Raw genomic sequence first — 71,765 nt, forward strand, 5'->3', positions numbered from 1 at the left:
AGGGCTTTTTCCGAGGAGGGTGGGAGCACCTGCCCTTAGGCTGGCGGTGATGCTGGGTCAAAGTGTGTGGTTTATACATTTTTAAAGCTTTAGAGCAATGAAAAGCAGCTTGAATTAATGGCGAAAGGACCAGCTGGAGTTCCAGGGGATGTGAACTCTGGGATGAGTTTTCACTGAAATATGGATGGCCTCCGTATGTCCAGTCTGCATGTGGAGGAGGGTGCCGCGGGGGGCAGCAGAAACGTCCCTGAGCTGGAGGGTGGAAGACCTGGTCTTGGGCTCCCCAGTGACAATGACAAACATTTATTATGAACTGTGTGCTGCAGCTTATTCAAAGGGTCCTAAATATAGTAACTCAGCCCCTCCCCCATTCTGAGGACAGTACCATTATTATTCCCACTTAATGAATGAGAACTCACGCACAGAGACTTTAAGTCACTTATGGAAGGACACAGAGCTAATCAGTGGTGAAGTTGGGATTCACACCTGGTTGTCTCGTTCCCTCCTTCCTTCCTTCCTTCTCTTTTTCTGTCTCTTTATGGCCGTACCCACAGCCTGTGGAAGTTCTCAGGCTGGGTCACATTGGAGCGGTAGCCACAGCAACACGGGATCTGAACTGCATCTGTGACTTACATCACAGCTCACGGCAGCACTGGATCCTTAACCCACTGAGTGAGGCCAGGGATGGAACCCGCGTCCTCACGGATACTAGTCAGGTTTGTTACCGGTGAGCCACAACGGGAACTCTTAATCCCTGTGCTGTTGCCTCTTGAAACAAACGAGGCGAGGGATCACGAGCAGAAGACAGACTCTCCGTATTTGTTTCTTTTTCAGTAAAATGAGGACACTGATAACTTCCCATAATACCTTTAAAAGTGATTATAAGGATCTAAATAAAATATTGGATATGAAATACTTGGAGTTTAGAAGCTCCTATACATGGGGAAAGTATTACATTCCTCAGAGGAATGATGAAAAGATTAAGTGGGAGAGCTGATGGGAAAGACTGTAGGGAACGACAAACCCAAGTGTGGGCCCTGATTATCAACACTGAAGGCTCACTGGGTTTGAGGAGGTCCTGGGATGCCATGGAAACCTGGGGGCGTGGCTTATTCCTCAAAGCTGCATGGCATCCTTAACCAATGTGGTTTCAGCAGGCTTAACCAGGGAAGGGAGGAGAGGGGCTTTTTATTCTAGGAGCCCAGAGAAAGTCAAGAGATCCCTCTCAGAGGATCTCAAAGCTACTTCCTTTCCTCCCTCACTTTCATTATGCTTCAGTCATTCCTTCCTTCCTCAAATTGAGGCCCCAAGACACAGAAGAACATCTCTACTGAGAGAAAAGTCAAGATGAAATCTAATCATGCGTTCGTGTTGATGCTAGGCATTCAGAGAGCATCATCACTGGCCCAGAAACTGGCCAGGAATGGGGAGACACAGTCTTTGCTCTCTGATGTGACAGAACTGGAAAGGGTCTCATCCAATATCGGCCCATCCTCTCTGTATGAGAAGAAGGAAAGAAAAGTCCAGGGGCCTGAAGAGGTTTGTTGAAGATCACTGTGCCTCCGTGTATGTGTTCCTACCCACTTCATGAATCCCCTTTCTGGGTGGATTTGGGGTGACTGGGAGTTTAAGATCCATGTAAGCGCCCTGTGACGACAATGCAAAGAATGTCAGCTGAGTACTTAAAGGTTCTCTTGGAAATGTCCTTTCTCCGCCTGTGTACACCCAGAGAGGTAAATAGGCACCATCTGTATGCACCTGCCTTCCTATGTTAAGGAGTTCTTCCTGGCGAGCCTAAAATCAGCACCCACTTATGGAGCTGCTTCTCCTGGGAGCCAAAGCAGCCAAGTACAGCCTGGTGGAGCTGACTCTCTGCTCCCCTCTGTCCCATCTTCCCTTTCCATGCATGTGTGGCTGAATCTCCCCCACTGAGCATGAGATGGTTCAAATCCTCTGGTGTGATTGCTCCCTCCTGCTTTAGCTCAGCATCATTAACAACAAAAAAGGTAAACAAAAACACTTTCACCAGAGGCTGGGTTGGGGACCAGAGAGTATGTCTGCTGGGGGGTGGGGGTGGGGGTGGGGAAATAACACCCTTTTTTTAACCCAGAATTCATCAGATTCTTCCTATGGTAACAGAGAGGCCCTTTCGCCCCAGCAGTCAGGAGGCTCCAGCTGGGCATGTGTTTCTGAGGTGTTCTAGAAGTTAAGGGTTATCAGTTTGGGGTCTGCTTCTGGGGACGGGTGAATCTCTGTTGAGACAGTAGCCTGGAGAAGCAGGGCCTAGTGGTTACTATGGCAACAGACCAGCAGAGCCTCAGCGTTCCAGAGGACGGCTGCTGTGCCTATGAATGAAACTCGCTCAGACACCCTCCTCACCTATCAAACTGAGAAGATGGTATATTTTGACAGCAGGGGGCTTTGCCTGGGCTCAGTGGAACCTGAGGTTCCTATGGTCACTTGGTTTAGTCAAGAGGGCTTGGAGGAGTGTGGGCTTTATTGTTGGGTAGGAAGATGGAAAAAAACTGCCAGATGGTGAAGAGGATCCTAAACCTCCCAGAAGGAAAGAGAGATGTTCCTCATGGACACAAGAAGCCTGCCAACTCCACGTACAGGTCAAGCAACTGTGTGCAGGTGAAGCTAGCTGACATGGAGAGGATAGAGGTACCAGCCATGGCTTCCGAGAATTTGTGAGATGAGTCTGGACGGGGGTAATGGTGCCGTGCCACGTGTAGTAGTTAATGCTGGAGAAACCACAGTGCACAAGACAGACTGTGCTTGACCTGTTACAGCCACCAGAGGACAGACAGGCATGTCCTCAGGGGCAGGCCGGGACAGACCTCCTCCAGCTGCTGCTCAGTAGGCACAGCTGGGCACGGTTCCAGCAAGGTGTGCCAAGTTCAGCCGATTCAAGGTAAACTTCTGTTTCATTGTGTTTTATTTTTTCTTTAAAGGAATCTCTTCATTACACACTGCCTATCACACAGGTAAAAGGCACATAGAACCGTGAACAGATGCAAGCAGTGACAGCTGCTTTTTTTCACAGCACCCTTCTCATTGAACATTAGTTATTCTACATTTTCTCACCAGTTTCAGAAAGTGTCTCTCGGAGGCTGAACTTGCAGAGGTGATGTGAGGGGAGAGGGAAGCTTTAGCAGTGTCTCCAGAGGCTGCTGAGCATTTCCTAACATCTGAATTGTTTTTTACCACAAGTTTTCCATGGAAAGCTCAGCAAGTCCCTAGATTCGAGTCTCAGAACCTGGACTTAAAGTCGGCGGAAGAGCTAATCTTCCATGTGTGTGTCCCAGCCAGCATGAGCTGCCACAACGCCATCCCGCAGACTGGGTGGCTTAAGCAGAAAGTTATGTCTTCCAGCTCTGGAGGCTGAGAAGTTCAAGATCAGGGGGCTGGGCAAGGTGTTTCATCCTGAAGACTCTTCTCGTGGTACAGTGGGCCACCTTCCCACTACATGTCCACGTGGCCTCTCCACGTGTGTGAGGACAGGGGGAGCTCTGAGGTCTTTCCCTGTAAGGGCGCTAATCCCATCACGGGGCTCCATGCTCATGATCTTATCTAATCACCGCTTGATACTATCACACTGGGGGCTAGGGCTCCAACACACAATTTTGTCGGAGAGAGACAAACATTTGGTCCATAATATTGTGTGAACAGTTCAGAATATGTAAAGAATTTATCAAAATGTTTCATCTTGGAGTTCCTGTTGTGGCACAGTGGAAACAAATCCGACTAGGAACCATGAGGTTGCGGGTTCGATCCCTGTCCTCGCTCAGTGGGTTAAGGATCCGGTGTTGCTGTGGCTGTGGTGTAGGCTGGTAGCTGTAGCTCTGATTTGACCCCTAGTGTGGGAACTTCTATATGCCGCGGGTGCGGCCCTAAGAAGCAAAAAAAGAAAAGGAAAGAAAATGTTTCATTTTAGGTTGGTGGTTATTCTGATTTTGCTAGGCAACACTAGGACAATCTTACAGAATATCAAATGTGGAGTTAAGCATAAGAAATAGCATGTATTTAAGATTTACAGGTAATCTTCAATTGATGTCTGTATTCATGTATCAAAGGGACAATTAGACTAGTGGCGTAGCCAGGTCAACCCATAAAGACTGGTAAACTCATAGAGGAGAACAATTTAGGGACAAAGAGAAAGCAGTTTTCAAGTTGCCTAAGAAAAGAAAAAGGATAGAGATACGAAGTCTTTTTAAAAACTTTTTCTGTTGTTTACTTAGTTTTGTTTTTAAGAAAAAGGTTTCAGAAATAAACATAGGGAAGGAACTGGGTGAGGCCAACTATTGGTCCAAGGCTGCCTGCTAGGAATAAGACTAGATGAGGAAAATTTCTATCATTTGGGAAACATCTACAGAAACCCTAATCTGATAAAGACCTCGGGTCACTCCACCCCAGCAGCTGGCATTCCTCCACATCCCGAACCTCGGCAATGTGGAGCCTGCTGGAACAAAGCCCTTGCCTCAGTCCTCCCCAGGCCGTTGAGAGGAGGTGCAGAGCCCTGCTCTCCAAGCATGGAGCCCCCTCCCTTAACTGTCCAGACAGGCCCCCACCTTGTAAATAAATGCCATATGCCGCAGACAAGCCCGCATCTGGACATGGGACCCACGTGGACATGGGACAGCGTCTCTTTCAAACATTAGCACAACGGCTTCTATCTCATCCAAACATATCGTTGAAAAGGAAATTTTGGGGTCCTCCCCATAGGCAGGATGTACAAAGCCGTCTGGGACAGATCTGGTATGAATTACCCAGTGCCCTACACTGGAATAAGTGGTTAATCCCATGGAGGTTTACACTGGAGACTGACCAACCTGCCCCCGGGGTGGATACAGAACCAGTCTTGGCTCCGGAGCCTGTTCCACGTCATGTGTTGTGCAAATGCGCCCTGGCCCAGGAATGGCCTCCGTCTCACAGCAGATGGGATCCTTCTTATGTGGGTCTGCTCGAGATAACAAGTGACCCAAGCACTGCATTGTCCAGAGATTTCTGCTCCCCAGGAACATGTCCCTGGGTCAATTCTCAGACCGAACCTCCTCCTCCTTTGCTCCTTTACCTGCTCCTACTCTCTTTCCAGTCATGGCCTGGAGGCTCTTTCTGGGGCCCAGAAGCAGCAGGTGCCTATTCCCAGAGGCCAACACGACAATCTACAGCTCTTCTGGATGTCTCAGAGTCCTTAGTTTTCAGTCTGATGGCAGCCGCCCAGCTTTGATCTGCTGTGTTTGGACAGTGAGAGCCGCAAACTTGGTGGGGAAGATGGAAACAGCTGTCAGAGCGAGGGGTCATTCCTGCTAGCCTTCCTTTTTTCCCATGGTTATTCCTGTGCCCTTGAAGAGTTCTCCGTGTAGCATCTTAGCTGTGACTTAAGCTACTAGAGAAGGTGTGAAACAGAGAATTTTAGAGCTGGGATCAAAGGATTTCCAGAGAGCAAATGGAAGAGAGATTTGTTTTTCTCTTCATGGTAACCATATCCCTTACAAATTTTGTGCCAGGGGCAGGGAGAAGTTGAGAATATTTCCTGCAGGTAGATGTTTGTTTTGTTTTCTGATCCCACAGAGGTAAGGAGTAGGCAAAGGTGGGGGACTTGGAGAGTAGACAGGATATGCCGCGTGTTTTTGTGACTGGCTGATTTTAAAAACCGTTTTCAAACCGGGACTGATTTTCTTTACAGAGCTTATAATTTCAGAACCTTACAGCCTACATACTTAGACTGCAAATGGTACTGGTATACGATTGCGTGGGGCTTGGCACAGAAAATGTAAAAACAAACTTCTCTCATTTGATATTTGCTGTAGAAGAAAGGTATAAGGTCTTAAAAATGAAAATTTGCCTTCCCTCATCCTTTTTGTGATCTTGTCCCCAGCAAATTCTTCTTTCATTCATTGTACTCACATATTTTACCTCCTCAAAGTTGGTATGTATAATCTTCTTTAATCAAATGAGCTGCAGGATTTACTTTGCACCTATGATGCACTAGGTACAGGAGGGTTGACATAATGGGAGCACAACAGGTGCAACATCCCTGCCCTTGAAGAGTTAGAATCTCTTGCTGAAGACCCCACATCTATGCACGCTGATCTGAGAGGCAGGGTCAATTACTTTGAGGAAGGAGAGTTTTGGCTGGCACAATCGGGTGAAGCCTAATGGAAGTGGAACTTGAATTGGCTCTGACAGACAGAGGGTGCCCACCTGTGCACAGCAGGGAGGAAAGAATGTCCCAAAGGACAGAGGCAGGGAAGAGCGGAGCCTAAGCCCCTAGCTTTCTCTGAAGGCATCTCCATAATACATTCTGTCCCCAAGTAAGTCCTACTGCCAGCCATGCCCACGTGATTCTCCTAGAGACATATGAAGCCTTAATGGAAGGTGCCCTCACTACTCTTGAGACTCTGGCTTGCCATCATCTTGTTGGATCTGGACTCCATGTATTTGTAGAGGAGACAAGATCGAAAGAAAGAGGTGTTTTTCTCAATGAGGTCTGTCCTCTCTAGTGGCAAGTCATGAAATGAAATGCAAATATTTTGCTAAATAGTGGTTAATCTTTTTGATAGTGATGGGCAGAATGATTCTTTATGCAGAGAACAGGCCGAAGGGCTGATACCCCGAGCTTATGGATCATCACCTCCAGTGTTAACCAGCAGAGTGGTCAGAGCTCCTGTGGTCATTTTGTGCCTTTGTCTTCAATCCTAGGTTTTTGTGTTTATCTCTCTTGGTCTTTACCCTCATTAATTAATCCAAGGATGGGCAACTCTCCACTGCTCATGATGACAGAACACAACGATAATGGGGAACATATAGGGAAGGGAAAAAAGTCAGAGCGTGCACACTACCATATATAAAATACACAACAAGGGCTTACTGTATAGCACAGGGAACTGTGTTCGGTATTTTGTAATGAACTATAACAGAAAAGAATTGAAAAAAAAAGAATATAGATACATACATATAAATGTGTAATTGAATCACTTTGCTGTAACATCCAAAACATAATATTGTAAATCAACTGTACTTCAACTTTAAAAAAAGGTCAGTGGATTACTTACATATAAGCCACGGACAGATGTACCTTCTTAATCTTTTAACATTAAAATTAGCTTGCATTTCCCAAATATGGGTGATGAAGAGGTCTATTTGGGGTTAAATGAGCAGATAATGTCACTTAAGAAATGTTTTCTAAGTTGGGATCTGATCCCATCACTCTTCTTACTCTCCCTCCCAACACTCCACGTCTCAGAGACCAGGGGTTCACCAGTGACTTACACAGAAGCGCTTGGAGCTAAGTTTGAAGAATCAAGATGTGTAGAGAAAGCGGATTTTGTCATGTTGGTGGACACCCAAGTCAGAAGTTCTCTGTATTCTGTCACATGCTTGGTTTTGCTTCCAAAAAAGCCAAGTTCAAAGGTACTTTCAGACCAGAGACAGGTGAGAAGTGGGAGGGAGACAGCGGGAAGGCTCAGCAAATCTGAGAATAGCACAGAGCGTCTGCCAAGGTGACTGTGGGCGCCCAGGTTTCCCCACCCCTCTGCTCCATGCTGCCTCTGCTTCAAATCCTGCTACCGGGGCACAGCAGGAAAACGGTTCTGGTGATTTTCATTTGTTTCTTGCTTGATACATTCTTCTGGGCTTGTGCTTTTGTTTTTTAAACAGACACTGCTGTCTTTGTGTACTAAGAACTATCAGACACAGCTTAGGGTGTGCAAATTGTGTTCGGGGGTCTTCCCTCATGGCCCTCTCTGAGAGTCTTTGGGGTGTAGCAGCATCTTCATCCTTTACGCCACCAAGGAGCGATGGAGATTTGCTGGCTGAAATTCACCCTTCGGCGGTTTTGTTCTCTGTCCACAAAAGCGGTGTCAGCAAGCCCTGCCCTGTGATTTCTGGCACTCCCAGTGGAAAGGAAACAGAGGTGCCAAGTTCTGGCAGAGCTTGCCCGGCTGGGCTTCAACGACAACAGCCTCATGGTTTCCCTTCCTCCCCAGTCACCACTCCCTCCCTGCTTCCCACCCCCAACTGTATCCAGCAGGGTTGGCTAACCTTCCTTTCCTCATCCTAAGAAAACACATTCCACTCCAGTCCAAAGGAAGATTAGGATGAACGGCAGGTTCTGAGGGGGCTATGGAAGCGGAGGCACCCGGGCAGGGTCGGGAGGGTTCCTGAAGTCAGGCATCTCCACTGCTCCCGCCAGCAGCAGAGGAGCCCGGAAACGCCACCGACAGGCTCATAGCAGGTGCACCTGTGCTTCCGGAAGGCTGATCTTACACATTACTGCCCTGAGCTGTCTAAACGGTCTTCATGTATGCGTCCCTTTTCCTCAGAGACATCTGAGTCTCAGTGACACCCGAGCTACCTGGCCACACCCACATCCTCAGCCAAGTGCCAGAGCTAGGGTTCCAATCTGGCTTCATCACACCAAGTTCATTATACTCTTCAGACCCCCGTGGCCATCATGGGTAAGCAGCAGTGGGGATAGGCTGGGAGGAATGAAAGGGAAGTGACCGAGGCAGGAGCCACGTCCCTGGGGCAGGGCTGAACAGGACAGTCTGGGTGTGCGGCCAAGCCCCCTGTGCCCGGGACTGTAGATACAAAATGCTCTCAGGAGGACCCTTCCACGAGCCCCCACCTTGCAGAGCGAATGGACTCCAGGTTCCTCGAGAGCAGCACCCTGACAAGTCCCCTCCCACCCAACACCACGCGGCCCCAGCCTTGGCTCTTGCCACTCCCTCCCTGCATGCCATGCTCTGCTGTCAGCTCTCCATGTCTTTTAAAAAATTTAAAAGTTTCTCGATCGCAGTAAAATAGAATACATAGAATTTTACCATCACAAACATTTTAAAGTGCAGAGTCCAGTAGTGTTACGTACACTCACACTCTTGTGAATAGCTCTCCAGAACTCTCTCATCTTGGAAACTCTGCATCCACTGCCCCTGCCCCCGGACCGCCACTCCACTGTCTCTGGGAGCCTGCCAGTCCAGGCACCGCCCCCCGCCCCCCCCCCCCTCCACCATGGGACGTGGGGCCATGCAGTATGTCTTTCTGTGACTACTCTCCTTATCTGTGCCCACATGGCTCACCGTTTGCTCCACCTGTACACCTCCCCATGCGATTTCAGTTCTTTAGGAGTCAATACAGATATTACCACCTCAGGCTCTCCCTGGTCCCCAATCTCAAGTTCCCTCCCTGTAGCCTTGGTAGTGCGTGAGCCACAGCCAATAAGAGGTGTCTGTTCTAGCCCCTGATGCTAAAGGCCTACCCTCTCCCTGGGACCTCTGGGAGCTTCTTAACATGCAGCACACGAGGCCCTCTACACGGCCCCGGGTAGCTCATGGGCACACTCGAGTTCAGCAAGCACTGTTCTAACGCCCACTAGACAAGGCATCTGGGAACTGTTCACGGGCTAGCCCTGGCCTGCTCCGGTCTGCGTGGGTGAAGTTAAGGTGCAACACAGCCATTGTCTGAATCCACACGGTCCGTGGCTGCTTTCATGCCACAATGGAAGAGCTGAGCAGGTGCAACAAAGACCATGTGGCCACAAAGCCTAAAATGTGTACTCCTTGCCCCTTGCCCAAGTCTGCTGATTCCTCTACTAGATATAGCCTCCTTAAAAGCGAAAGCCTGTCTTGTTTTGTGAGAAAGACAGATTAGCACAATGCTCTGCGGGTGGGCTTGAGAGCGGACTGATTGGATTTGTACCTTGGCTGTGACTGTGGCAGGTCACCACTGCTCGGTGCCGCGTGTCCCCCCTGTAAGTTGGGGATGTACTACCTTACCAGGCTCACGTGGGTTAAGCAAGTCAATGCATGGGACGAGCTTCAAGGAGTACCTGCAGCAAACATTCCTCTTATTTTCAGTGTCCCATGGGGGCTGTGGTGACGTTGGCAGAACACCCCCTGCAACAGACACTCTATCAACACCCACTCTCTGCTTCTTCCTTGCGAGCATCTATTTATTCTTCCAGGAAAATAACTAGAGTGACCTCCTCTCCGGGTGGTAAACACTACGACAGGCCAATTATGGTTATGCAGCCTCAGTGTCAGTGGACAGGCCTGGGGTGGGCAGTTCTGGCCCGGGAGTCCTGAGGATTTTTGAAGGGCTTCTGGGAAATGGTTTCCTCCATATTTAAGAGAAAACATGGGAGCCTTGCCCCTGTTCCTTCCTGACGTTGTTCTCAAAGAACGTGATGCCCTGAACCACAGCAACCATGAAGGCAGGCATCTGAGGACAGAGCACCAAGATGAGAAGAATGTGGCCCCTGTAGGAGGGCAAAGTTGCTGAATCCATCAGCCCCCGGGCCTCACCCACCCAGGTACTGATTTTATGGAAGAAAATAAATGTACTTAGTAATTGTACTTCAGCCTAAAGCATCCTAACGCGTGTAGCCAGGGGCCATGTTGATGTTTTCACTCTGCCTAGGACCTAGTAACTGTTGCTGGGTGCTAGTCACAAAGGAAGAGTGGCAGCTGGCGATGAATGGGCTGGAGAGGGCAAGAGGAGGGTCATGGATATTCCAGGTTAGTGTCGGGTCCAGTTCTTCACTCATCACTCACTCTCCCAGCTGGGAGCATCGTTTCCTGCGACCTGTGGCTCTCCCTCAAATGCCCATCTCCCTGGTGTGCCCAGACCAGCTACCTAAACTTGGCAGGTCGTTTCAAAGCCAGATGGGTGTTGCTTATTTCCTTGGCGATATCCGTTATTTTCCTTCCAGGAAGGAGGGTCTGAGGAGAACTTATCTTCTGGGGGCAGAGAGTAGAGGTGGGGTCTCTTATAGAATTTGAAATACAAGGAGGTTTTCTTTGGGCTCAAAGTGTGAAAAGTTTCCTTAGAATTTAGTTGTAAGGGCTTTAACATGTGCTAGCCTGTGTACCGGGTTTGGGCCACATCTGAGCCACATCTAGGAGCAGAGATTCAAAGCGATATAGGTGGCGAGTGCATGTGAGAGGAAAGCGTGGGGAGAGAAGGGTGGCAGAGAACAGGGGTGCCCCCACCCTTCCTGGAGCAGTGGGGCCCTGGCGGTGGGGGCAGAGGGGCAGCGGCAGTCCAGGCTGGGCTCCCCGCGATCCCTCATCCTGCAGACACCTGCCAGAGGCAGAGATGCTGAGCTGCTTCTGCTGCGACTTCTAGTTGGGGAGGTGCTTGGAGAACTTTGGAGCCATAAAGTCACTGTAACAATCACCTTTTAAGGCTCGAAGGTCCCAAGTCACATGACCTCATTCATCTCCCTGCCTTTCGGCAAGAACAGGACCTCGAAAACCTCCCAGTCACACCAGAACATGTTTGATGGTTACAAGCTGCCCCCCAACCCTGGAAAGGGGTTAAAGCAAAAAGGTTTCCCAACTTTCTCCCGTGAACCATTTTAACTGTGTGTGCATCACCTACTTTAGAGTCTAAGAGGATCTTGACGCTTGTCCTAGACCCACCCCATTCTCGCCAGCCTAAACCCAAGGCCCCCCCTCCAAGCAGGGGGGGCCCACAGCTCAGTGGAAGCAGCGCGCCCCCCCAAGTGCAAGCGGAAGGGACAGGCGTGAACAAGCGCCTCAGCAAGACCTCCTGTGGCACCTGGCCCCGCTCTCTGTCCTCCTTCCTGCCACCGATTTCTCCCCATCGTCCGTGCTTCTACTGAATGCTGCCCCCTGCTTTCACCACTGGTGTCCTTCACGACTCCTCAGATCCTGAAGGAGCAGGAAGGAAACAGCTTCTTGTGGGAACGTCTGCTAATGGTACTGGTTCAGATGAAATGCTCCCTGTTGGAGACTTGTGAAGAAGAGAAGCCCTCGCTCCTGCGGGCATTCTCAGCCGAGCAAGTTCTTCCCTTCCCTTGCGAAGCACTGGGCTTGAATATGTAACCCGCCACACGACTTCGCTGAAGGAAGACAGAGAAGGCCACAGGGGCCGGAACTCAACTGCTCTTAGGGAGGGGGTTAGAAGGGAAGCGAATAAATAAAATCTGTGGTGCAACTATCTTGCAGGAAAGAGTGGACCTACCAGAAGCTTCGGCAGACTGCTTTGAAGTCTCTTGGATAGGAAAAGGGTAGCCACTGTGGGAAGCAGGCTTCGGTGACATCCTCTATAGGGCTGATGTGTTGGAAACTAGCCAACGAGCAAGGACTGTCTTGAGAAAGGTCTCCCTCCTCTTGTGGAGTTGTTGGGAGACCAGACAGGACTAGGACTCTGGCTCTCAAGAGTGGTTCTGAATGAATTTTTAGTTTCCTGGTGGGGACAGAGAACTCAGAAGACTTCTCCTCCAGGAGCACACGGCCATCGCTCTTTTCTCAGTCTAGCTAGAGCTTGCCCCAGGGGTCAAGCACACGTATGCGCAGGGCCAGGCTGTCGGCAAACAGCCTTAGAGAGGAGGGCAAAGGCGAGGCCAAAGGGGCTCCTTCCTCTGCCTCACAGCTTCCTTTTCCAAAGGCAGCAGGATCTAACCACCAACAGTCTAAACACCATCACAAAGGCATGGGAACGGATATGCATGCAACTGGTACGTAGACCCCATCACCTGCTGCAGACGCGGTGTAGGTGGGGGGAGACCTGTGCCACCGAGATCCCAGGCTTCTGAGCCAAGCCCTGCTCCAGAGGCACAGCCCTGCTTCTGACTGGTCCTGGGGGGCAGAGTCACTCTCCCTTCCTGACTTCAAAGAAATGGGTGAATGACTTCTGGCTAAGGGGAGACGCCCATCTTCTTGGGGTTGCTTGGGGTCTCTGAGGCAGAGGTGGTCATGGCAGACTCCTCAACAGAGGCACTGAGATCCAAGAATTCCAGGATGAGGTCCCAAAGGCAGTAAATCAAATGCCTGAAACAAACAGACAAAACAGCTTAGGGGAGGGTCTGGCTCAGTCTAAGACACCAGATCCTGTTTATGACATTTGTCTTCCCCCACTCACCAACTCCTGCTGCCCTTAGTGGACTCCCAACGCCAGCAGCTGGACAAAGCCTCTGCCATGTAATAAAAGGGTGTAGAACTAAAAAAGGGCTATGACCCCAACAAAGGTGGAACCAGTACTTGAGACTAGATTTTAGGCAATTCCATACTTTTGCATCTAGCTACCTTAGCACATTAGCACTGCTTTGGAGAAGGCTGAAGGAGGGGAAATCCTTGTGACCACAACCTACTAAGAATTTGCAGGTTACCTGTAAGGAGGCAAAGCTGGACCCTTCAGGAGTGTAGGCAAAGCACCTACAGGGTGCTTCCGGCAGGGTGTGAGAGAGGAGTGGACAAGTACTCAACGCTTGCAAAAGCATCCAGCCCAAGGACCAGCCAGGGAAACGCTTACCCCTTCTGGACTATTCTGGGGGCGTTAACTGCATTTCTGGTCCCCTTATCAGAGCCTGACTGTCTCTGCTTATTGCATTAAGCAAAGACAACTTCTGATCCTACATTAACCGCAGCTTTGTTGTGAGGTGGCGAACCCACACTGAGGGTGCTGTTCCTGCACGGCTCACAGGGGTGGGCAGATGGCAGAAGAACCCCTGAGGACAGTGAACAAGCCTGGGGGCCGACAGGGCATTTTCAGTAGCTCACATTGATTTTGAGTTCTTCCAAATGCAAACAGTGACTGGTCCTAGGACAGCTTCCTACCACCTGACCACCTGCTCAGAAGCCAGCAGAAAGGGATCTACCCAGTGTATATAAGCCTGGTCACCACACTCTGTGGCCCGGACGCAGGGCAAGGAGAGGCCGCAGCGCCACTCTGTTCAGAGTGGCTGTTCACTCAGAGACCCGGGCCACCTCTGAGACCGGGGACAGCGTCAGCCGCCTACCTGTTGATGAGGGGTTGCTGCAGCGACTCCAGAACCAGACTCCAGCTCAGCTGGCACTTGTTCACACCCAGGATTTCCACAACAATATCTGAGGAGGAAAGCCAGGTGCAGTCTGAGTGTCACCACTGAAGTCGCAGCTTCTGAGGGGTCACCTCCTCAGGATATCTGCTGTCTCTCTATTCAAATCAGGTTATGCTGGCACACCTTTGAACCATGTAACCAAACTCCAATCCTCAGAAAACAGGGGAAAGCTAAGAAAAATGTTTTCTTTTTTTTCTTTTAAAGGGTCGCTCCCGAAGCATATGGAGGTTCCTAGGTTAGGGGTTGAACCAAAGCTACAGCTTCCAGCCGACACCACAGCCACAGTGATGCTGGATCCCCGACACACTGAGCGAGGCCAGGGATTGAACCTGCATCCTCGTGGATACTAGTCAGATTCATTTCCACTGTGTCACAACGGGAACTCTCAAGAAAAACGTTTCTTAAGTTAGGTATCTAAATAAGAATGGTCCTCAAGAAGTACTTCTGTAACCTGTCACTAAAGGGCAGGCACTTCTGCTGTAACGGTTAGTTAGGAAAAGAGAGAGAGGTTACTAGGAGGATGTCAAACCGTCCAGAGCTAAGAACTGCACAGCCACAGGCAACGAACTGCCTTCCTCGCCCTCCAAAAAACCTAAATAAAGTGAAGGAAAAACCCTCTTCGGGGTTTGTTTTTATCTACTGCTAAGGACCATGCACTTTACTCTCTGGCTTAGCTTCTGCAGGACATGTGACTTCCTTTCCTGGTCCAAATGCAGAGAACCCAAAGTACTCATCTGGTGGGAAAGGCTCTGAGACCTGCCACCGTGTCATCTCTTCCATTCCCTCAGCGTCACTTGCAGTCCTGATCATTTTCCTATTAGTCTTAGGAATGGTGGGTCATGGAGTTCCTGCTGTGGCGCAGCGGAAGCAAATCCAACTAGGAATCATTAGGTTTTGGGTTCAATCCCTGGCCTCGCTCAGTGGGTTAAGGACCCGGCGTTGCTGTGAGCTGTGGTGTAGGCTGAAGATGCAGCTCGGATCCTGCATTGCTGTGACTGTGGCGTAGGCCGGCAGCTGTAGCTCTGATTCAACCCCTAGCCTGGGAACCTTCGCATGCCGAGAGCAGGGCCCTAAAAAGCGAAAAAAAAAAAAAAAGAAATGGTGGGTCAGCAAAATTTTGAGTCTGGCTGCAGTCCTGGCCCCTTTAAAAATGGGGAAGGGTGTGGGGTAGTGACGGCAAAGCAGGCTGGGAAGGAACACTTATTGGTATAATCAATCTCATTGAGTTACCTGGCAGGACTCCCATCAGGCTCTGCAAAGCCTGTTCCTCAGCAGCCACCTTCTGCTCCTGGGTCCTCACAGGCCGAGGATACTTAGGCAAAACCCCGCCAGGCCAGATGGACTCCTGAAGAAGCCGGAGGTACTGCACCCAGCGCTGCGGACAGGTCAGGTTAGCTACCTGCACTTCTAGCCACCTGTGGTGGAAAAGAAGGGTCGGAGAAACCTGAAGGGAAGGGCGCAGCACGGCGTGAATCACGCAAGCAATCAGAACAGAGCAAAGCAGAGCCAGCGCCAACTCTCACACAGGTGAGCCCAAGCCATCAACGACGTGGGGCCACAGAATTTGAAGATGAGTAATGACACCAATATAATGACTTCCTGAGTATTTGCTCGGAGACACACATTGCATCAGGGGCTTCAGAGCAGAACACTCAAAGGGCTTCTGGCTCTGGGGAAGGCTGCACCCTTGCAGCTGTCCTCCAGCGGAAAGCACTGTAGCTGGCAGTAAGATGTACACGCAGCCTGCACAGCAACTGGTGGTTTTAACCACATCCCTCTCCCTGGCGCCCCCCCATCCATGACCTGTCCTGAGGACTCCCTACATCTGCCCTGGGCTCCTAACAGACCAGGCCTTCTCTCCAGGAGCACAAGTCTGCCCTTCTGGCAAAACCCCACCTCCTCTGCCAAGTCCTTCCTGACCATGTAAGCTAAGGTGCTCCCTTGCCTTAGGCCTCCTTTGGTGCCTGGTTCTACAGCATAGGTTCAGAACTGGTATTTCACTCTGGAATAGAAAGTATCTTCTCCTGGAGTTCCCATTGTGGCGCAGGCGGAAACGAATCCGACTAGGAATCATGAGGATGCAGGTTGGATCCCTGGCCTCGCTCAGCAGTGTGTTAAGGATCCAGCATTGCCGTGAGCATGGTGCAGGTCGCAGACGCAGCTGGGATCCTGTGTTGCTGTGGTTGTTGTGGAGGCTGGCCTCTGCAACTCCAATTAGACCACTAGCCTGGGAACCTCCATATGTCGTGAGTGTGTTTGTATGTCCCTAAACAGCAAAAAGTGGAAAAAAAAAAAGCACCTTCTCCTGTACTGAATCTGAATTGTAAGCACCGCAAGAGTTGCCTCACCACAAAAAGTTTCCACAGTGAAATACTTGTTGATTCACTGGCAACTGTTCTGATTACACTGAAAATTTCCCCCTCTGTCTTAATTTCAAAAATGAGTCAATAACTCTGAGGGGGCAGAGATGCCAAAACTGCAGTTCCTGCAAGGCTTTTCGACCTTATTCTTGTCTCTGCATTTTTTTCCCCAGAGTGATGAAAATGGTCACTAGCTGAGGTTAAGGACTGCGGGCACCACTGGACACTGGCAAGGCTGTGACCGTCATGAATGGACCATCAACCACTTTACTCACGCACAAAGACGTGGTTTGGTCCCGCACCACACGGTGGCTCATGCCGTCACTCCATACCCGAGCTACTTGTCGGCCGAACGAGTGCAGAGGGCCTGCCAAGGCAAACTTTATTTAACCTCCACTCTGCCAGACAGTCTGCATTCCACTCAAGCTAGGCATTCCAGCTTCGGGGGCTGCAACCCCCAAAGCCCAGGGCTCACAAATGATTCTAAGAATAGGAAGTCTGCAAGGTAATGGCAGGGCAAGAATGGCAGACATCGACGGAGATCAAGAGCGGCACAAAGCTGCTCCTGCCCCAAAATAGCCATCACGATTGTATTGTTATTATTAGGGCTGCCTCTCCTTTTTATAGGGCTTTTCATTCAGCGAGCCTAAGACAGCCCGATGAAAGGGATCCAGGAGTGAGAATTCCTGTTCCTGTTTATAGAGGAGGGTCACCGAGGGGAGGTGGACACGACGATCTGCTCAGGTTCTCTGCAGGGAATCGATGACCCAGCTCTTCTTCACCGCAAGCCACGTACACTCATGTGACCTTTCCTGAGGTGAAGGATGGGCACCAGGGTCTCACCGTAGTGATCTGAGGAAGAGGAGCAAGGCCCCGAGAGCCAAACAGACTGAAGTCTTCCAAAGGAGTCAGCAGAATCCTAAGCAGGAAGGCTTCGGTCAGTTCTGGCTTGGTTCTCACTCACAGATGCAAACAACAGGCCGGCTTGCCCTTAGGTCTGTCCTCTGGGGCCAGTGATCCCTGCGACCCAAGTCTTCAGGGATATCTCAGCATCCACAAAACGCTTCCTCCTCGGCTAAACAAGTCTGGGCACCAGGGTCACCTTCTGGGCATGTTTTACAATACGTTCGTCTGACGGTTTTGCATTAATGGCCATTCACTCGATGGGAACAGGACCTCCAGCTGCATTTTGGCAAGGACGTCCTCTGTGGTCCCCTCCATGGTGACTGAGCCTCTCAGGCTCATGCGCTGAATGCAACGCAAGTGCCAGCATGTGTTAAAATATATAAAGGTATACAAATTTACCAGATTGTAACTCATCAAATGCTAAATGGAAACGGTGGCAAGAAGAATCAGTGTGGAAAAGTAAGAGTAAGCCCCTGATGATGAGGACGAGTCAGTGAGTCAAATAAAATTGCTGGAGCTTGGAGCTTGAGCGGACTAAGGGACAAAGGGGACTGCGGATAAAACAAAGGCACCTTTAGGCACACTAAGCCCTGAGGCACAGAGCTAATCAACATTAGGCCCTAGAAGAGTCAATCCCGGGAACAGAATAAGGGCAGCACTTGTGCACACTGGGAGAAATGAAACAAACTTCATGCCTAAAGAGAGGAGTCCGGTTTAGAAAGTGGGGTGCTGCAGAGCTTCAGTTTTCCTGCCTCCTCCTCACATCCCTAAAGTAACAGACAAGCCACACCTGTACCTCACAGACTTGAACTTCTTCTCCTTTTCAGGATTCTGCTCCCACCCAGCCCACGTTCCTCCCCCACAGGGAAAAGGCTTCCTCCTGGACACTTGGGACTAGGCTGCTTTCATTTCCCGGCAGCCAATCTTTCTGGTTCACAGACCTTCTGAGGTGTGGGATCTCATCACCAAGGATCAACAGCCATTCCAGTCTGGAAGGGAAAATGATCAAAGCCCAAACCAACAAAAAAATCCCCACCACTACTACAGCCCCCACCCCCCAAAACTGCCCTGTCCCCTGACCCCACACATTTGTGACCTGAGGCCAATTCTAAGGCACGCTTTATGACTATGCACCACGCTGTTCATAAGTTGTAAATGGCCAGACTCAGGGGGTCTGTGTAATTCGCCTTGTCCGACGCCTCAAAGAGACACAAGCCTTGGAACCACGAGGTGGGGATTTCTTCACCCAAGGAGCTCTCCCCTCCACCCCCTCTGCTCCTTATCTAACTTGTGCCCTCCTTCAGTCCCAAACCTGGGCTAGAGTAGAGGAAGCACGGAGATTGGGCACTGGAGTGAGTGTTAGGAGAGATCGACAATTGACTGTCCTTAAATCCCTGCATCCTCCTATTCGCTTGTCGTCTTCTGTCCTTAACCCAGGAGTGCGAAGGTTAAAAAGAAATCTGTGTCTTGAAGCAAAAGGAATGGCATTCATGTGTCTAAAGACCAGTGTATCATAAGCATCTGTTTCTGGAATCTGCTGCTACCACTCTTATGCTGGCGGAGAGCTAAAGTTTCAAGGTGGATATACACACACAAGTCCCTTGGACAATTTACTATTTACAAATTATTTTTAGGAAATCATTTACTAAATACAAATGTTATTGTTTATGTAATACAAGATGGGTGAGGTAAATACGCTAAAATAAATATGGTAGAGAATCGCCTCAAATAGCACCAGCTTTATTTTCTAACACTATTCCAGCTGACGTTTGATTTAGGTATCTTCTTCTACCATCCTACCTTTGTCCCAAAGAAAAGAAGAAAAAAAAAAAAAAAACAAACGCTAACCCAGGTCTGTTTTGTTGGTCTTCTCAGAAAGAATGACTCAGAGCACATAGAAGCTTCACGAGGGGGCCCAGAATAGGCAATAAAGTGAGAAAAACAACAACAACAGATGGATGTTTAGACACGGAAGAGCCTTTCTGATGCGGCCATGAAGGAGGGAGGATGCAGTGAGTAGGGCATCCGTCACCCTGGGGAGTGCAAGTCCAGGCCATCCATGTTCCGAGGACCCTGGTCTGAAATAGCTACACAGAGAGGAATGAAGCAGTGGCTAAAAAGGCGACCGTTTAATACTAGGGCTTAAGATGGCACTTCAAGGTTAGCTGAAGGTCATTTCCCCTAAGAACAGCAGAATCAAACCTCAAGAGTTTGGAGAGAAAGCTTTAAGGGACCACATCTAATCTAATAAGCCCAATTCCCCTCACTTCTTTTCTCAGATTGCTGCTGTGGTTGAGTGAGGAGGGCCCTGGCTAAGAATGGCTTGATGGGGATGGTGGGGAGAAGGACCGTGAAATAACAACACAGGAAATGTTCATAAGAACAATAACAGTATTCCAACAAGAGTGCCTGGTGCAGTCTAAGTGAAAGACAATAACAGACTCACTCTCAGATCTTCCTTATCCACTGCCACTGGGCTGCACCTCTCTATTGAACACAGAGGTGACTACGCTCCAACCTTACACAACCAGCTGAAAGGGCCAAATGTAATTGAAAGAGGAAGAGTAAAGGAAGATGAGAGTAAAGCTTCGATCACTGTAAACAGATCTACAAACTACAGGTGTCACCCTCAGAGCAAGGTTTACAGTCATTTAAGTGGGTGGTCATGGCATAGAGTATTCTTCAAACTGTGGGCTGAAAGGCATGAGAGGCCATGTCACCCACTCTGTGATCTGTGATGTTTAAAAATATCTAAATGCTGGAGTTCCCATCATGGCTCAGTGGTTAGCAAACCTGACTAGCATCTGTGAGGATGCAGCTTCGATCCCTGGCCGTGCTCCGTGGGTTAAGGATCCGGCATTGCCATGAGCTGTGGTGGAGGTTGCCCATACGGCTCAGATCCCAAATTGCTGTGGCTGTGGTGTAGGCGGGCGGCTACAGCTCCGATTGGACCCCTAGCCTGGGAACCTCCATATGCCGCGGGTGCGGCCCTAAAAAGGCAAAAAGACCAAAAAAAAAAAAAAATCTAAATGTAAATAGATATGAAAACATAAAAGTGCACCTTATACTTTGCGACACTTTTGTGTTATGTACGTGTGTATATATGGATATAGCAGATGTACATTTGTGTGTTTTCAGAGTGAGTCATGACGTTATTTTTTATTGTGAGTTGAAGTTTGAAAAAAGTTTGAAAAACATCACTGCAGGATATGGAATTAAGAGTTCCAAGAGAAGGAGGAAGAAGTTCAAGCCACATTTTGAGCCTCCTGGAAATAGTGCCCACCTCCATCCACCCCCAAGCACCCTGGAAAATGTTCACAATGGCACAAACCCAACACGCTGTCCTGTAGCCACAGTCCTAGCACATGACTGCGAGTATCTGCTCGTTAAACCTGGAGCCCCATCTACAGAGTGGAGAGAAAGGAGACGGTGAGGTGATGGTGTGGATCCAGGGCAGTTCCCACTACACCAGCTGTTTCTGCCAGCTTCACACCGGCTAAAAGGAACAGCCCTCTTCCCTCTGATTCCTTTCCCAGGTCTCTGCTTTTCTGTTATGGCCCCTTCTGGTGTTTATAGATGGTTCCCTTCCATCTGCGCCCAGCTCTGGGCTGCCTAGTCCTAGAATTGCCAGACCCGGGTGACTCGGCTGGGTCTAGAAAGTTTGGCCTCGCTGCCCTTGGACTGTGTATCTAGGTCACCATCCTTCCCTGCCGCGTGGTGGGAGAAGAATGGGGAGGAGGTGAACATCAAGGGCAAGACACTCCTGATTCCTTCTCCCAGTGACTATTGTGAAATCTGAAGTGGCTCGCCGAGTCTCACACGACTTCTCTGACTTTTGCTTTCGTGTTTTAAATCATGGGGCCACATCTTTAAAGCATGTGCTACCAGAGAAGACTAAATGCTGACGCAACGGGATTCAAGCATCTGAGTGCCACAGTTTTACATCTTGCCACAGATTTTGTTTTTGACTAGTAACGTATACATTGCAGATATAAAATTAATAGGCTTTAAGAACCGAAGTACTTTTAATCAAGGAAGTTGAAATCCTATGTTGAACCTTAAATAGTATTTTTTCCAGTCTCACCAATGAAAACCCTGAGAAAAAAAAGGAGCATTTCATAGCAAGAGCCTTACAGAAACATACAACTTCAGAGCTGGAAGGAAAGAAAGAGCTTCTTCCCCTCTAACCCCCTCCCCAAATTGAAATCCCCTGTGTGACATCACCGCAGGCCCAATGTTTCTGGCCTGAGAATCCAAAAGCTGGGCTTTTATCTTAGCTCTGCCACCAATCAGGAATGTGACTCTGGGGAAGGTGCTTAATTCCTGAAAAGGATGATTTCAATTCATTAGGGATGCTTCTAAAATATGGGCAACCAAAACCTGCCTCTTTGTAACTGCTAGTCTTGCCTGCTAGTCAGAAGTTTAATGAGAGGCATTCAAGTGACTAGGGCCAGATGCTTTCAAAAGACAGCACTCTGCATTTTAAATTCAGCCCTCCTGCCAAATCTCCTCTACAAGCTCTCCATGCTCCATTCGGCCAATCTGGAAGCAGAGAGCAGGGAACACACTCCAGGTTAGATAAGCAAAGGAGAGAAATGAACCGTTTCCCCATCCTGGGTCCCTCCTCTGGGTGTGCGCTGCTTTGTTATTATTCTCTCTAAAAAAGGAGGGCCCGGAACCAAACACAACCTCCAGATGTGCCCTGACCAGCAAAGAATGCAGAGGTTTAGTGCCTTCCTTGATCCAGACACCATACTTCTATTAATATAGTCGAGACTGGGTTGGCTTTCTGGGCACACACATCAAAGAACTGACTCATACTGAGTTTGCAGTCAACTAGAACCCTAAGTCCACATATGCACTTTAACAAAAAAATCACATGTCCCTCTGCTAAGCCTAGGCTTGTCCTTTTGTACTTGCGTAATTAAAAAAAAAAAAAACCCTAAATTCTGATTTAGAGTATTCATTTCCATTAAATTCCATCTTGGAGTTCCCACTGTGGCTGAGTGGTAGTGAACCCAACTAGTATCCATGAGGACATGGGTTTGATCTCTGGCCCTGCTCAGTGGGTTAAGGATCCGGCGTTGCTGTGGGCTGTGCTGTAGGTTGCAGATGTGGCTTGGATCTGGCGTTGCTGTGGCTGTGGTGTAGGTTGGCAGCTGCAGCTACAATCTGACCCCTAGCCTGGGAACCTCTATATGCTGTGGGTGCAGCCCTAAAAAAAAAAAAAAAAAAACCATCTTGTTTGTTTCAGACTATATTCTAAACCATCCAAATCTTTTTGAATCTTGACTTCCGTCACCTGGAGTATTAACTATATCTCTAAGATTAGAGTTACTTGCAAATTACTGATGAACAGGATTAGTTCAATGCTCTCTTACTAGAAATTGCCCTACAAGCTATCAATTTATTAGATACCTGGGCTAAAGACACTCAAATGACCTTGGATCACATAGAAGTACCACAGTCCAGGCCATATATGTTCATATGGATATTATGAAAACACGGCACGAACCTGTTGAAATTCACAGACAATAAAACAAGCAGTGCCTTCCTTTCATTGACTGGTCTTGAGAATCCTTCTAGGAAAGAAAGAAACCATGTTCCTCAGGCAGAGATCGTTTCCACTGAAGGCACACTGGTTCCCTTCCCGAGTGCTCACCAAGTATCTATTTCATAACCTGCTTCAGAAATGTCCTGAGGTAAATGTCAGCGTCAGGAGCCTGTATCCACTTTCTAAAAGGACAGATATTTGTCCCTCTCCAAGCCAACACATCTCTATATGGACATCTTCTTAGTAATCTTACGTCTTCAATGAGAAATACAAATCCTCCTTTTATGTCCATGGACCATAATTTACTTGGGTCAGGTACAGGAGTTAAAGCAGACTGAATGCTCTCTTATTTTCATTCCTATCTTAGCCTTCAATTCTAGTTTAATCATGTTTGCTCAATTCCTCTTATTAGACCATTTTCCTTGACAGAAAAAACCAAAAATTAAATACCCAAGCACAGAGTAGACCAATTCATTGTTGAATAAATAAATAAATGATTCCTCAGTGTAACCAGTTAATGCTAGAGCAACTATTCCCAACATTTTACCTGTATTTGCTTTGTTCTTCTTGTTTTTAATATTTTTTTAAATAAACAAGCAAGCAAACACTACTCCCCTAATATTCGTCCATGTCAGCTCCTTCTGAGTTCAAGCTTACTGGACACCATGCCTATCAGTTCTAACTTCTGTCGTGTTGCATTACCCAGTAGATGTCCCCTCTACTTTTTATATATGTTCCACTATAATCTGACCCCAGCTAACCCTGGTTTCATTTGATGGTGATTCTTTTCCTTCCTCTCTGGAATCATGCGTTTTATTTGTTCATTCTGTTTACTCAGGACACATTAGTTGAGCTTCTTGTAAGTGCCCAAAGAATACAATTACAAGGTGTTGAGGGCAGAGATCTCAATTCCTTTTGATACCCTCCTCAGCATTTCCTGAGTGCCACTTAGGTAATGAGCCATCAAATAGATACTGAATGAACTAACTTTACTCCCAAACTCTCTGGGATAACTTCCAGTCTTACAGCTTTAAGTTCACCTGTTAAGACAGCACATGGGACAGGATACTCTGCTGTGGTCTGTGAATTCTAGTACCTCTCACCTACCTCGACATTTTCCATTTTACCCAGCTTTAGCTTTATCTCAGTTTTTCTTTCAGCTTCTTCGTCACTGAGCTGATGGCTCTCCTGGCAAATATGTTTTTCCTGCTCTCTCACTACAGTCAGGAGCCCACCACGCAAGCATCATGTGTTGTAAGGATGAACATTTAAAATTTTCCCTCTGCACCAGCTACACAGTTATCTCTTCATTTCACATTTTCTTTTTTCTTCCAAAGACAGAGCTTACAGGTAGAAGAAAAGACGAAAATCTAGGCCCTCAGGTCCTTAAATTTTCTACCGAAAAACCCAAATTATGTAAACAGATATATTATATATACAGATATAGTCCATGCTTTCTCCTGTGTCAGTTATTTTTACATAAAATAGGTAATGATTTATTGATTTAATAAGCAACAAGAAACTTTCCACTTTACAAGTCAGATATGCTGTTTCGACAGATACTATGCTGTTCTGCAAGTTATGCTTCTCAACCCACAAGGCAAAAAATGGAGTCATTTTTTTTTTCTTTCCTCTCTCCCTAATCCACGTGTTCCCTGCAACAGCACAAGATCATTTAAACAATTACTAAGTCTAGGCGATCCTACCTCCTCAGTCCTCAGTGTCTCAGGAATTCATCACCTCTGTACTACCCCTACGGCAATGGTCTCAGGTCACGTCCCCAAGGCCTTTCCCTTCTGTCAGTGAAACTTTTTCCTATTTGGTCTGCCTGGTTCTAACGTTGCCTCCTTCAATTAATCCACAGCATCACTTTAAGTAATTCTTCTAGGTTACAAAGTTGATCATTTAAATTCTGTGAACGGTTTCCCAACAAATGAGGGTCAGAGCCTATATTCTCTCACAGAGCACAGGGCTCTTCAATGTAATCTTTGGCCACTGGCTGTACGTCGCACATTTCCAATCCCACCTGACCTCTTCTCGCACCACAAACACGCCACACTGTTTAACCACTCTTCCTTCCAGGCTCTGCTCTCCAATGTCAGTGCTCAATTTCCCTGCATCCTTTAAATCCTCTATCAGATTTTCTATAAACCTTCTTCTCTATAAACCTTCCCATGGCCCCTGACAACTTACTTTAGTCCCTTCTCTTAATCATGTACAGTTCTTTTTAAGTCCTAACTTTAAACTGTAACTCCCTATTTGTAAGACTGTACCTTCAACTGACTATTAAACTTCTTAGGAATTTGGAATTTGGGGTCTTTTCTGTTCGATCACTTAACAGAGTATCTGTTACACAGTAGGGGTACAGTCAGTATTAGTTACTAAGTGAACTAATGCTGTAAATGGGACAAACACTGGCCATAAAGCATGGCACACAGATCAGACTAAGCTGTGCAGAAGACAAACAACCTAATACTTAAAGCAGCAAAGCAACAGTGAGCTCTTAATTATTTGTGCTTATGGAACAGGACAATAAAAGATTTTTAAAAAGCTGACAAACCTAGAAATCCTCTGTATATGGCATTTTGTGTGTATTTCTAGAAACATCTGGCAGAGTTATTTTCCTAAGAATCTTTTATTTAGGCTAATATTAAAATTAAACTGTGTGCTAATACACCTGCTGTAGGGTGGGTGTCATATAAGACGTGTACTGGGTAATAAGAAGTCAGCTGAGATAGAATTAGAATTATCATGAATAATCCATGCAATTCACACCTGGCCGCGCACTGCCCGGGAAGGAGGAGAGGAGGAAGGCAAGGCGGCGGGTCAGCCATGCCCCGTATCTGGCACACTCCATAAATCCTAGAGAGGAGGGACAGCTGCCAGCAGTCTATGTTTTTGTCAGTTTTCCTGGCAAATAGGCCCAGAGGATGGAAGAGACCGAAAGTCGAACAAAAGCAAAGGGGTTCCGAGGACCGTGAGTCACTGTGGTATTCTGGGAAGTGCCCCTGATAGATGGAGCAGCAGGGCACTGACTCTAACCATTACTTGAAAGTAGTAAGAAGAAAATAAGGGAGCAGAACGCTTGGGTAAAAATGGCCAAAAGCAAAGTCAGGCTCCCTTTCTAACAAACACAGCACGAGAAGGAGCCACTGGGGGCTTCTGTGCCCTGGGATAAATGAGACTGACTGCAAATGGAGATCTTTAGAAATTCGGCCAAGATTTGAGCACTGCGACATTCTTAGGATTCCAATTTTAAAGACTATTACAGAAACCTAGTGGCCTTCTGCAGGCCTTCAGGTTAACTTTTCTCAGCCCCACAGTAAGCTGCTATCAGTGCACCAAAATCCAGCTCTGAAAAATTAGGGCTCTTGGCCTTCTCAACTGGGCAAAAAATCAGTCACATGTTTTGGATGGCTGCCCGTTTTTTGTTTGACCAGTAAAAGCAGCAGCAGGACATCTTTCACAATCAGTAACTCCCTCTGAGCCATCGTGTCTCTACTCCGGTCCAAGTGACTCCTGTCAGGAAGAGGACCTCAGTTTTCACCCCAATACTGCACAGAAAACTGGTCCATACCCTTCTGGGGAAGAGACAGTCAATAGCCAGAAGAGTGACAAAGGCTTCACGTGGTGTGTTGTAACGAGTAAGAATGGCACTGAAATGCCACACAGAGGTCTAAGCCTGGCTTGACCACTCAGAAGTCGAATGAACTTTCTGAGCTCTGGCTCCCTTTTAACAGACTAATTCTTGCCCTTTCTTCTTCCCAATGTTACCGAGATCAACAGCAAAAAAATGAAGGCACTTCTGAAAGTGCCGTGTGTGTGCAGATGTCTCTGAGAAAGACTTCTTTGGATCCTCTTAACACTTCTACTGGGCCCAAGGAGCTGAGCAATGGCAGTATCCCTCGCATGCTGTGTACTTCACGCTGCAGTTTCCCCTTCTGTAAAACTTACCCTCCCCTGGCAGACTCAGAGATATAAATATTAGAAGAGTGAACCATCTTGGTACCCAGTGTTTACAAAGATTGGGGAGGGGCCTGTGGGGTGATGGGTAATTTGAAGACAATATTTCAGAATCCTTCCTAAAACTAGACCTCTCTATACCAAACTACGACGCCATGACTGCAGGAATTGCAGGATCCAAAATGACTCTCTTTCCTTCTTTCCTTGGGCCCGTGTGACCAGCAAGCCTGGCCTGTGCTCAGCCACCAGGTAGTTATTCCGACCCTTTTCCTTCTTAGCACCTAGGGTCAGCGGCTGGGTGAAGGGAAGGGAAGGCTGATCCAAAGGGCCATGCATTCAAAAGCACATTGGGAAGGTAAAGGTCAGGGAGAGGGCGAGAAACACTCAGAGCTGGAGCCCTGGGAAAAAGAGCCAGGCACAAAGGAGGCAGCAGCAGGAACTGAGTGGTGGTCCTGACAACCCAGACCTCCGTCCTTCCCGGTGACTCTACCTCACAGGGAGTGCTCCAGGCGCTGCGAAGGGCAAAGACCATCACCTCAGGAGAGGAGGGAGATGGGGGGCTTCTGGAGCAGGGAGAGGGGATAAGGAAGTAGGTGCTCCACTCGATGGGCCGGCCTCCAACACCTCAAACATTAGAGATCACAGATGTCGAGTATGCTCAGCCGTGATTTGGAAGAGGAAGACTTAGGGATGTATTTCGACAAGCAGACACGGTAGAGTTCCAAATTATGCTGTGAAAATGGCCAGAGTAAGCTGGAAAAGACAAGCCTTGAAGAGGACAAAGGATAAACATGAGAAGCAGATGTCAAGTTCAGAAAGCAGGACAAACACTGGCAGAAGCATGGGGCAGAAGGAACCTGAGTATAATGAACGGAATCATCTCAGGAGGGGGAAAAGCTACCCAAAGGTATCTGTTCAGTTACCTGTCTACAGGAGGCACTTAAAAACCCTTCTAAAAAGAAGGCTATCCATCCTGACACTAAGGATACAGGACAGAGCAGCAACGACTCCAGAATCTCCACATACAGCGATCTGGGGGCCCTACCTGTGGCTGGAAAACAAGAGGGAGAGAGGAGGCAGCAGAGGGAATGTCTTGAAGCCCAGTTTACATAGCAAGCACACTGCGTTTACACAGATTCTATACATGTGGGGGTTAATCCACCCCAAGAAAACCTTTGGTGCCCTAATTCTATCAGTGCTAGATGACAATGTATTTCCCACCATTTCGTCTCTACTCCCTCCCTGCTCTAGGACCAGAAAGGCTGGCTCCTCTGCAGGGCACGTGAGGAAGTCTCTGTCTCAAGACAGAGGGAAAGGTCAAAACTGAGGCACTGACATCTGGTAGTGTCTCTAAACCCAAGTTGACAGGATCTCCATCTGTGGCTGAAAGCAACAGGCCACTAAGATTCCCAGTATCACTGACAGTCTCTGTCTCAGTGAGGTGTACCTCTAGGCTTCCCAAAAAGGCCCCGAGTAAAGGACAACTGGCTTACAGAGAGTACTGACAAAAAGTTCAACTTCAGATATCCATCTGATTTTACCGACTGTAGATTTTGGGTTCCTGAGTCAGAACTGTTCTCTAGCACTGAACCCTCAAGGGGATGCTCTGAGGGGCATCTGGCAGCACATGCTACTCAGAGAAGCAAGGGCATCAGAACGGAAGGGAGAAGGGTAAAGGATGAAAGAAAGTGGGTTGGTTTCAAAGTCAGGAGCATGAAGGAGAGGGCAGATAAATTGCTCTCTGAATCACGGAACAGGGTAGCAAATGGTTTCATTACTATCACCACCAGGGTGAGGACCTGTAACTGCAAAATAAACAGTTCCCGCAAAAGTGAAAGGATACTGTTTAACCTGTAGCGCCACCTGGTGCCCAAAGGGAGAATTCCGGTTCTAACTCCCCCAAGGAGCAGTAGCCTGGTGGGCTTTCCAGAACATATTTAATGTTTGTCTGTCTTCTCTGCATGCACACACACTCAGAAACGTGCTGCCTGAAAAATATTCAGAATATGTCTAAAGGTTACCTTTTATCTTAAAGTAGAAATCATGTCCCTTCCCCTCTTGAAAAATGCTTCAATGCCTAGAACATTCCTTACCCTTAACCAGTCTAAATGAATCCTATCCTGCAAGGTCTAGCTTTAAACACTCTCTAAACCTAATATTTACTATCAAGAATCGTATGAGCTTGTTTTTACTGTTTAGGGTCTAACCTGTGTCATCTGACCTCACACTGTTCAATATTTCTGATTCTTCTGGTTTATCTCTTCTCTTCGGCTGAAAGAACCTTAACAAAATGGTGCCACCCTAGGTCTGAAGAGCTAGCTCCCAACAAATACGTAAGTAAACACAGGCATCAAATCTTATGCAGACTCTTTGAACATGAGTTGTATAGAGGTCCCCATACCAAGAACTTAATAATAAAGTTACTTTCCTAGAAAGTAAGGAGAGTTGGGAGTACCTGAGTTAAGGGCTAGTTCCTTGGTTCTGAGTTTCTGCTCTGGATATGACTTGGGGGGATTTTAAGTATGTGAGGAAGATGGCATGGAGTTCACAGATAGTTAATATGAAGGAAGAGACTCTGGCCTGGAGCATGCAGAAAAGGCCATCTGTCTTACAGGGTGTTCGCTATTAATAGATCCCAAAGCTAGCTCGCTATAAGACTACTCCAAAAAACCACTGAAATGTAAACATATTCTCTGCTCTACATCAGCTATGTCACTGCCCTAGCAATTAAGAGTCTCCCAGGAAGTGGAACGTGGAGCTTGTAACGATGGCGGAGAATCTACATTTACTGAGTGCCCCATGTGGCAGGCATGCATCAAGAGGCTTCGACCATCTCACGAGCTAGGCACTGCTACTCCCACTTGGAGAGGCACTGAGGCAAAGGCAGGTTAAGTGGCTTGTTCTAAGTCACACAGATAGTAAGCCTCAAAACAGGGTTTGAATTCAGATCCGTCTGACTTTATCGCCCATAATCTTACTTCCGCACGTGGAAGGAAAGAGGTTGAGAAGGCAAAACAGCGGGAGATGCTTCCAGAGGGGCAAGCTTAGCAGGGGGCCTCACAGTGGGAGGCCCACGATGGCAGAAGGTACCGTGTTCTTCTGGAAAGGAGAATGCTCCTGGAATGGGAGACGGCCCAAGGCCCGGCCATGGCTCTGGCAATGGCAGCTGTCCAACCAAAGAGCTGTGGGGGTGGCCTGTAAGGGAGATTCCATTACATTTGTGTTTCATGTCCCCAGCAGCACTGAGGGACCCCTGAGATTCTCACAAGTGACGAGGAAAGGGACCGATGCAATTGGAAGGGTGTGTGATCTTCACTCATTTGACAACTACTTACTAAGAGCCTTCCATGTACACGGCTAAGTGTCTACAACAGAAAGGTGAGTAAAATATAGTTCCTGCCCTCACTGTGCTTACTGTCTGAAACCGTCCTCAAAAACTGTCTTAGGGTCCTCTTTGTGTTACAGATAGGCAAGAGATACCAATAATTTGACCTGGAAAAAAGGTTTTAAATGTCATGGTATTCTGTTTTTTTCTTTTGGGCTGCACCTGCAGCATATGGAAGTTCCCAGGTAGGGGTCGAATCAGAGCTACAGCTTCTGGCCTCCTCCACAGCCCCAGCAATGCTGGATCTGAGCCACGTCTGCGACCTACACCACAGCTCAGGGTGACACTGGATCCTTTAACCCACTGAGCAAGGCCAGGGATCAAACCCATTATCTTCATGGATACTAGTCGGGTTCATTAGCACTGAGCCACAACAAGAACTCCTGTTTTTTTTTCTTACCTGCTACCAACTCTGTTACCTTTGTTTGAGTGTATGAGAATGGAAGAGCATGCACCACACTCAGAAGTGCAAAAACATACATGCACAGGCACATAGCCAGGGAGCTACCGCCAACCTGTTACAGCCTCAAAGATGCATTCATGTAGAAGCTGTCCGTACATTACAGGGAAGGCAAGATGTCTTTATCCTAAGGTGGGTGCGGAATAAGAAACACCTAAGAAATAGAACAGCCAGGCCACTCATCTAGCTGGAGACTGTCGGGGCCCATCCTGGCCCAGTCTGTGGAAGTCAAGAGCTTCCTCTTTTCAAGGTCTAGTGGAAGAGTCATGGGACAAGTAGCATTCCTCTTCCTCAAGGAAAAATGATACAACATGAGCAAAGCCACTGCAGCGGAACACAGATTTCACTCCTTCAGATGAGCCTGGGTTGAAAATCAGAGGGGCAGGAGATAATTGGACAGGCAGGTTTGATGACTTAGTTTGAGGTAATTTTGTATCTTGGGCTCTTGCAAAAGTATGCATTGAAAAAGACCAGGTATAAGATAGCATAAGGCACCAGAGCTGAACTGAAAGAAAATTTATGGAGCAAAGGAAAAAAGCCATAATCTGTGCTTCCTGAGAAACTCTGACTCTTAACTTGGATAATCTTTTTCTGATTGGGAATGGGATGTAGAATACGGATACCAAAACAGACTATATAATTTCTAATCCAGGAGTGCCTTAAGAATAAAAAACAAATGGAAATGAATTTAGATGCTATCATCAAATGTGTGTGCCTCTGAGGCCAGCTAGATGAAAAGAGAGATTAGATGGAACTAAGACCCCGGGACTTTCAGGTGAAGCCCATTCTAGTGGCACTGCTTTGCGAGGAAGGCCAGCAGTGGGGAGTCAGGATGGAGGGTAGAAAGGGCGTGGGCTTTGGGGCCAGGATGACGTCGGGGCACTCGTGGGGGTGGCATTCCCTACCTCTATGATTCTGGGAAGGTTATTTAACCTAAATATCACTTTCCTCACTTATAAAAACATATGTCTGTCTCATAGAATTGATCTGCACCTTAATGTATCAAGTATATAGCTGCTTACTTGGTACAGTTAGTAGTTAATAAATGTCAGTTCCCTTTCTGCTCTAATTGCTCATGTGTCTTTTTGGTGGTGGGCCTGGAGCCTCCTGTAAGATACAACCAATGTCAGAGAGACCCTTTTATCTATCTGCTGCTTAGACGTGTCCACCGAGAGAGAGGCCCCTGAACGGATTCCACTCAGAGAACACCCACGATTCCGGAGTGACCTAAGAGAACAGCAGAAGGCAGAAGACCGCCAGCGCGGCACTCCTGAGTGGTCCCGCACTCTGTCCATAAACCTTCTCCTGACCTTTCTGGAGAGATGGTTTGTAGAGACCTCTTTTCTAAGAAAATGATTCCATGGCCTGGCACCAGGTCCAGAGCTGGCTGTTTCATTTCTTCCTGGACCCAGGGCTTGCTCTACAACTTAAGCTCACACATTCTTTTTTCCTTCTCTCTACTACCTGACTTCACGTACTTTTCTACTCTCCTTTGCCCACAGATCACAGAACTTTCTTTTTCCCAACTCTCTTGCCATGCTACTCCATTCCCGTGTGCCCTCCACACACACATACACACACACACACACACACACACACACAAACTCACTCACTCACTTACTCGCACTCACTCTTTGAGAAATCCTGACGCAGATGCCAGGAATGTGTCTGCTGCCCTTTTGACACAGAGTCTGATGCCATCCTCGGGGCCATGGGGAGGGCAGAGCCACGGGACGTGGCATTCGTGTACTCTACCGCTAGCCTGGCTCATATTTTTATCATGGCTTTGCTCTGGGCATCCAGGCAGGGAACCGGGCCAGCTGCCTCTCATTCCTTCACTCTACATCAGGACTCCATAATAGTCTTACCTCTTACCTTGGCTGGATCTTCCTGCCCCAAACCTTCTACCATCAATGGAGCACAGTACATCTATCCCCTTTCCCTTGACCCAGTCAAGGTCTGGGTACGTGTCCAAGTTCCTAAACCTGATTCTGATGCCTGCAGGGGTACTGTCAGTCTCTCCTGTTTTCGGACACGAGCGGTCTCATAAGCTGGACGCACGCCTTGGCTTAGACTGCTCCCCCCACTCCTCTCCCCGCCCTTTGACTCTAAGTCCAAGTAAGGAGTGCTCCTTCTTACATAATTGGATGTTCCCAGCAAAGAAGCTGACACATGAGGTCAGGCGCGCATGCGTGCAAAGCTTCCCTTTGACTTAACAATGCCTTTTTTGGGCATCTAACTTCTCTTCGGGCCCCCTTCCCCCACTCTCCACGCCATCAACAATCAACGCAGATTTATGTAGCCTGGCTCAGATCAGAACTCTTCCAACCTTGGCTTACAAGGAGGGGTCATGAGGTTGAATTTACTCTCGCTCTTTTTTTTCCCTTGCAGGCCAGAGATAGAGAGGGAGGGGGGCCGAGGGGGGAGGGAGAGAGATGGAGCATGTCAAGAGGGAAGAAGTGAGACAGTGCACGCCCCCGTGTGGTCCCTGGCACCCCAGGCAGTTATGTGTATAGGTCATTTAAGGGAGCAAGGAGAACAGACAAAGCTGGAAGCGAGAGGAATTAACTTATCTTCTTGGATGATAATGCTGGAGGATGGAAAATGCTGACATTTTAAAAAGGGGATGCCTCTAAATCTACAGGGCTGGACCATCCCCGATGCCTACTGTAGTGGGTTCAAGACAACCAGAGCAGTGGCAGTGGCTACCTGGGGCATCAGCACCAACTCTCCTTCCCTTTAAAGTGCAGAAGTTAAGGCAAGAGAACCCAGGTGCTCTGCAAAGGGATACAGCTCAGCACCTGTGGTTTCTGAGAGAGAACAAACAGACTGCCTCCCGGGCAGCAGCCATGGGGACAGTCTCAGAAAGGCCAACCCTGACCGGCTGGGTCCAGCCCCACCTCTCTGGGGGTAGCTGACAGGTGGAGGGAGAGGCGCTGCAGCTTTGGGGAGAGATCACATTCCAGCTTCTTTGCTTACTGAAGCAAATAAAGCCAAAGAACGCGGCACTGCATGAACCTCTTTTTAAAAATAAAAAATGCAAGCTGTCCAGGGAGCAAGTAACATGGGCTGACTTCAGGATGCTGCAGGGCACTCTGAGTTTTGCGTGAGTGTGCATATGTGGAAATGCAGTTTTCATTTTACACACTGACTGATAACTTTCCTCTTGGGGAATTTTACCGCTCTGGGTCAAAGATTTGGGGGGGCTGGCTTTCATCCTTTCAAATTGGGGCAAAAGTCTGATCCCAAGAGACCATCTCCACAGCTGAACATCAGATAAACCTGGGTTCGAACTGTGTCCGTGGTACACTTCTTAGCTCTGTGACCCTGACTCAATGACCACAATTCTTGGTGAGTCTTAGTTTCCTCATCTTTGAAGTGGGGATACTAATACCCCTTTCATAGGGCTTTTGAAGGGATTAAATAATAGGCTTGTTGTGTTTAGCACAGGGTCTACACCAAGGAAACTCTCAACAAATACTTGCTGGATGATAAACCCTGAAGAGGATAAGATCATTGATGTCTATACCGTGAACCCTGAACCAAGCCCGATCATTTCGTGGGAACCTCATACAAGGGCACTTGCTGATATGAGAGTGTGGGCCACCACAGATCCTCTCAGCCTCTGGAGGGGCACTGGGACTCCTTCAGATATCCACGACTCCTGGATGCTGTCTTGGGAAGCTTCAAGAACAACGTGAACCCAGCACAAGGTATCTGAGAAGAGGACCAAGTACATGGTTAAAAAGATGGGAAGAACGATTTAGAGAGGAAGATGAAAGGCCTTGCACAGGAAGGGATGAGGCTCCTCATTTCATTCTGGTTTGTAGAGGCTTAGGGCCGGGAGGATGGCAAGAGCTGTGTTCCTACTTCTGTTGCAGCTCATACAAAACAAAATGGACTTAAGGGTAAAGTTTTACTAGATATAAGTACCTTCTGACAGGAAGGGACAGGAGGCAACTCAACGAGTACAAAATATCATCACTGGGAAGGACCTATGATGAACAGGGGTAACGACCACAGGTACAGAGAGTTTTCCAAAAGGAACCAGCTACAACATTCTGTTCTTGCACAATACTCACTTTGGCTTCATTTGCATTCACTAAAGCATTAAGAATTTTCCCCTTTAACAACAACAAAAAAAGATGACACGCAATTCAAAAAAAAAAAAAACATGAAAAGAGAAGAAAGTCAGGGGAAATTCAGCCATGAGCCCTCTCCCTGATTTTGTTTTGGCATGAGCTACATTCACCAGAGAGCTATCCACCAGAGGTGTGGTTCCAGTGCCACCGTCAGGGTTTGGGGACAGAAAGGAGAGGAGCTTAGCCTGCTTCCAAGTTCTCCTCCTGAGGAAAGGCACCACTTGATTCCAGCAGCTCTCTGCACCCATGTAACGAGGAGCAGTAAACCTGGAAAACACTGCTGTCCTCTGTCCGGAACCTGTGCTTGTCTGTGCTACGGGGACCAGGTGCTCCTCTTCCTGCTCTCAGATGCAAAAAGGCTCTGGTTGTCCCTGTGGCCAATGAGTCCACTGGCACAAAGGCACTCTGAAAGGCCTCACAAAGCCGTAGGCGTGGAAGGCCCATTCTGTGCAGCTCAGAGAGGCAGGCTAACAGGAGAGGCGGAAACTGCCAGAGACTCAGCTGTGTGGGGCACCCTGAAGACATGAACTGGGGGGTGACTGAGGCATCACCCCTGAGGAATTTGAAGCGCTTTCTATCCTTCTCTCCTTTTTCTGAAGCACAAATATGAAGACTGACCTGTGCTGGACATGTGCCGCTTATCTACCTACCTAGGGACAGACATCATTATTCCTCCTCTGCAGATGAGGAAACCAAAGCTCAGAGAAATTAAATAGAGAAGAGCAGCAGTGTCTTGCAGTGGATAAGAACTTGGGCTTTGAAGTACCTGGCTTTGACCTCTCGCTCCACCGAGCCCTTACCCTGTGATCGTGGGCAAAGCCCTCAGTTCTCACCACCCCCAAACTGTAATATATGTGAAAGTAGGGACTGTTGTCTGTTTTGTTCACATTGAACAGCCCTTAATATTTTTTCAATGAATAATGGAATAAGACCAAAACAATGCCCCAGTTGGAGAGGAGTATCTTAAGGTAAAGCAGAATGAATGACACAGTACAGCCGCACGGATGTCTACCAGGCAGGCAAGGAAACAGCTCACGCTAAAGAGCATGATCTGTTTACTTCTTCACAGCCCATCCCCTCCTCTCTACAATCTCCTCCCTATCATGAGAGAATTTATAATTATCGCCCGCTGAGGTAATGAAACCTGGCTTGAGATTCTTGTAAGCCTGCAACTCCCTTGGATTTAATTTTCCTGTTTTAAAGCCCCAAGAACCCTAGCTATGTAAAACACTTTTTCAGTGATCTTCCTCTAATTCCCCAAATACACTTCTCTCTCCTTTCTGGCCCAAGCTCTTTAATATTCTGAGTTACTCGAACTTCAGGTAACCTTCCCACCTTTGTTACATACATGACTCTCAATCCTTTCTGAATTTCTCCAGACTCATCTGTACTTTTCGGTTACTATGGAATAACTTCTTGTTTCTGAAACCAATATATCACGTAAATGATTTCAGAGGGGTAACCAACTATGATACACTAGCTCGTTTAGGATCACACCCCCCCAAACCCTTTTCTGCTTTTTATGGCCATGCTCGCTGCATTTGGAAGCTCCCAGGCTAGGCGTCGAATCAGAACTACAGCTGCCAGCCTACACTACAGCCACAGCAATGCTGGATCCTTAACCCACTGAGGGAGGTCTGGGATCAAACCCATGTCCTCATGGATCCTAGTTGGGTTCACTAACCACTGGGCCATGAAGGGAACTCCCAGGATCTTCCCACTTTTTGAAAGCACTTGCAAGATTGGCAAAGAGAAGCCTAATGGTGGAGAGAAATGAAAACTCAACAGGATCGTTTGCAAGTGACTGAAAAAAACATACGAAGACTCTATTTTTTCTAGTTTTGAGTATAAAGGTATCGAAAAGGGAAATGTTTATTCTTTCATCCAATATTTAATAAGCATCTTCTATGTCCCAGGCCCCGTGTAAGCTCCTGGGGACATAAGCCAGTTCTGGCCCTTAAATAACTGCAAGTCCAGGGTGAGGTTTCTGGACTTCCGCGCTGATGCTCAGGGTAGGGTAATTCAGTGTCCTTCGGGGTGGGAAGGATGCTGTCCTGTCACTCAGGATGTTCAGCAGCATCCCTGGCCTCCAGCCAGGGTGAAATAGCTTCTTGCCTCCCTTCTCAGTTATGACACCAAAAATCTCTCCAGGTATCACCCAATACCTTGGGGAAAACTGCTCTCCAGGTTGAGAACCACTAGTCTGGGGGAAAGCAGACCATTTCTCATACACTGTGATACGTATTATTATCAAAACTTTGAGAGTAGAGAAGAAGCCTCTTACTTCTGGACGAAAATGGGAGACGATGCCACAGAATATACGACACTGAATGTTCATTTTTGAAAAATATTCAGCAGTGGGCCAAGCAGACAAGAGGAGGGAAAGTCTGGGTCACAGAGAGGGAGTAGAGGAGGAATGGGTTGAGAAGACACTGTGGCAGAGACAAGAGGATGAACAAAGGCCTGAAGGAAGAGAGAGCACAGTGCTCAGGCCATGGGGCCTGAGGGGGCAGAGAACTGCCAATAAAGCTGGGACCAGATCATGCCACATGAGAAAGGAGATGGAATTTTAATCTAATAAGTGAGTACATATTTTAAATACAGTGGAGCCCTTTTTCAAACAAAACCCTATCTAGATCCCTGATCTACTAACCTGATCGAAAGGGAATCGCTTTACTGCATTCAAGGTCTACTCCGTTTTCCCCTGGCTTCTAAGGTGGCTTCTGAAGCACCTCTGTGGACCCCTACAACTCTGGGAAACATATCGCATAAATCCCTGCTATAGGCAAGAGGGCTCCCCTGAAGGGTATTAAATGCAGGATCTATGTTCATGTGCTTCTCATAAAAAGTAGTTTTGAAGCAGAGCTGAGCATGGAGGAGGGAGACTAGAGGCACAGGGAAGAGTCAGCATTGTTCTACATGGGCTTCACTTGGAGACCAGGCTTCAGGCTCCAATGTGGGAAAAAGCACACTGGCTTTGGAGTTGTGCCCATCCAGCTTCAAATTCCACACAAGTCACTGACTGTGACCTTGGGTAGGTGAGCTGACCTTGCCAAGCTCTACTTTCTTATTCTGTGCAATGGGGCTACCTAACTCATTTGGTTGCTCTAAGGAAAGGCATGTGAACAGAGTCAGGTGCTGGCATGTGATAAGCATTCAGCAACTATAAATGTGCAATCTCTTCTTTCCCTTAGTTTCTTAATGAAAGCACATTAAGCCTTCCTGGTGCTGTGTAACTTTACGTGTGGGAGGGGAGACTTAACTGCTTGTCATTACTGGATCTCCTTCTTGTTGCAAAATAGATACATCATTCTTTTTTTTAAGATAAGTTTTTATTTTTGGAGTGACCTATCAGCACAGGCCACCTGTTGACAGAAGAGTTCAGGATTTGGCTGCTTCTTACTTTGGGATCTGCCAGGATGTCTCATACGAGAGGTCAAAGCAAGAGCGGCCAAAGCTCAAGCACTACGTGTGTCTGTCTGGTTCAGAGACAGTGAATCTGGCTTCTTCAGACTAGCAGAGCTTGCATCAGGTTCACGGTTAGGAAGTCAGCAGCTAAACACTCCATCTAGGTAAAAAAATCTTTCGGCAGATTCAAATGGCGCTGGGATCGCTAAGCCTGAATTATAAAATCCGAGATTCAAATCTAAGTATCCCTCTGTTCCTTACCATCCTGTGTCAGTAAGTCCTTCTTCAGTGGTGAATACACACATCCCGCTGGAGAAAACACCCTTTATCTTGAGAGCACTGGTCTGTTTTTCTCCTTGGCTTTCTCATTGTTTATCATCACAGTGACTACATACTGTTGGCTAAGAGACACATGGGGTTAATACTGGGTGGAGAGTTGGTCCTGGAGTAGGAAGAGTTGGGCTGAGGTGTTCTGAGATCACAGGCAGCGCCTGAACTCAGTGGAAGATGCCAGAAGTCTTGCGGACCATTCAAACCTCAGACAACAAGTGATTAACAGGGGCTCTCCGCCAGCCCCAGGCACGCTTCATCCCTGTACTCCTGTAACAGAGGTTCCAGCTTCTATTACAGCCACATGTGTCCTGGACTCTACCCTTTTCCCTTCTAGCGGAGAATGAGGCATCACATCCAACCCCAGGCCAACCTGAGGCTCTAAGGTGAAGGTGAACGCAGCAGACGTACCTCTGAATTAGGGTCCCGAAGATAAGATGAAGAACTTTTTGCACGTTTTCTGTACACAGCCATCTCCACTGTTCCATCAGCAGCAAGAGAAGCAGGTCCAGGGCTGTGTTAGCCAACGCTGTCTCTGCTCCTGGGGAATGAAAAGACATCACGATAACTCAGAAGAGACCCACACTTGAGAAACACATTTCAATGCACTGGGTTTTCTCCATCTGTATATCAATCATCGTATATTTTTGTAATACTTTGTATTCAAGTCAGGAGACATTTTACTTCCTTTCTACCAAGTTCAGGGATAGGCTCTGAGTTTCATTACAAGTCTTTCGTTCGTGTTACTTAGTCACTTAGTAAATATTTCTTTATCCTTAGGTAGATTCTGCATATAATTATTTTGCCTACCTAGCTTCTGTTTCTTTTGTATTTCCCCCAGGAAGCTGAATACATTTTGTTCCATGTAAGTGCTCACAACTGGTGACTAACTGGAACTGGCAAGGCCCAGGCTCTTCCATCCTTATATTCCACTCGCCTCCACAAAGCCATCAAGGAAATGTTGTGGCAGCAGATTTGGGACTCATTCTCCTGTAAAAAAGTTGCTTCGAAAGCATCTCCATTACACAGAGCTGATGGGTTAGGATCCAGGAGACTTCAGTTTGATTATAACATGTGGTTCTAGGAAGAACACTACACCTTTGGTAAAAAGCCATGCCAATTACTCACTTCTTTCCTCTTGCAAAGACTGGAAGGGCCGCAAATAAGCTCATACTCACACGAAGCTGAGCTCTCTTACACAGATGTACTTTATGGATGGAAGCATCTGTTCTCTAGCCCTGTTCGTGGGGTCTCATGTCGCCTGTGATTTGCTCCCCAAGAGAATGCTCAGAGAAACATCATGTTCCTGAATAAATCTCAGCTTTCTGGTGCTACAGCTGTGATTACTATTATAATTAATCATCAACAATACTTTTATTAGTCTAGGAGCGATGGGTATTCTCCGGGCTAGCGATTTCAAATTTGGATAAAACTGATAGAACTAAATCCTACTTTCTTCTTAGTCCTATCCAAGATATATTTTCTTTTTTCTGCACTGTATTTCTAGAGGGCTTGGGAGCTGATGTGTCTGCTTTCTAGTCATTTGCTCAAAAGGGGATATTCAGTTCCTTGGGAAATAGCACCATCCTGAGTCTTAGTCACTCTCCTCAGGTAGAGCATTTACCTAGAGCTGCCATCATGTGGTGACAATTGGTCATAGCAGTAAGAAAAAAGTAAAAACAAACAAGGCACCAAGTCCTCTTGAGGACCCTGGTAAATTAGTTATCATATGAGTATTTTGAGTCTCTCAGGGCTAGAAGAAGGGCTCGTGCATAAATACTTCTTTAGGGAAGTTCCCACTGCGGCTCAGCAGTAACAAGCCAATGAGGATGTAGGTTTGATCCCTGGTTTCATCAGTAGGTTACAGATTCAGTGTTGCTGTGAGCTATGGTGTAAGGTCACAGACGGGGCACGGATTCCGAGTTGCTGTGGCTGTGGTGTAGGCTGGCAGCCGTAGCTCCAATGTGACCCCTAGCCTGGCAACTTCCATAATCTGCAGGTGCAGCCCTAAAAAGGGGGAAAAAAATCCCTTAGAGACGGAACATTCAGAATTTAGAGTTGATTTTGGCTAGAATTATTTTAGCCATGCCATCTTATTTATACCTATAGTTCTCGGAGACTTTTGCTGTTATATCACTTCATTTACTTAACCAGTGAAATCCGTGTGAAGAGTTGGGGTTGTAAACTCCGTTTTTCACATAATTAAGCCGGATCCACAAAGCAGAAGTCAGGTGACTGTGGGCACTTGAGAAACAATGGTGAAATCAGTCTCTTTTTCCCCCTTCTGAACCTACGCTCTTGGGATCTTTTGTTTTCAGTGGGCGCCTTTGTCTTGGGAGACTTGAAAACCCCTCTTCTTTTAAGCTCTAGCACAGCAAGCATACCAGCAGCCAGGGCTCCCAGTGTCTCCCTGCACTCCTGGGAAGTAAACCACCCTGCCTCTAATGCTTATGAGAGAGGGGCGCTCACCTCTTCTCCCTCTCGGCCCTATGTGGGGTAACCATGTGGTGTCATTTGCTGTGGCAGGAGGAACAGATCCAGGGCAAAGATAAACTCCATTCTGTACATGCTGTGTTTCAGCTGGCCTACAGTATATCTAAGTGGAGGTTTCCAGGAGGCAACTGGAAATACACATTCAATGTTTAGGCATCACTAGCACATGTGTGAGGGTTGAAGCCAACAGTACAGATGAGATCACCCAGGAGCAGAGCGCAGAGTAAGAACCGAGAGCCAAAAGCAAAGCTCTGGAAGGCTGAGGAGCCAGAAAAAGGGGATTGAGGAGGGACCTCAGAGAGGCAGAAAGAAAACAGGAAATTGGTACCATAGACACCCAGGGAAGAAAGTTTCTAAGTAAAGGGAACAGTCCACAGGTATGCCAAAACTAATGTAACGATGACACTGTGTGGATGTTATCTCGCTGGACTGGCACTCCCTGTTCCAGGCCCTGCTCCTCAGCGCTTGGACCACACTGCACTCCTCTCTGCATCCCAGCACTTGGCACAGGACCGCAGATATTAGCGTTTAACGCATGGCTTGCTGAGCTGGATAGAAGGGAAACTGAAGCAACAAATCCCAACTGTCATAAGTCCCAGGTGGACTAAACCCTGGCTCCCTGTCACTTACCTGCGTCATTGTTGCTGAGGTCTTGGGCTGGTACAGCTGCCTCTGCCTTGAAACCATCCACACATTCCTTGGAGATTTGTTCAGAGTCTTTTCCTGGGGCTTCTGCTGGCTGCATTTCTAGTAACTTTGTCTGTTTTTCAATAAAGGATTCCATCCCAGACATGGAGAGAACCTCTGACTCCTGAAGAAAGAGTCAGTGGCATGTCACACGAAGAATGCAGAAAGCAGGAGGGCTACGGTGGTACACGGGGGTCTCTGTTTCTTCCTACAGAAGTGTTAGGAGTAGAGGGCCCAACTGATTCTGTGCCCACCTGAGGAAAGGGTTTTTTTTAACTTAAACTGCAAGGAAAACAATGCCTTTGTAGTCTTGCTTGCCACAAAAACGTTGGGTTTTCTTCCAGAAGCTGGCTTTCTCATTCTGTCATCCATTTTCCAAAACCCACGACCCTTGAGACACCAACCTGCCAACCCAGAACTAGCAGGAACCCAAACCACTGGGAGAACACACTCCTAGAGGAAAAATCACAGATCTAGATGGTGGCTAAGTCCTTTAGCAAGGCACCTAAGTCCTCCTGATTTTAGACAATGTCTATAATTGTAGGATCAACACTCTAGCTATTAATTCCGAGAATTCTCTATGGACTACTTACCACACTGCCTTCCTGGAGACAATAGAGAATTTTCTCGTGTGCCTCAGCTATGTTCAGTGCTGGAGCAATTTTACTGGATGAGAACCTCAGTCTGGACCTAGTATAGAAACAAAGAGCAGAAAGAGGAGCGAATTCATAGTCTTGATCTATATCCAAAGGGCTGATAAGTATTAATACCTCAAGACAAGAATATCCATACTTATTCTTGGGGGCTTACTGTGGTCAGAGTTGCCAGGAAAGACCTGGCCCTGAAACCTCCCAAACAATATATATTTTGGCAAATTCTTAATACACAGTGCAACTCCTGCACTAGGCTATACCTACAAGTCATTGGTGAAAGGGCTTTCATGAATGCAAAATAAGGACCAGTCTGTCACGACTGTGCTCCCGCAAGCTAGAAGACTGGCCGGCACCGACTACCCACTCATCAAAATTTTGTTGAAGGTTAAAAAGATAAATGGCACAGACAAAAGCTGTCATTCACGCCTTTTTATACATCCACTTATTTCCCTTATGTTCCAAACAAAACTAGGGAAGGAACCATAGGTGTTAACCTTAACAATTCAAGAAACAGTTTCCTTTTTTTTTTTGTCTTTTCTAGGGCCGCTTCCTGTGGCATATGGAGGTTCCCAGGCTAGGGGTCTAATCCGAGCTGTAGACGCTGGCCTACACCAGGGCCACAGCAATGCGGGCTCTGAGTCTCATCTGTGACCCACACCACAGCTCACGGCTACGCCGGATCCTTAACCCACTGAGCAAGGACAGGGATCGAACCCACAACCTCAAGGTTCCTAGTTGGATTTGTTAACCACTGCGCCACGATGGGAACTCCAGAAACAGGGTTCTGAAGCAGGGCAACAGGGTTGTGGTGCAGCGGAAATGAGTCTGACTAGTACCCACGAGGATGTGGGTCTGATCCCCGGCCTTGCTCATCAGGTTAAGGAAGAAGACACGGCTCAAATCCCGAGTTGCTGTGGCTGTGGTGTAGGCCGGCAGCTGTAGCTCCGATTCGACCCCTAGCATGGGGACTTCCATGTGCCATGGGTGCAGCCCTAAAAAGCTTTAAAAAAGAAAGAAAGAAACAGGGTAATTATAAGCACAGGCATCACGGTTACCCTTCAAAATATGGGCCCAGGGGAGGGAAAAAAAAAAAAGCTAAAAACTGTGAGTGTTACTGCCGGTCCATGAAACATGAACACAGAGACAAAGAGAGATAGTCAGACAGACACACACACATACTCTCCCCCTCCCTTCCTCCCCCTACACCCACACCCTCTGTCTCTCTTCATAACGGCCCAGGGACAGCCATGAAGTGTCCAGGGCGGAAATGTGGTGGCCCTCCTTTCCACATGCTGCTTTGAGTGCTGCCAGACAACACTGCGACCCCAGCGCAGGAGAGGCCAGCAGCAATAACCAGTTACTAAAATCGGCCCTGCAGGTGTCCATTCTAGCCCTTTCCTGTTTATTGCCAGTACATGCAACTTCTGAGCCAAGATTTCCAAAAATGACGGCAAACAGAGATAGGTCATAAATAAGGCTTGATTCTTAAAAGGAAAGAAACAGTTCAGTTTTTCAGGGAAATAGAAAAGGAGAATATCCATATCTAGAGTATTCCCTCTAGTTAAAAACCCCTGGCCAGTTTGGGCCCTGGGTTCCCATGGCAAGACCAACATTCAACAAGGATGCCTACCCAGGCGCTCAGGCTTCCTGCAATGCCACACTGGGCACATGGACCTGTAAAAGCTGGTACCTACAACCCATCGCCTCTCTTCTAGGGCCTAAGAGTGGGGATGGGCTTTGGCTGAACATTGGGGGCCACGCTGAGAACTGAGAAGGGTCTCTCACTTGCTAGCCTTCTTGCCTTCTGCCTGGGGCTTGCTTTCTGTCTCGGCCTCGCTCAGCTCCTCGGTGGGGCTCTGGGGCTCGGAGCGAGGAAATGCTGTCTTCAAGGTGTCCACGATAGCGCTCACCACCATCTGCAGGGGTCAGAGACGCAGGGTCAGACAGGAACCACCAAGGAGCAGCTGTCGTGAGGTGCTTTCCTCACCCAGGATGAGCAGATGGCTGGCCTATCCAGCACAACCTCATCTATCAGCACAGTCAGATACCAGCCAAATGACTCAGTGGCGACTCTCTCTCCTTTTCACCAGCAGATGACTCAGTGGCAGCTCTGTCCCCTTTTCTCTAAGGCCAGGAAAATCTTCCTCACTGAAGTAAGACAAACAATGCCGTGGGAAAAGAAGCCGGAACAATGAGATAAAATAAAAATCTGGGAGGTTTCCAGGCTGGGGAGTACTTCCATTTTCAGTGTCTTTCTTCTCGAACAAAAGAATGATTTTTAGTTTCCAAATTAATAAAACTTTCAACAAGATGTGACTAAATGGAAGTAATACAGGTAGGAATATTCAAAGAAAAGAGTGAAGAAGATGATCAAAATAAGAAATATAGTCTAGAAGCCTATAGAATATAAAAAGGCTCAAAGCAATTCACAGAGTAAAAAGGCTGGTTTTTCCAAGGAACTCAAATGATTTCTCTTCTTTACACAGAGACAAACAACAATCACTTAGGTTAAAGAATCTGGAGTTGATATAAACTTCTCTACTCATAACGATGAAATAAAACAATCTTCACTGAAGAGTAATAATTACCTCTGTTTCTCAGAATGGGAAAATGACACAGAGATATTTGCTGAAAAGAAAAATGAACAAACAAATGAAACCCCCAAATAGCAAAGAAACAGAAGGAAACATTTACTCTTCCCTGGGTGCCACCTGCTAATTAACACTGCTGGCTCAGAGCAGCATGCCTGCCTCACCTCACCCTGAGTGTGGCCTCTACAAGGAGCAGTCAGGCCAGCCAAGACAAGGCAGAAATGGTCCAGGAAGACTGCTGTGAGGACCCAGGGACAGCGAGCCAGGGAAGAACACAGAGAACAGCGGGAAGGTGGGCACTGTAGCTAGAAAATGCATCTTGCCCTCTGGGCTCACAGAATTGTAATGAGGATACAGAGGGCCTGTATCTGTCTTATTCACTCTGGTATTGCGAGCGACAAGTACGGGACATGCTTAAAGCATGCATGCGGGAGGTAGATGTTAAAAAACAATCGATGGGAGTTCCCGTCGTGGCGCAGTGGTTAACGAATCCGACTAGGTTGCGGGTTCGGTCCCTGCCCTTGCTCAGTGGGTTAACGATCTGGCGTTGCTGTGAGCTGTGGTGTAGGTTGCAGACGCGGCTCGGATCCCGCGTTGCTGTGGCTCTGGCGTAGGCCGGTGGCTACAGCTCTGATTCAACCCCTAGCCTGGGAACCTCCATATGCCGTGGGAGCGGCCCAAGAAATAGCAACAACAACAACAAAGACAAAAAAAAGACAAAAAAAAAAAACAATCGATGAAGGAGCACATCTGCATGGATGAACACATCTGCATGGAATGCTGGGGGCTTTACCTCACTTAGCTCTTTTCAGTTTGCAGTTTTTTTTCCTCCTAGTGAATGTTTCCTAACTCTCATGAAATTCCACTTTTTCATTTTGTCTCCTGAAGTCTAGATGAAAAGAGGGAGACCCCTCTTCTGCCCAAGAGTCGGTGTTTTCTAACCTTAGAAAACATGTGCCATTTGGGATCAGTGTAAACCTCAGACTTCTGCCCCAGAGATGCTGAAGTCTCCTCCCACCTCAGGTGGTTCTAAGAGGCCCTCCTGAAGAAGGTACGACTCTCTCACACTCGGTCCTCCAGTGGAGAATCCCTATGCCGAGCTAAAGCCATCTCAGTGTCATGTCTTAGGACTCATTTCCTGAGTGACCGACACTGGGAATCACCCTGGCCTCCAGAAGCGACCTTCCTGCTCCTCCATCTGTGGAGATAATACAGATCCACCCCTCTATCCCTCCCCCGGAGGAACAGTCTCAGGACACCCCCAGGAGCCATGTGTGCACTTACTGTGGCAGGAGTACTGTATCCTTGTAGCTGCTCCCTGTCACTTGGCAAGCTGATGATGTAACCAACATGTGGTTACAGAAAACTCCAGTCCATGTCCTATGTACTCCTCCACGCTGCCTCTCCCACCTGCCACCTCCCTTACTTTTCAGACACTTCCCCTGAGAAACTATGGGTGGAGCACAGTGGCCCTGCTCGTACCTTGTCTATCCTGGAGACCACGAATGGCTTCTTGACAAAGGCGATACGAGCATCTGTGTTCAGGGCAAGGAACTCCTGTACCTCCTCGCTGTTAGCGATTTCAGGAATGGCACAGAGTTGCTACAAAAGACACGAGAAGGACTTCAAAGAGACATTCCGGTGCCCAGATCGCGCCCCCTTGGGTTGGGTGTCTGGTAGTTAGAATGAGAGCAGAGAGGGCTGACCTTCAGGAATGATTCCAAGAGGCTCTTGCGGGCTTCCACTCTGTCACTATCCATGTTTCCGAACGGAAGATCCGGAAAGAGCTTTTTAGGACCTTTCACATCTTGAAAACAAAGACACCAAAACCCAATTCATTCACTGGATGTGCACTAAGAGCTATTCCACATGCAATGCATCACATACGTAAAGAAAACAGAACTGCTGAATACACGTCCCCAGGGATTTCTTTTCCTCGCTTGTGAGCTACAGCCAAGAGGCAGCTGAGGCTGGAGAGGCCTCTGGGTCCCAAGGCGGGGGGTGCTCATCCCTTCACAGTCCCTCCCCTGGGGCCTCTCCTTCCCGGGATTTTTTTATTTTGGGAGTTCCAGATATATTACAGAGATATGATACACACAACCTACTTTCATTATCCATGATGATATTAAGGTATAAGAGGCCATACACTCAGTGGTTATGAACAGGGGCCCTGAAATCCGATTGCCCAGGTTTCAATTTTGGCTCCAATCCTTGCTATAGTAACAACCTGAAGCAAGTTGCTTCATCTTTCTTTGCTTCTTGTCTGTAAAAATGGGGATGATAGTATCTACTTTGTCCTGAGAGAACTAAACGAGTTAATATGTGTAAATGGCTTATACAAGAACTGGGCATACATTTTCCAGTTCGGTCAATATCAGCTACCGTTACTCAGAAAGAAAATATATAACTGAAATCCACTGTCTATGCCTCAACTTATTAAAATGTTTATTTGGGTAATCATTGGTATTTAAAAAAACAAAACAAAGTAGCTCCTTACTTATTTTTTGAGTTAAATTACATATTTTCTTATTGTTCCTGTGCCTTACAAGGGTCAGGCAGCACGCAAAAAAAAAAAAAAAAAAAAAGCCTGCTTGTTAAAGGAAAGGTGGCAAGAATTTCTGGTTAATATTTTACTATTTAAGAGCAATCAATCTACGAATCTGAAAAAGTTAATTTAAATCCTTACACTACCTCACAGGCACAGGTGGAAACATGAATGTTTCTTAAGCATAAACTAGAGGGGGCCCCAGAACAAAGCCTTCAGGGGCAAAGAAGTATCTCAGAAAGAATGCCATCAGCGCTGTCCAGAGCTAAAACCCCAAACACGCAGAAGCAAACTGGGAAAGCACAGGGCTCTGGATGCTGCCTTCTCCCCCTTCCCCCCTTCCCCAAACCAACAGGCTTCCAGCCTCTCACATCGGGGTGGCTAGATATGGAAAGCGAGCAGGCACTCTGGGGCTGGGGAAACTCCTGACTTTTGAGGAGCTTTCGTAGGTCGGATTTTTCCTCCAGACGGGTCTGCAGATTCAGGAACTCGCGGTAGCGGCGGTTCACGGTGTGGTAGGCCAACTGCTGAAGGCCGCTGCTGCTCTCGCCTTCAAGGGCCGTCTCATACTGTTGAGTGAACAAACGTGTTTACGGATCAGCTTGCTGGCCACACAGTAAGAGCAGAGTCGGGGTAAAGGGAGCAAGATGTTCTTACTCTGTTCCTGAACCGATCAGAGGTGACAGCCGCTCCAAGCTGTACTGAGGAACTCCAACTCCAAGGGGGCTGAATTATGGCGTGAGATGCATTTCCCAACAGAGTGGCCCAGGAAGCGGGAAATGAACTGTACTGCTCCCCACTCCTCCTTCCACCCCAAAGCGCTCCCTGCAAACACTCTCTTTACTTAACGACTATTACTTCAAATCCCAAAGACAGAGGATAAAACTGAGGGTACACCACTGATAAAAATGATACCACCTCTTTTACCCCAAATTATGGGGCTGGGTGTTATAAGGGGATAACCGTTGTGCCATGACACTTAACCAATGATTATTTATCTTAGTTGGAAGAAGCATAAATAATCCCAAACAGCTGATGAACTGAAATCATTTGTTTGCTTGGAAATGTGTTAAAGGAACATGTGTTTTTGTTTGGCTTTGGGCAGATTCATTACTGCTCTTGGGGCTACACTGAACTTTTGTTCCTAAGTACAGATCATCTGTATGATGAGAAGTCATGTGAAGACTGGAGATGTTTTAAGGGGTCAGTGTTTGCTGTCTTCATATGCTTGGAGGGCCAGTATGTGGGAAAGACAACTGGTTCCCATATGTTTCCCAGAGCAAATACCCTAAATAGCACAAAAGCTGCAACTTCAGACCTCCAGGGGAAGGCTTTTTGACAGAGCAGTGAAAATATAATTGATATTGTGGAAGAACAACACGTGTGCTTGTTCTCATTAGGAGTAGGTTTGGTTAAGGTATCACCATGTGGGCAGGTGATGGAGCAAAGAAGCTCTTATTGGTGGGACTTGAGCTGCTGTTTAATTTGTTCTAGAGGCAGAGAGGAAGGTGTTCATCATGAGCTGAAATGAGCAAAGTAGTCCCTCAGCCCAGCACTGAGAAGGAACGGCCCAGATAAGAGGTGCAGGTGGAATTCAGGTTAGGACTCTCAAACGTGGAGCCCCTAGGAGCTAGGGTACTGTCTATGGAATATTTAGCTCCTGGAGGGACACGATTTGATACTATACACTCCCAAATTTGGCTGCGCCTCAAAATCACTTGGGCTGCAGAATTTGCTATCAGAATACGGACTCTGATAGGCTCTGATGGACTGGGAATGAGAATTTCCAAGAATGGGTCCCAGGATTCTGTATTTTTAAAAAAGACAACTGTCCAGGAGACTTGCAGCCAGCCTATCCTAAAACCAGTTTTAAGGAGCTGCTGTCCTACCAAACCAGCCACCTGATGATACATGGACCCCCTTCATATCATCTCTGCCAAGTAGCTCCTACCACTGGGCTTAAACACCTCCAGAAATGGGGCACTTGCTACCTTTTGAAGTATATGTAGATAAATGACCTTCCTTCCTAAAACAAAGTATGAAAGATACCAGTACTGAAAAACAGAAAGAAATTAGCAGGGAAGAAATCTGGGAAGACTCTCTGGACAGGATGACTGAATCCATTGGGAACCAGTGAGAAACATGGCCCTCAGTATCCTGATGGCCCTGGGATTCTAGGATTGCTTGGGAGGATATCAGATAGACACCTACTCTCTTACAAGGGAGCTGACCGTTCACACACAGCCACTTGTTCAATTAACCACGGCAAACTAAGTAAAAGCAGCCTCTCTCCCTTAACACACGAGCTTCACTGACAGCCCTCCAAACCCATGCCCAGACCAGAGTGGGTGATGACAGTTCGAACCCTGTTACCTTCACCGTGTAGAGCGTGTATGGGTGGAATCCGGTGCCACTGTGCTCTCGAGCAGTAATGGTGCCGGTGATACGAAGGTTCTGGATGACAACAGGGCCATCTGGACTACTCAGGGGCTCAAAGCTGAAGGTGGCCGAGCTGAGGGGACCAGGTGGAGAGGAGGAAAGCAGAACCTGAGGCAGACTAGGATCGAGGGTGCTCACATCATTGGTGAGTTCTTTCTCTAAGCACGGAGGTCGTGGTGGGCATGTCCTTTCTGGACTGGCCAGCAAAGCTGCAAGAGAGGTGACATCTCCTTGTTCTACCTCTTTGTCTGCTGTGTCAATGTGGATCTCTGGGCAGGTATTGAGCATGGAGACAAGCAGGCCCGAATCCGTTTCTGTTCCTGGGCCCTCTTCAGCTTCTGCTTCTTCGACTCCTTCGGATCCCTCAGCATCCTTAGCCTCTAGGGAGTGGGAACCTCCTAGGACACACAAGACATTCTGGATCTTGTCAGAGAGGAAGTTGCCTGGGGTCATGAGCATGATGGTTTCTTTGCCCAGTTCAGACAGTGGAGACTCCAGCTCTGCGTCTTCAGACAGGAACAGAGGGCCTGGAATACCTGGTTGTAGGAAATGAGAAGGGTTGTTTCCTACTCTTCTTTCTTCTAGCACTACCCCCAGGTCTCCCTCTAGTGCTTCACGGCCTTCTTCAACTTCTGGGGACAGGTGTGATGGTCCATCTGGCTCACTGCAGTTCAGGAGCACTGGGACTGCTGCTGGAGAAGGGGCTCTCACTTTTGGTAGACTCTGCACCTCAACAATCAGGGGCAGAGATGTGGGCACTGAGGGCTGTTCCAGGGTACTGGCTTGGCAGAGGGGTTTCATTGCTCCAGCTGGATTATTTCTGGCCTTGGAAAAGATGCCCACGAGTACAAGGTGAATCCAGTCAGGATCTGAGAGCTTGCTGATCAGTGGTAAGATCACATTGCAAGTGATGAGTTCCACCACTACATGGCGGCCAGTCCGGGTCTCCAAGTGGGGCTTTGGCACTAACCCTTTAAGCAACAGGTCCACAATTTCACGTGTATAGGTGACTTCAGTACTGGGGCTCTGGACTGCAGGATGTGGGGCAGTGGTCCGGCAATAGGCCTCCCAGAGCTGGGAGGGCTCAACTGTGCCACTCTGCTTCCCTGCAGTGGCCTCCTTTGCCTGAATATAGCTCTGCAGGTGGCAACCGCAAAGCGTCAGAACCCTCTGGGCGAGAGCATGGCGGTCCACCACGGCCATCCGCCTCCGCAGCTCCTGCACGAAACCCCTCATGGCTGCCTCCATCTCCTCCTCAAAGGCCGGCTCCTGGCTCACTGTGCGGTACCAGGACGACACAAAATCCCGCATGATCAGGCGGATGGTGCGGTCGATCTCCTGCTCCAGCTGCCTCTCGGCCTCGGGGTTTGGGGGGCAGATGGCCAACGGGATAAAGCGTTCCAGGTGCAGCCGACTTGAAGCCCCCACGATGGCGTCGGAGCCCAGCCATCCTCCCAGCACCAAAAGCAACGCAGACAGAAGGCACAAAAGCCACACGTTGACCAGGAGGTGGATGACCAGGAGCCAGCCTAGCACGGCCCCCACGGCCAACAGCTTACGGCTACTAAACAGGTGACCGAGGCTGCAGCTGGGTTCGGCAGGGGGCTCCTGAGAGAGAGCTGCGGCCTCTGCCTCCATGGCGCACCGGAGGGGGCTCCCCGGACGACCACCCTCCTTCTCCTCTTCGGAGTCGGGGGCCCGGCGCCGTCTGCGGTGCGGGCGCAAGATTCAGGCACTGGCCAGGCTCCAGCCGGGCTGCCGGCCCAGACGTTCTACAGGCAGCGCCCGGTGATTGCGGCGGCTCGACAGCTCGGCCCAGCTGCAGCCCCCTCCGACCGGGGCGCTGCACAGGAGAAAAAGACTGTGGACTTCATGGTGCCCGATCCGTGAGCGGCGCGCGGCCACAGAGGGGGGCAGGGTCGTCGGCCCACTGAGCACTTACCAACGCCGAGGACCGGTGCGCCAAGGGATGGCTCGCGCACCGTCCGGCTGAGCCCCGGCCGCCGTGAACGCAGAGCCGTCTCCTCGGTGGGCTCCAGCTGCCTGGTTCCCCGCAGTCCGCAGCCCAGCTCCTTTCTGGGCTGCCGGCCGGCGGGGCGCCGGCGACCACTTCCGGGTCGATGTCGGCAGGAGCGAGGCCTGTTGGGAGAGCGCTGCGCGCCCCGCGGCCCGGCGCCCTCTGGCGGCGAGGAGCCGCCGTGACTGCAGAGCGCAGACGGGTCTCTGCCCCTGAGAGCGCGCAGAGCGCGAGCCCACCGCGCGTGCGCCCCAGTTCCCAGCGCGGAGCAGACCTGAGAGCGGGCTTGCAGGTAACGACCCTCTGAAACTCGGACTTCCAGCTCCAGTGATTAAACGACATCTGTAAACACCTTCTACCATTTAGGCAAACTCAGTAGTCCAGTTTATTTTAATTTCATGTAGGCATTTTTTTTCGCGGGCCTAATACATTTTAACGTTCATCCCCCACCCCCAACTCCCTCCCCTCTCCCATCCCCAGGTACTCAGCTCACCGAACTCGTGCTCAGGAATTGCGAAATACAAGGCGGGAAACATTAATACAGAGATAGATTTATTCCTGAAATTTCATAATACTGTATAACAAAGTCATATTTGTGATTTGGGGTTATTTGCTCGTGGCATTCCGGGGGCAATCAAATCTTTTGAATATCTGCTGTATTCAATCACTGGGGTAGGTAATCTGGAGGAATAGAAGCGGTCCTTGTCGTCAAGGACCTTGCCAGTAATTGGGGAGATGAGTTCTTGGATCATGAGTGACTATTTAATAATGCAAGTCAGTATGGGATATGGTAAAATGCAGATTATTATACATATCAGGGGAAGGAAGGGTCACTGAGGGTTGAGACAGTTAAGGGGGACCTCATAGAGAAGGTCTTTCTGCTGTGTCTTCAAGAAGGAATGTTTCTATTCCCTTCCATCTCCTCTTCCCTTCTGCTCCCCAAACACCCCGGAAAAGACAGCAGAGGTAGAGATGTATGTCCAGACAACCTTCTAATAGAATTGCTTGGGGATGTGTTTTATGTGTGGTTGTTTTTGGTTTTAGTAAATTTGCCTTCAGTGGTCTGCATAGAATTACCTATGGGAAAATTAAGTATCTGACAGCAGCACTGAGTGTGTATGAGAGCGTTTGCGCCAGTTTCCTGTGAAGCCAGCTTCCTTCTCCATCTTGGTCCCTAGGAGCTCTGTGTGCACATGGCTGTCCTTTTTATTTTGGCCCAGGACGGATATCATTTGTACAGAGCTGCTCGTGGCTGCCCATCATCAGTGATCCATATGTTGGTCATGGCCTTTCATCACCACAGCATCAGTCCCCAGGTATTTACAGGAATCTTCAAACTCCAGCCAAAAATCATGCCAACAGGAAACATATTGTGGCATCTCTCCTTTTCTGCTGTCGGTACAGATTTTTTTTTCCTTTATTTTTTAATTTTTAAAATTTTTTGGTCTTTTTAGGGCTGCACCCATGGCATATGGAGAGGTTCCCAGGCTAGGCGTCGAATCAGACCTGTAGCTGCCTGCCTATACCACAGCCACAGCAATGCCAGATCTGAGCCACATCTGCAACCTATACCACAGCTCACCGCAACACCAGATCCTTAACCCACTGAATGAGGCCAGGGATAAAACCTGCGTCCTCATGGATGCTAGTCAGATCCGTTTCCACTGAGCCACGACAGGAACTCCCAGATTTCTTTGGAATGCAGAGGGACCCATCGTTTAGATGTGTGGCTTTGTTCATGATGAACTGAGTTTCATGGTTTAGCTCATGAAGCAAAAGTTTGATTTAGGATCCAAGTGTCCACAGAGCGAACTGGGCATGTCCCTAGGATCCTAGAACGCTGGCCACTTGCTGTGGCTCTGCTTCCCACAGAAAAGGAGCATAAGTGGGTGCTGCCATCCTTGTCCTCCCAGACCATCCCTTGTGCTCAGGGACAGTTAGAAGATCACAGGATGCTCTGGGGAAACATCCCCACCATGTAACTGAGAACTGAGATGAGACGTGGGTGATGGAGGCCCCAAGCATGATTCTGAAGACTTGCTGTGACAGTTCAGAGAAAAAGTTTACTCTGCAGCATAATCTGGATTGTTCAGGGCAGTAAGAACCTGACCTTGGAAGTGGGCTAGGTGCCACCTGCCCAGATGGTCTGGAGTGAGGAGGTAGCCAGCAGTGCCTTCCAGATTCTGAAGTGGATGTGAGGAGGCGGGGCTCTCGGATGAACACGCCAGTGCACTTGTCATTTTGACTGGCATGAGCTGCTGCCTGGGGCCTGGGGCGAGCCTTAGTCTCCACACCCGGCGGTGGGTGGGTGGGTGGGGGTGTGTGTGTGTGTGGTGTGTGTGTGTGTGTGTGTGTGTGGTGGGTGTGGTGAGGGGGTGCACTGGCTGCCAGGCCGCATCACTCATCACCTCCGATATCCTTCTTTCTTTCCTTCTGATCATTTCTTGAAACATTCTAGGCATCTTGCCAGAGTGCTGGGGATAACAGGACGCATAGATGCTGTAATTCTCCTCAGGGGACCCAGTCTAGTTACAGGAGAGAGACATTGTTGTGTCCTGGTTTGATATGATTTCAGATCCGCTTGACTTAAGTGGATTTCATCCACTTCTTTATGACAAAGACCAAAAAAAATTTGTGTTTAGAGGCAACGTTGCTCTGGTGAAACTGAAGCAGACCACATCACGCTGACATCGTCTTATCTGTTGTCTTGAGGAGCGCTTAGCAGCTTAGCTGCCGAGGGGCCCATGGGGGCTCATTGATAAGAATACGTTGGGAGCCTCCATGGCTAGAGGATAGTTAAGTTCTAAATACTGAGGGGTTTGTGAGGAGTGTCTGGGAGTTTCCATCCAGGAAGAAGCCATTCTCTGCCAGTTGAGCTCTCTGAAGATCTCAGGGCACTTGTCCTGCTGTGGCCAGGCTGCTCAGGGCTGGCAGTGGTGGCAGAGGGCACGGTCTCAGGAGACAGGGCCCGTGTGTCCCTGCCGCAGAGATGAGCTGGTCTGGGCTGTGGTGCCAGCCAAGGGGGAAGGTCCCTGCCTCCCCTGCCCCCTGACACCCCCACCCTCATTCCCTAGCTCTGGCGACAGGGGGCTCTTGTTCTGAGCTGGCAGCTGGAAGTCAGCTCGCAGTGGTTCTCCCATATACCGGCCTGGCCCGTATAAAGGCACCGCTCGAGCTGCACTTGGACTTTCTTTCTTTCGTCTCCCCTTGCCTGGAATAATTGTGTCATTAATCTCTCTCTCTCTCTTTTTTGTTTCTTTTCGCTTTTTTGGCTGCCCCATGGCATATGGAATTCCCAGGCCAGGATCAGATCCAAGCCACAGTTGTGACCTAAGCTGCAGCTGCATCGATGCTGGATCCTTATCCCACTGAGTGAGGCCAGGGATCGAATCTGCATCTTCCTGGATACTAGTCTGGTTTGTTTCCGCTGAGCTGCAATGGCAACTCCCGGTGTATGTTATTTCTTAACGGGCTTACTAAGAGACATTACCCTGTGTGCTGTTCACTTGTCAGATTCCCACTGTGAATCTGTGCTCAATACACTGTTAGCAAAGACGATCTCAGTCTCTGGGCTTCATTTGCCCCTGAAACAGAACAGACACATAATTGGATAAATATAAGTAAACGTGATCACATGGGGTGTGATGGTTGCAGGAGAAATATAGGGACATGAGAACTCAGAGGAATGGGGCCACCTGGGACATTGAGTGGTGCTGATAAAGTCTTCATGGAAGGTTTACTCTTGAGTTGGAAAAAGAAAAAGTAATTTTAGGTGAATGGGGGGGTACAGAGAGCAAAGAGGATGGGGGGTTTTTTAGGCAGAGGAGCAGTGAGAAACAGGGCCGGGGGGGTGTAGCAGGAGGACATGATGTAGGCAGCTTGTTTCACACCTTGATTTTTGTCTCAAAAAGAAGAGTCAAGGTAACTCAGGGAAAAGAAGGGTTGTGATGGGACAGGTGATGTGAGAAGAGCTAATGGTTTGGAATTGTTGCAACGAGAAACAGAAGGAGTAAGAAGCTCAATGAGGAAGACGGAGGATGGAGGATGGAGTTAAATATCATGACTTTGTAGTGGTGCCAAGATGTATCCTTGAGTGTTTCCTCCCCAGGTGTTTAGCGCCCTCCATGTAGGGGAGAAGGAGGCAGCAGGCCAGTCTGCTGTAACATCTGAGGTGTCTGGGGAGATGAAGGGACAGAATAATTGGTCAGGACCTTGACATCCTGAGAAGAGAGCTGTGAAATCTAAAATCCTGGTGTCCAGGTGTCCAAGGTTTATTTGATGATGTAATGAGAAAGTAGAGAGTGGAAATACCAAAATGGGAGGAAGATGTTTTGTGTAAGCTGGAAAAGGAGTCATCTGAAAGAAGCCGTTGCAGGATGTTGCTGACTCAGCTCCACACGGTGCCTTAGATGTGGTGTTGAAAACCAAATAGCCACCAAGAGGCAGCAGAGAGCATGACAGCTTAAGGAGAAACCGCATCTTATTTATTCATTCACTCTCCATTCATATATCCATCCATCCATCCAACAGGCATTACACTAGACACTGAGAATTCAAAGATGGATTTTATATGGTTGCTTTTCTTAAAGGATTCACAAGCTAGTGACAGGCCCTGACACCATGTGAAAAGTTCTATAAAGGAAAGATGTCCAAATATAGGAATGCAGAAAATTAGGGCAAGTTCCATGGAAGAGGTGACATTTGAGTGGCCCTGAAGGATGGCTGAATTCCCCATGAAGACAAGAAGAACAGGTCATTTTAGGAATAAGGAAAACCAGGAATCCTGAGTAAGCTCCTCTAATGGTTTGCTAGGACTGTTATAACAAAATACCATAGACTGCATGGCTTCAACAGTAGCAATTTTTTTTTCTCACTTTTCTGGAGGATGGAAGTCCAAGGTTAGGGTGTTGACTGGGTTGGTTTCCACGGGGGCCCCTCTGCGGGTCTTGGAGAGGGCAGTCTCGCTGTGTACTCACACAGCCTTTCCTTTGTGGTACCTCCCTGGTGTCTCTTGTTCTTCCTTTAAGGACACTGGTCCTATAGGATTAGGAACCACCTGTTTAACCTCATTTAACCTTAGTCAGCCTTTCAAAGGCCTTGTGAGTCAGGGTTCTCCAAGGAAACAGAACACACACACACACACACACACACACACACACACACACACACACACACGTAGTTGTAGATGCACATGTATTATGAGGAATTGCCAGTGAGGCTGTGACATTCTGGGATCTGCCGGATGCCCAGGAGAGCTGGTGGTATAATTTAGTCTGAGTCCCAGGGAAGCCAATAGTGTAAATCCCAGTCCAAGAGCTGGAGAAGATGAGATGAGATGTTCCAGCCTAATCAGTGAGGCAGGAGGAAAGGGGTAGATGGCTCCAGCCTTCCTCTGCCTCTTGTTCTGCTCAGACCCTCAATGGGTTGAACGAGGCCCACCCACCTTTGGGAGGGCCGTCTGCTTTCCTGAGTCCACTGCCTCAGATGTTCATCTCTTGCAGAAACACTGTATGGACACGCCCAGAAATCATGTTTAATCTGAGCATCCTGTGGCCAGTCAAGTTAACGTTAAATTAACCATCCCAAGGCCCTATTTCTTAAATACAGTCACGTTCTAAGGTATACTGGTGGTGGTTAGGACTTCAACATGTGAAATGGGGTGGGGAGGCACAGTTCAGTGCATCACAGGTCCTTTCTGCCTGTGGATTCTCTGAGTGGTCACATTCTTTTTTTTTTTTTTTTTGTCTTTTTAGGGCCACACCCATGGCATATGGAAATTCCCAGGCTAGGGGTCAAATTTGTAGCTAGCTGCAGCTGCCAGCCTCCACCACAGCCACAGCAACATGGGATCCGAGCCGCATCTTTGACCTACACCACAGCTCACGGCAACGCCAGATTCTTAACCCACTGAGCAAGGCCAGGGCTCAAACCTGTGTCCTCATGGGTGCTAGTCAGATTCGTTTCCCCTGAGCCATGACGGGAACTCCCTGATTGGTCACATTCCGATGATCAAGATACTGAAAAAGACAATAATTTTAATAGTTTTCAAGATTTGGTTCCATGGTATATAAAAATGGAAGTCTCAATGACCTTCAAGTTAAAGGGTTTTAGGCTTAAATTCCGTGTTTGTTTGTACCAAATACTAAGTGCTCTAACAGACTCCCACCCCAAACCCCATGGCAGAACAACTAGGTCTGAATAGAAAACACTTTTGATGAATTGGGCTTATACAAGGATCAGATGTAGGTGATGGTTTCCGGGTACACTGTCTTGGCCCATTCCATTAGATTCTGTAGTCATTAGCTACTACATTAACGGTTATTTAAAAGAGAAAATCCAGGGTATCTCAGCAGATGCAGAAAAAGCATTTAGTAATATTCAATACTCCTTCATGACTTTAAAATAAAAGCAGGAAGTTCCCTTCATGACTCAGTGGTTAACAAACCCAACTAGGATCCATGAGGATGTGGGTTCAAGCCCTGGCCTTGCTTAGTAGGTTAGGGATCCAGGGTTGCCCTGAGCTGTGGTATGGGTCGCAGATGCGGCTCAGATCCCACAAGGCTGTGGCTATGGCATAGGCCAGCAGCTGAAGCTCTGATTTGACCCCTAGCCTGGGAATATCCATATGCTGCAGGTGCAGCCCTCAAAAGCAAAAAAATAAAAAAAAATTTTTAAAAATTAAAAATAAAATAAAATAAAATAAAAGCAAAACAAAGGAACCTCATGAACAAACTATGATAGGAAGGCATTCCCCCTTCTTACAATATTATTCTGAATGGGAAACACACAGGCATGTGCCCCATGCAATTATTTTATTTATATTTAAACATTTTAACAGCTCTATGGAGGTATAATTGGAATAAAATAAATTGTGCATAAAGATGCACAAGTTGATACATTTTGACATATGTACGCATGCCTGAAACCACCACCACAGTAGTGATAACTAATATGTCTATTGTCTTCACAAGTTTCCTCGTGACATCTCAACATTGCCCTACCCCCGCCCCCACAAGGTCACTACTGATTTGCTTTTTTTGGGCATACCTGTGGCATGCAGAAGTTCCAGGGCTAGGGATCCAACCCATGCCACTGCAGTGACCCTAGCCATAGCAGTGACAATACTGGATCCTTAACCTGCTGAGCCACCAGGGAATCCCAACTGACAGGCTTTCACTTTAAATTAGTTTGAATTTTCCAGACCTTATGTAAATTAAATCATTCACAGTGGATTTTTGTGTCTGGCTTCACTTACTCAGTGTGGTTATTTTGAAGTTCATCCATATTGTTATGTGGATCAATTGCTTATTTTATTTTTTTTTTTTTGGTCTTTTTAGGGCCGCACCCACGGCATATGGAGGTTCCTAGGCTAGGGGTCTAATTGGAGCTATTGCTTACGGCCTATGCCAGAGCTACAGCAATGCCAGATCCAAGCTGCGTCTGCGACCTATACCACAGCTCATGGCAACGCCTGATCCTTAACCCACTGAGCAAGGCCAGGGATCGAACCCGCAACCTCATGGCTCCTAGTTGGATTCGTTTCCGCTGTGCCACAACAGGAACTAAGTAGTGTATGCCATCGTGTGACTATATAACAGTGTGTTTATTCATTCAGCTATTGGTAGACCTAGGATTGTTTGAAGTCTGTGACTGTTACAGATAAACCTTGTGGAACTTTGGTGTACAAGTCTTTGTATGGAAGTATCCTTTCATTCCTCTTGGAAAAATGCCTACAGGGGCTGCCAAAGGCTCTGAAGAGCAACCCTTTTGGCCACTGATTTGAAGCACCATGATCTGCTGGGTCATGTATAGGATGTACATCAGCCTGCACCTGTTGTAGAACCTTCTTTCGTTCTAGGCCCTCCCCTCAAAATTAGCATCTTTTCATGTCACTCGGAAATGGGCCAGAGTAATCACCCACACGAGGAGTATGTTGCCTCTGAAATGCAAAGTGGGCCACCAGGCATTGTGCCTAGGATATACAGGGATATCTCGGCACATGCCGCACCATGGGACTTCTAGAAATTTCCCAGAGGTGGGAGGCATCTGAATTTTTGTTGCATTTGTTCCCCACCCTCTGACGTCTTACCAATAAGTCTAGAGTAGTTGCCAGTTCTAGCCCACTAGCTCATCTCTGTCTTTGATGTCATCAATGAACTGGAATGGTGTGATGCTCTGTGGAAGGGAAAAGCCGTCAGGTGTCCGAGGACTAACTTATAGGCTGGGGCATGGATGTACTCCTAAATTAGGACAGTGAAGGCATATTGCAGCTGAAAGGAGGTTGCTTCTCTGCTTCCAGTGGTCTTTACTAATAGGCACCTAGAAAAAAACCTTTCCCAAATGAACAGCTGCATAACAGGTAGGAGGGCTGTGTTAATATGTTCAAGCAATGAAATGACATCTGGAACAGCAGATGCAATTGGAGTCCCCACCTGATTAGGTTTATGATAATCCACTGCCGGTCTCCAAGATCCATCTGTTTTCCACACAGGCTATATCAGGTGTTGAATGGGGTGGTGGTGGGAATCACCACCCCTGCCTCCTTCAAGTCCTGGATGGTGGCACCAGTCTCTGATCCCGCCAGGATCGTGGCATTGCTTTTGATTTCTGTTTTCCTAGAAAGAGGCAGTTTTAATGGCTTCCGCCTGGCTTTTCTATGATCGCCCTCACTCTACAGGCTAGAAATCGATGTGGAGTTTCCACCAGTTGCAAATGTCTGCTCCAATATTGTGTTCTGGAACTGGGGAAATAAGCCCAGAATGGGTTCATGGACCCTCTGGACCCACTGTGAGATGGCCTTGAACTAAAACCCCATTGATCATCTCACCTCCCCAAGCCCCCACTCTGACTAGTGGGCTACAGTGACATTTTGGGTCTCCTGGAAGTAATGACCATTCAGGACCTATGTTCAAGAATTCCCCAAAGGCTGATTGTTTTCCTTTTCCCTGATGTTAGCCTGGTAAAACTTGTTCAAGTCTGAGAATTGATTGAAGGGGCATGACTTTCTGTTTTGTTGATTCAAGTTAGTCCTCTGTACACTTGACCTAGAGCTCTTCTACTTAATTAGGCAAATGGCCCATCTATCTCTCCTCTAGGGACAATGACCAACTTGCCAAAGCCCTAGGTCTGTGTGAGTCAGATTATCCTGATGACTGTCTTGCCCCTGCTGTCCCATGGTCACCATACCCACTTTGTCTTTGATAATTTGTCTCCACCTGACCCCCTGCTGCCATGGGATCCAATCGTCTTCATTGCACTGAAGTATCCTAATCAGAGGCAGCAGATTCCACTGTCATTTCTGGGCTGCAGAGAAGGGTGACCCCAGCCAAAGATGCTAGGGCTCCCCGTACCATGTATTTCCACTGCCTGTGGCAAAAGGCTTATCCCCTGGACCCTCTCACAGAGGTTGAGCAGGTCCTTATGTGATAAATTCATTGTAACATTCTCATCTCCCCAAGCCTTTGGTACTTTCCCCTCGGATGTACCAAGGCAGTTCTAGCATTTTAATTTTATGAAGTGCTGGCCCGCTTTTCGTCCATGTTTCTGTTAACCAGTGAATTACACTGTTCAGGCCCTTTCTAACCCCTGAAGCTAAAACATTGAATCCAGAATCTCTGCTTCATGGGCCCATATCAATCAGTTTGACTTGATCTACTTTTATGTCCTGCCACCATTTTTCCTTCACCCTTAGTGTCTGTTCCAACATGGATTCTCCAGATTTCTGTCTGTATAAATTGGAAATATCATGCAGTCCTCTCAAGTGTAGCATACCTCCGAACAGGTCACACTGTGCACCTCACCTTTGAGGGCCTGCTGGGATTTGAATCTGGCGGTAGGTCTAGAAGCAAAGACATGTCATCCTGGGGGTGGGGGGTGGGCCTGAAGGAGCATCAGCAGCATCTTGCAAGGCAGCTACTTCAGGACGGGCTGTTATGGTTTCTTCGGGCAAAGCTGGGCTCAGCTTTTTGGGTGGGGAGAAGGGCTGCTTCCGCTGGGAAAGAAGATGCAGAAGGGGGTAAGAGTTCAGTGTCCCCAGCTTCACCAGGATTGCCATGTCCTCACACCAATGTTCAAGATCCTGTTCCTTCCCAGACAACGCTCCTCAGTTGACAGAAGGTACCCCATGAAGCTGAGGATTCAGTTTGCTTTGTAATTTGGTTACTTGTAGCATGAGACTCTGAGTTAGGTTTTCAGAAATCTCAGCCCTGTGGCTATTGGAGATGCAGTTTTCTTTCTGGGATGACACGGACACTTTGAGTTAATTGATGCTGAGTTTGAGCTGGGAATTTCAGGCCCTGAGTACATCCTTTTCTTTTCCTGCTTTTCCTAGTGCGCTTAGGAGCAGCCAGCCAATCTCATCATCCTTATTTTTACTCAGCTATCAAATATATGGTCACCCAGAACCTTGCCCTATATAAGTATTTGATTAGAGTACCTAATGATGTTTTGTATCTCCTTGGCCACAGCACAGCACTGACTATCAGTGCTTCTTTGCCACCGAAACTAGGGTTATTAATGCCTTTAAATACAGTCCAATTAGAGAACCAATTCCAGAGACCTCAACCCAATTCAGAAAACTTATGCTTAAGATTCTATCCCCCCATATATATATATCCTACATATAAAGAGAATTTATATAACAAATATATAAATATTATTATGAAAAATATGTACTTAGAAATATATTAACTAAATAATAAATACATATTTATATGTATAACTTTACCTACCTATCTATCTAAGAAATTTATTTCAAGGAATTGCTTCATGCAGTTGTAGAGGATGGCATGTCCAAAATCTGTAGGCAAATCTCTGGCAGAAATTGATGCTGCAGTGTTGAGGCAGAATTTCTCATCCAGAGAATCTCAGGTGTTGGTGTGAAGGCCTTTCCACTGTTTAGATGAGACCCACCCACCGACCTTATCAAGGACGATCTCCTTTACTTAAGGCCAACTGATTGTAAATATTAACCACACCTACAAAATAGTTTCACAGTAACACCTAGGTTAGTGGTTGATTTAAAAACTGGGAGCTACGCCTAAGCATTAAACCTAACACCCGCATCATCTAATCATTTTTCAGTATCTACTGGATACTCATATGGTCTGTTAGTATGGTAAATTTCATTGACTGATGTTCTAATACTAACCCAATCTTGGATTTTGGGGACAAGCCCCTTTTGATAATAATATGTTATTCTTTTAAAAAGTATTTTTAAAATTTTATTTTATTTAAAAATATTATTAGATTTGATGGGCTAAAATTTGTTAAGACTTTTTGCAGTAATATTGATGAGGGATGTATGTAGCCGTACTTCTCTTTTCTTATAGTGTCTTAGATTTGGGTATCAGAGGGATAGTGGCCTTGGAGAAGGAGTTGGGAAGAAGTCCCTCATTTTCCGTTTTTCTGCCATTATTCTTTTTTATGCTCTGGTACAAATTTGACTAAGAAAATCCCTTTCTAACTGTGTTCTAGATTTCTTTTGGTTAGTGTTAGAAGGATCATGTGGTTTTCATGCATTTATTTCTAACAGATTTGTGTTATGTTTAAAGTGGGTTTCTTATAGACAGCTTATAGTTAGTTCTTGCTTTTTAAAAAAGATCTATGTGGATCATTTGACCATCTATATTTAATGTGCTTATTTAGATAGTTGTTTCAGTCTACCATCTTGCTCTTTGATTTTTATTTGTTCCATCTATTCTTTTGTCTTTTCTTCTGTATTTCTTCCTTCTTTTGGATTAAATGAGCATTTTAATGCTACTCCATTTTCTTCTTTATTGCCTCATTTGCTATAATTTTTTTTTTTTGTCTTTTTGCTATTTCTTTGGGCTGCTCCCACGGCATATGGAGGTTCCCAGGCTAGGGGTCGAATTGGAGCTGTAGCCACCGGCCTATGCCACAGACACAGCAATGCGGGATCCGAGCCGCGTCTGCAATCTACACCACAGCTCATGGCAACGCCAGATCGTCAACCCACTGAGCAAGGGCAGGGACCGAACCTGCAACCTCATGGTTCCTAGTCGGATTCGTTAACCACTGCGCCACGACGGGAACTCCATGCTATAATATTTTAAATTGTTTCATTTAAGGTTTATAGTGTACATCGTTAACATAATACTGTCTACTTTCAGATAATATTATACATCTTTAATTGAAGAATGTTACAACAGGAGTTCCTGTTGTGGTGCAGGGGAAACAAATCTAACAACCATGAAGTTGTGGGTTTGATCCTTGGCCTTGCTCAGTTTAAGGATCTGGCGTTGCCGTGAGCTGTGGTGTAGATCACTGGCAGCTGTAACTCCAATTCGACCCCTAGCCTGGGAACTTCCATATGCCACTGGTGCAGCCCTACAAAAAAAAAAAAAAGAAGAAGAAGAAGAAGAAGAGAATGTTCCAACAGCATACTTCCATTTTTCTATTTCTGGTCATTGTGGTATTGCTATCATACATTAAACTTCAGCATATTTTGCAAGTCCCAAAATACATTTCATGATTTTGCTTTAAAGGGTGAATTAAGTAATAAAAATATATTTTATATTTACCCACATGTTACCATTTTTGAAGCTCTGCATTTCTTTGGTAGAAACATATTTCCTTCCAGAATCATTTTCTTTCTGTCTGAAGGATTCCAGTGCCATTCTGCTGGTAGTAAAAACTTCCACATTTTTTATGCCTGAAAATGTCTTTATTTCAGTCATAAAAGGTATATTCTCTGGGTATGAAATTCAAGGTTGCTGACAGCTTCTTTTTCCCCCCAATTCTTTAAGGATACTGCTTCATTTTATTCTGGCTTTTCATTGTTTCTGATGAGAAATCTGCTATCATTCTTATCTGTATGAAATATACCTCTTATCTCTGGCTGCTTTGAACTTTTAAGTTCTGGTTTTTAGTAATTTGATTATGGTGTGCCTTTTTGTAGTTTTCTTCATGTTTACTGTGAGTGAGGTTTATTGAGGTTCTTGGATCTGTGGGTATGTAATTGTCATCAGTTTTGGAAAATATTGGCTATTATTTTCCATCTATAGTTCTACTCCTTATCCTCTTTTTCAGACTCCAAAAATACATATGCAAGGTCCTTTGAAATTGCTGAACAGCTCCCTGATGTTCTGTTTCTCTCTCTCTCTCTTTTTTTTTTTTGTCTTTTTCCTGTTCATGTTTTATGTTGGATAGTTTCTATTGCTATGTCTTCAAATTCACTAATATTTTCTTTTTTCTTTTTTTGTCTTTTTGCTATTTCTTGGGCCGCCCCTGCGGCATATGGAGGTTCCCAGGCTAGGGGTCTAATCGGAGCCATAGCCACCGGCCTACGCCAGAGCCACAGCAACTCGGGATCCAAGCCGCGTCTGCAACCTACACCGCAAGCAGCTCAAGGCAACGCCGGATCCTTAACCCACTGAGCAAGGGCAGGGACCGAATCCGCAACCTCATGGTTCCTAGTCGGATTCGTTAACCACTGCGCCACGACGGGAACTCCACTAATATTTTCTTTTGCAGTGTTAATATACTGTTAATCCCACCTATTGTATTTTCTGTCTCAGGAATTGTAGTTATTATCTCTTGAAGTCCAATTTTGGAATTAAAAAAAATTTCCCCATCTCCAACATGTTAAATATTTCCTCTAGTTTCTGTAACATATAGAATATAGATATGTCCTTGTCTACTAATCCTGTCATCTCTATCGTTTCTGGATGGTTTTTATTGAGATTCTTTTTTTCTTTATTACGTTTAGCATATTTTCTTGCTTCTTTGCATGCCTGGTAATTTTTTATTGGATGTCATAAATTATAATTTTTTTCTCGTCGTATGCTAGGTATTTTCTATTCCTATAAGTATACTTGAGCTTTGTTCTAGGACACAGTTAAATTACATGGAAACAGTGGATCCTTTTGGGTCTTAATGTTTCAGCATTGCTAGGTGGGACCAGAGTAATGTTTGGTTTGTGGCTAATTTGGCCCTACTACTTGGGCTAAACCCTTTTGGGTACGATAGCTGATGTTTTCTGAATTATTGGATTTTCTAGTCTGGCGAATGGCAAACACTGCTATTCTCATCCTGTGGCAGTGCTGGACACTGTTTCCTCTGCTCCTTCCAAGTGTACTTCTCCCTCCCCCACCCTCCACCCCCACCTGGCCTGGATAAATGTCCTCCCTGGCATATGCTGACCAGTACTCAGCTGAAGATTTTAGAAGGGATCCTCTGCAGATACTCAGTGTTCTCTCTTTGTCCAGATTTCTGCGCACACACACCCCCCTCCCCACCCCAGTGCTCTGTCCTTTGAGCTCTAGCCATCTTGGCCTTAAGACTCCCAGTTACATCCTTTCAACTCAGACCACCAGTTTTTGCCTGCAGTGTGGCCTGGAAACCCAGATTGGGCTATTCATTAGGAGAGTAATGTAGACTCACCTTATTTGTTCTCGTTTCCCAGGGATCACTGTGTTTTGTTGTCTGATGTCCAGTGTCTTGGAACGCATTGTTTCATGTATTTTTTCCTAGATTTATAATGACTTCAGAGTTGGGGAAGGGGTAGATATGGTCCCTTTTACTCCAGCTTTTTCACAAGTGGAAGTCCCATTTGCCTCTCAGTCTTCTTTCATAAATCACCTTTTTTTTTTTTTTTCCTTTCTGACCTCAGAGGCAGAGGGTCCCTCATCATTCTTTGCAATTCGTGGCTGGTAACATTGATATACACAAGGATACCATTGGTATAAATAACTTTTCATTTCCCACATTTTTCTTTTGACCCCATACACTCATTCTTTCCCCTACCATAGGTAATCATTTTTTGGGTGTATTTTTGTACGGGTTCATGCATATGTCTTCTTGGACTTTTTGGGTATTTTATCTTTATATAAATGGTATGAGGGCGTACAGTTTTTATTTTTAAAAATTAGCACAGTGTCTTTAAGGTCCATTTATATTGCCATGCGTATGTCTAATCTATTACTGCTCTCTTCTGCATGGTAAACCATTGTATACATGTAACACATTCAGGTATTTTCTCTCCCAGAGATGAACAGTCAGATTTCCTTCCGCATTCTATTACCAAATTAAGCCATGATGAATATCCTTGTACATTTTCCCCTCTCAGACTTGAGTGAGAAAAATGCCACAGTCCCCCTTATGTGTGCCCTTCTCCCCACATGTAGAACACAACCTTCTTTAACAACCCAAAGTCCCATTCAGGTAGTGCCTCTGGTTCAAAATCCAGGTTATCCGGATGATGCTGGTTCCTTGCCATCGGGTCTTATTTTAGCTTCTTGTGGTTTACGGATGAGAAAATAAAAGGCCAAGTACCTTCATTCTAATACTTCACACTCAGTATAAAATAATAGATTCATATGACGGCTGACTGGCTCCAGGAGTTTGTTCTCCCTTTCCTCCTCTTAGTAATAGAGGGGCACATGGCAGCTCAGCTATAGACTGTGTTTTCTCAACACCCCTGAAGCTAGAGGTGGGTATGTGATGTGTGTACCTTTGATGATACCTCCTTAAACACAGGATACTCCCTCTGGACTTCTAGCTGGCAAGGGATTGACAACAACTTAGATTCAGAAAAAGAGGCCAAGTCATGTATTAAGGATGACGGCTCTACCCTGTCAGCCTAAGACCTGGGGTTGCCTCTTAGAGTCCACTTTCTTTAGCATATTAGCTCAGAACACAATGGACTTCTACTTTTGTATCTTTTTTCTGTAACAGCTTGGCCTTTATCTTTAGTAATACAAATAAGAGAAGATGATTAGGATGAAACTCATACTTGGAAAGCAAAGAATGAGAAACATCAGGGGTCATCACATCTTGCTGGGTGGGCGTTGTGAAGGTCCCCCCACCCTGGCGGTAGAGCTGGCTCCTTGCTGAGAGCAGCTGCTGCCCTTGGTTCTGCTCTCTGGAAGGAAGTCCAGTGTCCTTTGTTGCTTGTCTTTGTCCTCTGTTTTTACTTTTATTGTTTCCTTTCCCACTGCTCTTCATAGGTGTTTTGAGAACAGGTATTGGAAAATGTGCCTTTTTGGGAACTGGACAATCTTCACAGCCCAGGTCCTGCTAGCACAGTTTTGGGACCCACCTGTGGCTTTAGGGATTTAATCGTTATGTCTAAAGGCAAGAGTTTTGGTTTTTGCGTTAATACAAACTAAACAACTTTCAATCTTTGAGTTTCTAATCAGTTCCATGTAAAAGTAAATGCATCCATCCATTGCTTTGGATTGTGATATTTATAGCTACCAAATTTCTCTCAGTACCTGACATTTGTGCTCAGCTCGTAACTCCCTTAGTTTAACAATAGCAGTATTGAAGCTGCTTGCAAAGGTAGTTTGGGGTGGAAGGACATCATCCTTGGTTGGATTGTCACTAAAGGAGATAAGAGATAACTAGAGACGGAGCGGTAAGCCACTAGATTATCCCACTTTCTCTAGTTTGTGAGAACAAGTTAATAGAAGATCCTTGGGACAGGCTCTGAGAATGAATTACATTGCCTGTTGTTTGGGAATACACAGAGTCTGTTGACTTTTCTAAGATAGTCAACCCCCAAATCCCAGCCTTGGCCAACCCCGGATCTCAGTCTCAGATGGCACCCCATCCTTAAGGTTGTGATGTAGAAGTTTCACATATTATTTTTGCCCAGAATTTATTGCCCTGAACTTGGTTATTTGGTCAAACTTAGCTGCAAGGGAACAGTGATCCCAAATAAAATTCATAGTGTTCTATTACTAAAAAGAAAATATATGTGCATGTGTGTGTGTGTGTATGATATATATGAGATATAGTTAACAGTCTCTGCCATACATATAAATTAGAAATAAGAAAGAAAACTGTTATCTTTTCAGATGCAATGGCTTATCAATATAGAAACCTCAAATAATTGATGGAAAAATTATTAGAAATAATGAAAAAGTTTATCTGAATGACTGAAGAACAATATCTAGAAGTTATTTACATTTCTACATATCATCAATAAAACATTAGGAAATGGTATTAAGAATAAAATTTACAATAACGGTAATATTTTTAAAAGATGCTTAGGTACACGTCTTACCACACATGTAAGAACTTTGTGGAGAAGATTACGAACGTGATTGAAAGATATTGATGTTCAATGTCCATAGAAAAAATTTCTCAATGTTATGGAGATATCAATCACCCTCACATTGATTTGTATTGCAATCCTAGTAAAAATCCCAAGAATGTTTTGAGTGAAACATGACAGATTCATTTTATAATTTATATGGAAATTAAAAGGATCAGAGGTAGCCAGACTGCTAAAGGAAAAGGATAGGTAGAAAGACTTACCCTACTAGATATCAAATTTGTTATAAAATTGTGGTGATTAAGTCGCATTATCCAATAAGATAAATAAGAGGGTCCCTGAAGTAGATTACTGAATATATATCATATAAGAACCTTTTAGATTAACTAGGGGAAAGAAGGGACTATTCAATAATGGTTCTGGGACAATTGGTTTTTCCACACCAAAAAAAAAACGACATAGCGTCTTGACTCTAAAAATAGCACAAAAATCAATTTCAGTTGGATTAATGACTTAATATGAAAGCAAAACTTTAAAACTGTTAGAAGAAAGTATATTTCAGACTTCAAGGTAGAGAAATATCTTTTAAAAAGACAAAAGTCGCTAACCAAGGCAGAAGGATTGATGATTTTATTTTATTTTATTTTTTTTTACAGAATAAAATACATACATTTACACACAATTACATTCACACAGATTATTATAACATGGATCTTAAGAAACAGATTAAGTGACTCCCACTGGAGAAGTGGAATGGAAAATATGCTGAGACAAATAGGAAATTTATTCTATACTTTAATCCCAATTTTATGGCTTTCATCTTTACTACTTAGTTTTATCTATTACATTTCAATTTTTCTTTAAAAATTAGCATTATATTAAATTGTTATATTATGCAACTAAAATTTATAAAGAAGAAAGCCTTATATACCATTAAATATTTTATATAGCACAGTAAAAAGAATACCAACTGGTAAGCATAACAAAAATAATACACCCTCTGAAAATAAGTAAAATATAAAATGCACAAGTTGGTTAAAAAAACAGTGTAACTATATAAATATGTCCTCACAATTTGTTCCATCTCATTGATTCTTCAATAAAGGCATTACACCATTCTAGGTGATGTGATAAACAAGACATTATAGACTTTACATTGTACCATGGAGAGAAATGGTTATTAATAATACAATTGTAGAACTGTATTATTTAATTGTACAGTGGCATTATTTAATTATAATTATCATAAGTTCTTTGATGGAGAGGAAATCAGAATCAGATGTAAGAAGACTTCAGCATTCCAAGAATGATGTCAAATGACCCCCTTCATGGTGGATTATGCACTTATTTACTATGAGATATATTTCTTCTCCAGAGATTCCTTGGGTATCAATTGTAGATTTTTGGTTTGCAGTTATTCTGAAGTTTTGATGTAAGAGTCTATATGTATATGCGATTGTTTTAAGTTGTTGTTCTCTTAATTGCAAGTTCATCTCTGGTGTCCTGCATTTGTACCCACCTCTTCTCATGATTTCTGATTTTGATGGTATAATTGTGCATGGATGATTTCGTATCTTTACTGTATATATACCTTTCCTGGTGAGCCTTGTCATTTGTGGAATTTTTGTTTCCTGTTGCTGATCTTTTCTTTCCTGCTTAGAGAAGTTCCTTTAGTATTTGTTGTAAGGCTGGTTTAGTGTTGCTGAATTCTCTCCGCTTTTGCTTATCTGAGAAGGTTTTTATTTCTCCTTCAAATCTGAATGAGAGCCTTGCTGGGTAGAGTATTCTTGGTTGGAGGTTTTTTCCTTTCATCATGTGAAGGATTGATGAATTTTATTACAGTAGAACTTTGCATTTCTGTTCATCACAGTCATGATGAAGAAAGTAGAAAGACAAGGTATACACTAGCTGCATTTATTTGCAAGACGTGATTGAAAATGCATTTGTATTGATAAATATAAAGAACAGCAAACCACCAAGAAACCTCCCCCCCCATAACCCTATAAACAACCTGGCAGAATAAATGAATATAGGCATTCCAAAAAAGAGAAAATATGAATGATGAGAAAGCATTTAAAATTGTTTTAAAACTCATTGGTAGATCAGAAAACTAGAATTCAAGACTACACTAAGTACATCCATAGGCAGAAATCAAAGAATTTAACAATATTCAATGTTAGAAAAGCTCTTACACACTCTGATGGGTATGTGAATCTTAAAGAACTTTGGGAAACAATTTTATCTAGTGGACTGGAACATTAATGTAGTTTATTTCTCATCAGTCCCCTCCAAGGTGTATATCCCATAAAAACTCTTCATGTATACAGTAGGAGGCAGATTGGATTGTTCATAGTGGTAGTTTTCATAATATGAAAAAAATCAAAAACATCCTAAGTACTCATTCCCAGAACTACACCTACATGTAACAAACAGCTTAGTTAAATGTCACTAACAAAACAAGTCTTTAGAACAATGCTTCTCAAACTTTATTACGCAGGCATTTTATTAAAGTGAAGATTTTCATTTACTGAGTCTGGGCTAGTGCCCCAGATTCTGCATTTTCAACAAGATGTTGGTTAACTATACCATGTATGTATATATGTATATATATATATATATATATATATATATGGTATACACACACACACATCATACACACACACACACACACACACACGTATATATTCTCTTTTTAGTAATAGAACACTATGAATTTTATTTTGCCGCTGGTCCACAGATCACATTTTGATTAGCTAGGTCCCAAGGCTATTCCGTTCTTTATGGAGCACAAAACCAAGCTATACCAAGCAGGGTATCATTCAGGTAGAGAGTGCATATACATGGGATAAGCCAACAAAAAGGCAATCATAAAATACAGCATGGTAGTTACTGTTTGGGGGACCAGGACCAGGAGGAGTGAATTAGATGGATGCAAGTTACTGGTAATATAATAATTCTTAAAT

At 46.4% G+C, this 71,765-nt stretch overlaps 1 protein-coding gene across 10 annotated transcripts; it reads right to left on the reverse strand.

The window, feature by feature from the left end:
• Positions 1–8,822: 8,822 nt before the first annotated feature.
• Positions 8,823–51,884, reverse strand: SNX19 (sorting nexin 19). 10 transcript variants are annotated; one of them, XM_047754296.1, is made up of 11 exons: positions 51,708–51,884; positions 47,757–47,895; positions 46,488–46,588; positions 46,264–46,383; positions 43,976–44,106; positions 42,131–42,227; positions 41,481–41,661; positions 38,769–38,898; positions 15,080–15,264; positions 13,769–13,856; positions 8,823–12,800 (listed from the first exon to the last, which is right to left on the reverse strand). In XM_047754296.1, exons 3-11 carry the CDS (start codon positions 46,539–46,541, stop codon positions 12,668–12,670), a joined length of 1,119 nt encoding a protein of 372 aa, XP_047610252.1. In that variant the 5' UTR covers positions 46,542–46,588; positions 47,757–47,895; positions 51,708–51,884; the 3' UTR covers positions 8,823–12,667. The 10 variants fall into 10 exon arrangements, 7 of the variants coding, with proteins under 7 accessions (XP_047610252.1, XP_047610248.1, XP_047610251.1 ...); XM_047754292.1 differs by having other exon boundaries at positions 49,700–51,845; XM_047754295.1 differs by lacking the exons at positions 47,757–47,895; positions 51,708–51,884 and adding an exon at positions 47,698–47,740.
• Positions 51,885–71,765: the final 19,881 nt, after the last annotated feature.

Source organism: Phacochoerus africanus, chromosome 11, assembly GCF_016906955.1.
Source record: "Phacochoerus africanus isolate WHEZ1 chromosome 11, ROS_Pafr_v1, whole genome shotgun sequence".
Lineage (NCBI taxonomy): Eukaryota > Metazoa > Chordata > Mammalia > Artiodactyla > Suidae > Phacochoerus > Phacochoerus africanus.

Coding starts and splice junctions, on each gene's coding strand:
- SNX19 (XM_047754292.1), bottom strand. CDS start 51,403: ATGGAGGCAGAGGCCGCAGCTCTCTCTCAGGAGCCCCCTGCCGAACCC. Junction 44,107..46,263: donor TGGTCTCCAGGATAGACAAG/GTACGAGCAGGG, acceptor TGACCCCTGCAG/ATGGTGGTGAGCGCTATCGT. Junction 12,801..13,768: donor CAGCAACCCCTCATCAACAG/GTAGGCGGCTGA, acceptor TGTTTGTTTCAG/GCATTTGATTTACTGCCTTT.